This window comes from Triticum urartu, chromosome 6, assembly GCF_003073215.2.
Source record: "Triticum urartu cultivar G1812 chromosome 6, Tu2.1, whole genome shotgun sequence".
Lineage (NCBI taxonomy): Eukaryota > Viridiplantae > Streptophyta > Magnoliopsida > Poales > Poaceae > Triticum > Triticum urartu.
Genome location: NC_053027.1, coordinates 12211981 through 12275375, shown reverse-complemented (window position 1 = coordinate 12275375; position 63395 = coordinate 12211981). Strand labels below are relative to the sequence as shown.

At 45.6% G+C, this 63395-nt stretch overlaps 2 protein-coding genes and 1 non-coding gene across 18 annotated transcripts; 1 reads left to right on the top strand and 2 right to left on the bottom strand.

Annotated features, from left to right (window-relative positions):
* Positions 1-4543: 4543 nt before the first annotated feature.
* On the top strand, positions 4544-4616 carry TRNAF-GAA. The gene has a single exon. It is a non-coding gene; the product is annotated as a tRNA-Phe (tRNA).
* Positions 4617-28704: 24088 nt separating this feature from the next.
* On the bottom strand, positions 28705-29298 carry LOC125515735 (flowering-promoting factor 1-like protein 4). Its single transcript, XM_048681242.1, has one exon. The coding sequence runs from the start codon at positions 29225-29227 to the stop codon at positions 28904-28906; it is 324 nt and encodes a 107-aa protein (XP_048537199.1). The 5' UTR covers positions 29228-29298; the 3' UTR covers positions 28705-28903.
* A 24567-nt stretch (positions 29299-53865) lies between these two features.
* Positions 53866-61820, bottom strand: LOC125516367. Of its 16 annotated transcripts, none has more exons than XR_007287344.1 (6): positions 60957-61820; positions 60669-60785; positions 60014-60100; positions 59788-59845; positions 59010-59164; positions 53866-55243 (listed from the first exon to the last, which is right to left on the bottom strand). XR_007287344.1 is itself a non-coding variant. In XM_048681837.1 (6 exons), exons 1-5 carry the CDS (start codon positions 61047-61049, stop codon positions 59023-59025), a joined length of 519 nt encoding a protein of 172 aa, XP_048537794.1. In that variant the 5' UTR covers positions 61050-61820; the 3' UTR covers positions 53866-55243; positions 59010-59022. The 16 variants fall into 16 exon arrangements, 5 of the variants coding, with proteins under 5 accessions (XP_048537794.1, XP_048537793.1, XP_048537795.1 ...); XM_048681837.1 differs by having other exon boundaries at positions 59788-59867; XR_007287353.1 differs by lacking the exon at positions 53866-55243 and adding an exon at positions 55265-56420 and having other exon boundaries at positions 58197-59164; positions 60014-60086.
* Between the last annotated feature and the right edge of the window lie 1575 nt (positions 61821-63395).

Sequence of the window (63395 nt, the reverse complement as noted above, 5' to 3'; positions counted from 1 at the left end):
ACTGCCGAGGAGCTTGCTTCAAGCCATACAAGCTCTTCTTCAATTTGCAAACTAAGTGCTCCTTACCTGCAACCATAAATCCCTCTGGCTGCTCCATGTATATCTCCTCCTCTAGGTCACCATGTAAGAATGCAGTCTTCACATCAAGTTGTTCAATTTCCAAGTCCATGATGGCAGCCATGCCTAGCACAACTCGGATCGAAGACATCTTGACCACTGGAGAGAATATCTCACTATAATCAATGCCCTTTTTCTGACTGAATCCTTTCACAACCAATCTGGCCTTGTACCTTGGATGCGAGGTGTTTTCTTCAGTCTTCACTCTGTACACCCACTTGTTCTTGAATGCTTTCTTGCCTTTTGACAGTTTCGCCAACTCAAAAGTATCATTTTCATACATGGAATTCATCTCATCCTGCATGGCTTCTGACCATTCTTCCTTGTTCTCATCAGACATTGCATCCTCATAGTATGAGGGCTCACCTGCATCTGTCATCAACACATATTGATGTGGTGGATATTTAGAAGAAGGAATGTGACCTCTTTCACTTCTTCTTTGCTGCTGCACTGGTGGTGAATCAGGTGGATTTTCGTCGGCATCATCATTACCAACTTCATCATCATCACTTGATGGCTTCTCGCCATTTTGACTTGTACTGCCTTGATCAGTTGCATCTCCACTTTCTTCAGTGTCATCATCTCCCCCATGATTGTCATGCACGAGATGAGGACGGATTGGATCCATGTCAACCTGAGGTGTGTTGGTCATTGGCTTCTCTGGTTTCCCAATATCTTTTATTGTTTCATCTTCAATGAACACCACATCTCGGCTTCTCACAATCTTCCTATTTACTGGATCCCACAACCTGTAGCCAAACTCTTCACTTGGTTGGCTGAGGTAGATGCACTGCTTTGTCTTGCTATCAAGCTTGGATCTCTCGTCCCTTGGAACATTTACAAATGCCCTGCAACCAAAGACCTTCAAGTGCTTGTATGATACCTCCTTCCCTGACCAAACTCTCTGAGGAATATCACCTACAAGAGGAACTAAGGGAGATAGGTTAACCACATACATAGCATTCATCAATGCTTCATCCCAAAAAGAATTAGGTAAATGAGCATGAGAGAGCATACTGTGACCCTCTCTGTGAGTGTCCTGTTCATTCTCTCTGCAAGACCATTGAGCTGAGGTGTCTTTGGTGGACTCTTCTCAAGCCTGATGCCAACATTTCTGCAATACCTCTCAAAAGAACCTCTGTATTCACCACCATTGTCTGATCTCACACACTTCAATTTCCTGCCAGTTTCTCTTTCAACCTTGGCATGGAACTCCTTGAAGGCTTCAAGCGTCTGGTATTTGTGTTTCAGCACATGCACAAAAACCTTTCTGGAATGGTCATCAATAAAAGTCATAAAGTATAATGCTCCACCATGAGATTTTTCAGTCATGGAGCAAACATGAGTGTGCATAATATTAAGAACATTTTTTGCATGATGTGGAGGGAGTGTACGAAATGCAGCCCTATTTTGTTTGCCAGCAAAACAATGTGCACAGGGTTTCAAGGATATACCTTTCAACTCAGGGAGATACTCCATGTGAGGAAGAGCGTGCATGCCCTTCTCACTCATATGCCCAAGCCTCTTGTGCCACAATTCAACCGAAGTGTCTTTTTCAACAATGTTCAACACCTCATTGCACAACTTGGTTTTAGTCACATAGAGATTACCTTGCTTAGTTCCTCGAGCCACAATCAAAGAGCCTTTGGTGAGCTTGCACTTTCCTTCACCAAAATAACTAGGATGTTTGATATCATCAAGCTTGCCCACTGACAATAAATTCAGCATTATGTCGGGAACATGCCTCACATCATCGAGCACCAATCTGCAACCTGTGTTTGTTTCAATGCATATAGAGCCCTTGCCAACAATTGCTGACGAACCACTATTTCCCATCCTCACTTGGCCAGTGACACCACTAGTGTAAGATGTGAAATACTCCTTGTGTGATGTGATGTGGAAGGACGCACCTGAATCCACAACCCAACTCATGGCATCATCACGAACAGCACTATAGCAATCTTCATCTTCAATGACTAGATAGTCCTCATCTGTTGCGGTCATGGCTGAACTACTCTCAGCCTTTTGCTCAGTTTTCTTTGTGAGTTTCCCCTCTGCAAGCTCTCTTTTGTACTTCCTGCACTCGCTCTTTATGTGTCCCGGATTGCCACAATGAAAGCAAGTAATATCTTTTCTCTGTTTTGACTTTGATCTCCCCCTGGGTTTGCTTTTGCCTTGCTGAAATCTTGTATTGTTGCGTCCACGGTTCTCATTCTTCCCATGAGTTTCAGCCACATATGCATCAAAAGAAGATCGAGGCATCACTCTTTTCCTTCTTTCTGGCTTCTTCATTCAGCATACTGTTCTTCACCATCTTCAAAGTCAGCTTCCCATCCGGAGCTGAATTGCTAAGTGACACAACAAGCGTGTTCCAACTATCAGGCATGGAACTCAGCAACAACAATACTTGCACCTCATCCTCAAAGTTGATCTTCATGGCTGAAAGTTGATTTATATGGCATTGAAAGACATTTAAGTGCTCAATCACACTTGTGCCATCTCGGTACTCAAGCTTTGCAAGTCTTTTGATCACCGAGGCCTTGTTCATTGATGTCTTCCTCTCATACATAGACTCCAACTTCTGCCACATCTCATATGCATTTGTGTCATTTGCAACATGATGGAAAATATTGTGGTTGATGTACAACCGAATCATACCTACTGCCTTTCTGTGCAACACTCTCCATTCTTCTTCCGTGACACCTGTGGGTATCTTGTCTTCCACAATTGGCTCATACAAATCCTTGCAATAAAGGATGTCTTCCATCATGGGCTTCCATAATGAGTAATTGGAAGAATCAAGTTTTATCATGCCACTTGTAGTAGCACTTTCTTCCAAAGCCATTGTGAGCAACACTTCCAGCAACAATCAAGCAACTGGGATTTGCAACCTTCTAAGCAACCAAGACTCTGATACCACTCTGTTGGGAATTAGCACACAAATGCACTTGTGTTTAACTGATAACTGCAGCGGAAACAAGTAATCTCAGCACCACATCATGTACTAATTCAAGAATCGTTGCTTAGCACGGAAGGAAACATATGCAGCAGCATATATGAAGGCAGAAAAATGCTACTCAGCAGGCAAGACACTCCTCAGCCTAGTGTCTTGTGGTAGGAGTAAGTTTCTGGACAGCACCAAGCATAAACAAAGAAACACCATATTTTTACGTGGAAAACCCCTCAACTTGAGGGGGAAAACCACGGGCCGAAGCCACCCAAATTCTCTTCCACTATTATCAAATGTGGGATACAACAAGTTCTTCTCTAGAAAGCACTAGAGGATCTCATACATCAAGATTTCTGAATCTTGGATGAACACAACAAGATTTGGAGCTCAAGAATTAGGGATTGGAACAATCTCACCAAAGATGGTGGAACCGAAGCTTGAAGGAGACAAGGTAGTGGATCTGGACCATCACAACCTTGGGGAGGTGCTCCCTTGCTCTCCCTTCAATCTTCCTTTTCTTCCCTTGCTCTCTTGGTTTTCTCTCTTCTTCTTTCTTGGAGGATGAACTGATTTTCGTCACACTTGGTGGTGGCTGCTGGATGGAGGGTAAAGCATCCCCATCCATTCATGTGCAAAGTCCAAAATGACCCTAGGTCATAACCCTAATGGGTAGTGGGCTTCTGCACCTCTTTGGGCTACCTAAAAGGCCCTTAAATGGTCATCTCTTCACATCCCACATGAGGAGGATATCCCAACACTTTTCAACCACTCATCCCATCTCTCCAACTCAACTTATCCTTTTTTTCACGGACAACTTATCCCCTTCTTCAACCTCGTAATCAATCTAATTGGATCACTCCCATCTGCGGCGTTCGACTGGTTCGGCAGCGGACTGACGGAGACTCGCCGGGCGGCGAGCGATTGCAGGCGGCGGATGTTGGGGAACAGAGACCGGCCAGCCCGTGCCTCGGCGGACGGCGGCGGCGTTTGGGCGGGCGGGTCGGAGGAATCATCCGCTGCAATGAACTTCGTCTTCAGCCTACAGGCGGAATTAGCAGAGCAAACGCCGAAGCACAGCCGTGTCATCGGGTAGCCGCCACAGGTTCGTCGCGCTCCTTCCCATTGTGATCTGCTCGCCCGGGCTCTGATACGGGAAATCCTCAGATTCATCCATCTCAAACTCATGTGGCAAGTCGATTTCTTTGCTTAATCGCTGCAAGATATTGTTGTTCGACTCTGTAAACTGCAGGGGCTCTCCTCCATGGTAGGTGTAGAGTAGATATTCACATTGACAGGAAAATCTTCTGAACGTATAATTACCTCCTGAACATTGGGCATACATGCAGTTTGAATGTTAAGCTTACGTTGTTCCATGGTTCTATTCATCAAGAATGTACTATTCGCTCATCGTAATTGATTTTGTAGTCCCTTTAATTGACAGATACAAATACTGTGCTAGGATGAGCACACGAAAAGGTCAGGATAGCTCAGTTGGTAGAGCAAAGGACTGAAAATCCTTGTGTCACCAGTTCAAATCTGGTTCCTGGAAGAGAAAAACAAAAGATCCACCAAATAGGTATTCATCCAAATACCTCGAGATGGATTTAATAGTAGCCACTGCATTGACAGAAGTGGACGGCTCATATCAATTTGGAGCGTCTTAGAAGAAAGACCTCGTTGTCGAAATACCCAAATACGTACTATTTACAACTGCATGTAACCATGCTTTCACGGCGCCGTTTTTTGTCCAGACATCCACTAGTTTACCCACTCGTCGCCGATGAGCCGCGTGTTGGGCCTGCAGCTCCTCCTGGGTCTTGGTTCAACTCGAGGTGGATGCTTGCTGCTCCTGCTATTGGTACCTAACGTAGTCACGGCTGTACTCGAGGTGCACATCCCAATAGATGTAGTTTCGGTGGTCGAAGAGACCATGGTAGTAGTTGTAGTTTCCGTGGTCGGGAAGTCCACGGTAATTGCCGTGGTATAAAGTGCAATCCGCATACCCACTAGGGCTGATATACTGGGGATCTTGACCTTCAGCTTGAGGTTGGACTTCAGGGAAGGGAACCAGATTACGCACACTAGTATAACCACACATCCTTTGGAACAGACCGCGTGGATTACCTTACAGAGTAAATTGCACATGACTAAAAATGACATACCATCCACCGCGTGCCAAGGAGGTGGCGCCGAAGACAGTTGACGCGGAACCTCGACACGGGTTGCGCCGATGTTGGAGAGCCCTTGGCCAGCACCTGCACTAATCGGGCGAGCCACCATGGCCAATGGTTGGCCCCAAAAAAGGCGAAGAAGATTGCCATGAACATCCTCAACGGACTGGTGAGCATGCGCATCACCGGTATGGCCAAGACGAGGGTGAGTGCCCCCCCCCCCCCCCCCCCCCCCAAAAAAAAAAAGAACCGGAGCAGAAATCTCCACTGCCACGGGGTCCCCGTTCAGTATGCTGGAACCACTAGGGGATGGATTGGACTTTCTGTCCGGGACCTCTTGATAATATAAGAGTGTGGTTTTCTGTAGCTCAGGCTACACGGTACCCCTTATCTTTGCCATCCATTTATGCATCAAGATCCATGCAAACACATTTGTCTTTTTTGTTTCTCTCAAACGACACAACATATGAACTTCAAATTTTGCAGAACAATAATACATTCTAACTACAATCTGATTTTGTTCAAAGAAAATCTCATTTTGTATATTTATATCAGACCAAAAAATCTGAATGTTTTTTCACACATTGATGTTCTAATGTTTGTTCGATCTGCAAAGTTTGAAGTTCATATGTTGTTTCATTTTCGAGAAACAAAAAAGAGAAATCTTGTTGTTGTTAGTTAGTTGGAGAGTACGGATCTCAAAGCAAGGCTGGAGGGTTGAGGATAAAAGATTCTGGGTAGCCTGAGCTACAAAGGAACTTTACCTATAATCATGGTGACTAAAAGTATGCTGGAACCATTCAAGGATGGATTGGACTCTCTGCCTAGGACCTCTTAATAATACAGTCATGGCGACTAGAAGGATCGAGAAGTCTATAAACATAACCACCATCGATTTCTTAGGCGGTTCCCGTCGGCCAAGACGCCCACAAAGCAGAGCAGCTCAAGAACAATGCCCAGCCGCATGGCGTAGTACTGTAATCCGCTTGACCAGATCTTCCTGTTAGCCAGCAGCACGATGATAACCAGGGACCCAGTAAAACCTGTCGCATAGCAGTAGAAAGCCAGGTTCAGGTTGCCTATAACATAGCCTGATATGTTCTCTTGCCATAAGCTGGATAGGAAACTCATGCCGGCTTGGTCCGTGAGGTTTCCTACATAAAACTCATTCAGGTGGAATGCCGAACTGTCCACCACAAGGACGGGCCTGCTCTCTAACTGCGAGAGGCTCATGCTGGCTTGGTTTGTGATGATATTAGCTATCGCAATTAGAGCGAGCAAGACAAATCGGCGCGAGTCCTCCAAATTCCGTCCAGTTGTCTGTCGCGTGTCCTGGGTGCGCACATTGCTTGGCAGCTGAAATGACTTGTTGAGCCAATTGGGTACCATCTTCTCCCTCAACACTTTTTGCCATGCGGCGCAAGTCAGGAACATTTCTGACATGGAAACCATGGCCATGATGCCGGCATAGAGGGACACCGGACGAAGTACTGAGATGTACACAAATGTAGGCAATTGTAGGCAGTTCTTGCTGGCGGAGGCGACAACAAAGGTAAACAGGTCCAGGGTCATGGCGACCTGCAGCGCAGGGTACATGATTCTCTGCTTGCTGAAAAACCTACACAGGACGTGGAGGAGAATGAACACCAGCGACGCGACGGAGGCGGTGTCATTCCAATGGAAGTACACCATCTCCGTCGCCATGGGATTCATGATGTGGGTGCCCGTGTCACCTGACCCGAGTCTGCAGATGGCAGCGGCCCAACCCTAAGTTCATATGCCGCACTTGTCAAAATGGCCAGCGATAGAATTATAGACTTGAGAGCGGCAGCGGTTTTGACTTTGTCTTCTGTTGATACAACCATACTATGCTGCCGGCGAGCTCGCTTCTGGAATTTCAGGCACTTCAGCGGCGGTGTTTCTTGCACGTCCGGGAGCAGCCTTCCCACGGGCTTGGACAAGAACAGCAGGACCTGAATAGCGACGTAGAGTAGTACCGCTGCCGCTGAAGTGACAGCCGAGATAGAGGTCTTCACGCTCGCGGCGCTATATGCGCCAATTAGACCAAGCACGTGTACGATGATGATGAAGTGCAATTGAGAGTATCTGATTCCCCGGGTGCCTAATACCTTGCTCTGGAGCTTCAGGAGAATGTACCCGGACGCGGCAACAGCAGTGGCGTTGCAGCAGACCAACACCATGTCGCGCGCCTTGTAGATGCCCGGCACGCTGAACCATACGCCGGTGGCCGTGAGGCTGGCCAGGAGTAGCACACACTTGCGCGGCGCACAGAGGAAGTCCACCTCTGTGGCAGCGTCGTCAACGTTGGTCGACGCCGGAGCTCGCCGACCCCGATCGACTCCAATGGCCATCACTTCTGGGCCTAGATGTCCTGGGCTTGTGGATTTCTTTGTTTGGTGCGTCACATTAGCTAGTAGGAGGAAGCTCCGAAACCGAGCACTTCAGTATAACAAGATAATGGAGAATAAGATCGAGCATTAATTCCACTGCAGGGAGAAAGTACTGAAATGCCTAGGTACGATGTCGCTGTCGCCATCATCGCTGTCGCCATCGCAGTAGCGGGCTGGTTTCATGACAATTTCCTGGAATGGCGCACGCATACAGTCTGCTTGTTGCGTCTCTGAAGGACGGCGACAACCAAAGTATTTTACCACTCACTCTCACTACCTAGGTGGCCAATGGCAGGTGGGCGGCAGCAAGGATAATGCACGGAATTCCGCAGGTCGCTGATCGAAGAAGAAGAGATGGAACAGCTGATCCAGGCCCGCGCCAAAGGTAGCAGGGCTGTTCTTCCTGGTGTTGTTGGTGATCTGCTGGTGGATAGCTTGGGCCTCAGATCCAACCGAACCTTGAATCCGGTCGGCGGCGTGCGATGGCTGCTCTCTTGTTGCTGGCCATAGCCTCGAGGAGTACGGATCTGGTTCGCCATGGTGTGGGCACACCGCGTCCAGATCCAATCACGACTCGCAGGTCGCAACTACCGCCAGCGGGATGTCATGGCTCCTGTGACCGGAGATGAGGTCTCGCACCTGTTGCTGCCGGACTTAGCAGGGGCTGGCAACGCCTCCTATCGCAGCGGTGGTCATGACACCGGCGTTGCCTGCCGGAAGTGTCAGGTTCCACTTGCCCCAGGCAGCCTTGGCCAGATGCACGGCTCCCAGATCTACTGGCCGCGGCGGTGGCCTCATTGCAGTGCGGGGACCTTGACCATCGAAAGATCTTCGTGAGGATTCCTCCAGATCCAATGGTTCTCTGCGGCGGCGAGCAATCGACAGACCACGACTTGACGCAAAGGTATGGTTGTGCAGCGATAGTCACATCACATTAATTGCTGGGATCGTGGAAAAGCGGTGGCGACATCACATGAGTAACGTCATGGTGGTGCTCGACTACTCGAGCACCTGGTCTCGAGCTCCAGGGCGAAAGCCTAGGTCTGATCGGAGGTGGTTATACCTGGCAATGGAGATTACCTTGTTGAAGGCATTGTTTGGATATGCTCGGACTGCTTCTTTAGGGTGAAAACCTAGATTCCGGCCTTGGTGATTGGATCCGGTGATGACGGCGCTTGAGTATCGCTCCCTTTCTGAATATGGTCATTTCTGAAATCTCATTGCTTCTGTCTTTAGATGGGCCCTTGTTGAAAAAAATCTCGTCGTTTGTGTGGTGTCATTAGATGATTGTTGTGGATATGGTCATTTCTGTAGTTTGCGATCACGGATCTGATTGCTTCTGTCTTTCTTCCTCGCCTACGCATAGCTTTGGTCGTATATGACTTTGCTATTTGTTGGTGTGTGTTTTTTTTGCGTGTGTTGGTGTTGGTTGTGTGCATCCTTACTGTGCAGAGGCCATGTCTATACTCACTGTGTTTGCATCCATTTGATGCTTCATTTTGAGTCAATAAAAATCCATCCTTTATCAAAAAAGTAATATTTGTGCCACTCAAAACCTTGAGCAGCCGAAGCAGGACGGGAGGACATTGGACGTTGTTGCAGGATGCGACGAACACGATTGGGCCCTAGCCGAGACGCTGAAATTTAATTACAAGGGAGCTCATGTGTTCAAAGTTTTATGACATGCTGAGAAGCATCGGATGCTATTTTTTTTTCTTGAAGTAGCAAAGTGGCCCGCACGCACATCTCTCATGATTTCAATTTCAAAGGAAACCTTTTTGTACACACTACTAAAATAATTTGGTGGGATTTTTGGGAGTAAAGGAAGGTAGGGTTGCAATGTCTTTCTTTTGTGAATGACGTACGATTAATTGCACCATAAAAAATAGATATCAGTTTTTCCTACCTAGAGTTATGAGTAGATAATTCCCTATGAAATAAGTAACTATGCAGTGGCAAGGGTCACGGTGGTGCACCCCGCGCCCAGAGTTCAAATCGTGTCGGGAACGAATTTCTGGCGCCTCATCTGGGTGGACTTCTTCTATAAAAATATATCATGTGTGCTAGTGCCCATGGATCTCATTTTTTTAATAAGTAACTATGGAAAAAAATTATGTGCATTACAATCCTGAATTCAATCAGCTTGAATAGAAAAAATATAATCAAATCATTTACTCAAAACAAAGCTTAAGTTATTTTAACGTGACACTCACTTTTGTGTAAAACTCTATATAACAGGAATAAGCAGTAATGTTAGGTAGCAACAAATTAGTCATCTATCTATCTATCTATCTATCTATATCTATCTATCTATCTATACCTCTATATCTATCTATCTATCTATCTATACCTATACTAATTCTTGACTTCCTAGAAATTCTCACGTTAATTAGATTTTACGAGCCGTTAATTTGGTAGGACCAAATTATTACGGTGCAAATTGATTCATAGAATATAAAAAACTCACGTATATCAATCGTGTATCACAGAGCCCAGCTCTTTTAATCTCTATCCTAACAAATAAAATAACTCTTTTTATCTCTCACACATGTTCAAAGAAAAACTGTCCACGTACTATGTACAAAAAAGGATTCAGCTATGCAAAAAAAAACCTCCTTGAGTCATCCAGCGATGTTCTCCCTCAGCCGCCTCTCTCTCACGTTCGCGTGCTAGCAGCTGGAATAAACTGATCTCCATTACCAGTATGTAGGTAGGTTTGTACGTTCTTATACAAGCACATCTGGCCGGAATTGATAGACCTGCTTCAGAACTCAACTTATCTGTATGTATAACTGTACATGCGTTGGTGCAATATGAGTTAGAATGTGTGCCCAAATCCTCTCTTTCTCTCTATAGATTTTTTTTTCATCTCGGTCCTTCTCTCTTGATTAATGTCATTAAATCTGGTGGTTTTCTCCAGCTTTTCTAATCAGAGAGACAGCGCTACACAGATACGTACTGCAGGAGCTAAGGGCATCTCCAGCCGTTCAGCCCTCCAGGAGGCATTTTTTCGCCGCTTGGAGGGCTGCCGGCGATAATTTTTGCCTGGGTGTCAAAAAGTTTCCACTCGTTACCCCTCCCCAACCGCCCAAGCACGCGTGCTGGCGCTCTCATGCTCGCCACCGCCGACAGCCTGCGGCGCCGCGAGCTCGAGGCCGCTCCTCCTCCTGCTGGCGCTCATCCCCTCCCCCCTCCCCGTTCGCCCCAGCGACGCGCCGCGAGCTCGAGGCCCGCTCCTCCTCCTGCTGGCGCTCATCCTCTTCCCCCTCCCCATCCGCCCCAGCGTCCTGCCCCGCCACCATGTCTCCGTGCCCCTGCAGTCCGCGTCGCTGGGCTCTCGCCCGGCTGCTGCGGCGCTGTTTGTCACCGGAGAAGAGCGCAGCGAGGGCGGGAGGTGCTGTACTTGGAGCCGCCGCCGGGGAGGTCCTCGGCGCCCTCGAAGCACACCTTGAGGGTCACCTCCGCTCGATCCAGGCGTCCGCCGTGCGCTACGCCCCTGCTTCAGACGACCATGCGGCGCGCCGAACCCGCCGGCCGCCGCGCGAGCTCCGCCGCCCTGGCCTGGCCACCACGCCCCTGGCCCCGCCACGCGAGCTCCGCCGCCCTGGCCTGGCCGCCGCGCCCCTGGCCCCATCGCGTGAGCTCCGCCCCGCCGCGCTCGCCCCGCCTCACCGCTGGCCGAGCCTGCCGCTACTGCTTCTTGACCTCCGGCCGCCGCGCGAGCTCCGCCCCGGCCACGCACAGGCGGGCGCGGGCGAGCTCCGCCCCGGCCACGAGTGCCAGCTCCGGCCACGGCCACGGCCGGCTTGCTCTCCCATGTGGCTCGGCGTGTCTGCGTGGGGTAGGTAGAAGAAAGAGAAACGAGAGGGAAGAGAGAGGAGAGGAGAGAGAGAGGGGTGGGTGGCTGACGTGGGCCAATTGGGTGGCTTAAATAAAGCGCCGGTGCTCCCAGATGCCCCCCGATAGCCTGGGTGTGGCCTGCCAGCGCCGGCCGTATTTTTCGTCTAAACCGGCGAAAAGTAAGGTCCTGGGGGCCTGAGTGGGACGTTTTTTGTCCGCCGGCGCCTAAAAAGTGGCTTGGGGAGGCTTCTTGGGGGTGCGGCTGGAGATGCCCTAAGTCCTATCTATTTAGTGGGATGTACAAGCTAGAAGGCGGCGAGCACATGTAGCCGCAAGATAGAAGCAACACTTCATGGAAAAAATAGCAGCAGCAGCATTGCTTTGTCCAGGCCTGTTAATTTTATTGGCACCCACTTCAGGTACTCGCTCCCCAATACATGTATAGGCTGCAGCTGATTATGAATGAAACAGGCAATGCATTACATGCATCCGATTTTAGTTTTCATGCAGGTCACAGGTGGGACGTGGCTACACGAAGCTTCTGTTTCATGTCCAATAAATTCTGCATCAACTCCACAAATGCCTCCTGTGTTCGCCCCCATGTGGAATACTTTACTGTTCACACAACCCTGAATATATTTGGTTGATACGTAATGTTGCAGCAAGAAAGATCTGTTTGCTACATGTATTTCAGCACCACTCTTGATATGACTATCCGTTCTACAGACAGAATTAGATGGGGTGCTCTTCATCACGTTTCCGCATCAGGCTCACATTCTCTACATCTACCAATCAATCACCGATCAGCGAGTTCACTTTAATATTTACAGGAAGCTTTGCATTTACTGTCTATGCTACACGGATTCGATTTTCTACGTTGTTTCTTCCAACAAACAATAAATCTTAGATTGTCTGCATGGTATAAAATATATTCTATCTTCCAGGATTAAGAAAAGGTATGATGCATTTATTTCAAATATTTTCCTATACATTTGACATTTAAGATTTAGCATTTTTCATAATATCTCATAGTGTACGATTTTCAGTTGTAGATCTGTAGTAGATTTTAGAATTGATGTGCATCAAAGTTTAGCTATCTGAATGGCATACTTGAGTTATACATGTCTCTATATATAGTCCATTGCTGCCCCTCCACGTCGGAATTGACAAATTTGAAAAGGTCGTGATGCTATCCAATCCAGTGTGTTCCTCTATTCCCTTCTCTTCAACCTTTAAATCTCCAAAGCCTCTCTGATCCAATCTGGCTTCCCTTTTTAGGCCTATCAACTAATCAATCTGAATCTTGGTGGTCCAGCAGACGTGTTGTACGGACGACAGTTTCAAGTACAATATCTGTTCGCTATCATCATTGAGGATGCAGAGTACACCTATCCACCCGTATGTACACAAAGAACTCAGTTTACATCTCCATGATCTGCCTACGTCAATCAGCTATATCTCCATCCGCAAAGTTTGCCCTCATAGAAAGGGCTCTTCGGCAAGGTCGACTTTAGATGTCACCCTGGAGGCAGCAGTTTCATGTCCAGCCAATCCGCCATGCATGGCCTCCATAGTACCATTCTCATCCTCTAATTTGATTCCAACACCAGCACATCCTGCAGCTCTTATTTCTTGCTGTTCAATTCCATCATGTGCAGTTCCAGTTCGTTATGGTAGGAGCATCCATCTATTGCATTCCTTGAGCATTACACTATTAAAAAAATTACTTTGGTCTGCGGACTCTGTGGACTTTGTATAGCACATGATCGACTATGGAGGATGAACATGTGATGGGCAATGACGTAACTAAAATTGTAGACTAGGAAATTTACGCCAATCTATAATAACTGCAAAGTGAGGCTGGACCGCTGGAGTGAATGGATTTGTTAATTACTATGTGCTAATTTTCTCCTTTTTTACTTACTGATTAGCTATGCTTTTTCTTCTTCAATTTTTATGAAATATTTTGAGACTAGGAGCCAGTGGATCAAACGTATTAGTTGTCTCCCTATATCTACTCTGGACCTTCGGTTTCCCTGATTTTGGAGTACATATGCATGCTTGACTCAGTGTCCCAATGGTATATCTCATACATCCACGTATGGTATTTCTATCCTTCAAAGTATATATAGAGATAAAGCCATGGTTCGGTTTAAATGTTATTCATGCAGTTTTTTTATGTAAATCGCGATAACTCGATTAATAAAGCACATACAACAGATTTCTAATATAGGCAAGCCATGTGAATACACACCTCTCTACTTCCCAGCTACTTCCCAACCAGGTAATGTTCAGTTCTCCTATGTCATATTTTTTGCCAATGGAGAGTGTAATTGACCTCCTGTGAAACCATTAATAATTGATAGGTGAAAAAAAAACAATAACTAAATTTGTTGGAGAAATGAACTACTTAGTTGTGGCATGATGCATGAGGTTTAGCATCAAAATATGTTGACTTAGTTATTACCTATATGTAATGCATTTAGTATTTTTTTTTCTTAGAGATTATTCGGGGAGAATCATTTGGTCTATTTCTTTTCATATCAAGATTATCATCCCTACCATGACAAAAAAAAGGGTTCAGGAAGCAAAGGTTAAAGCGCTGGATTCCAATGTTAATTGCATATGAGAAACATATGGACTTTTCGACTTCGCTAGCTGAATGTTTGGTCCTTAACATCCAATATGTGTCTCCCATTTAATATGCGGAACTTAAAGGAAAACTGAGTTATAGAAAAAAAATGTTGTCTCATTAGTTGTCATAGTAAGATATTTATGCTCCTGCACCTCTCATTCAATTTCCCTTTGGTATGTAAGAATCAATTGTTCTAAAAATTCTTAAAAGTTTCTTTTACACTTTCTGTTGCCAAAAACCAACTAAATAAATGACTTCACACAAATATAGCTTCAAATCCACTGCGGTTTAGAATATACGGAAATTATATATGATATTTCTTTAATGGCGCCTTCTTTAACAATATCGAATATCATTAAATTATTTTGAATTAATCCATATTTTTAACTGATTGGTTACCTTGAAAACTAGCAACCAATAATAGGAGTACTATCAGATTACCCATTATTAGTAGAGGCGGGCTTCGTGGTTTGCGAGTTGCTTACGTTATGTCAGAATATGTTTAACCAAGGTTACAACAAAGTAGGTCTCTTCATGAAAACAATCATGCTCAAACTGTATTTGGTTAGTTTCTAACAATATCCTGCAAAACAACATCCAAATATGTAGCTGATTTAAACTGTGTTCTTCTCATTTGTGTTGCCCATAATATATTCTCAGTTATTTGCATTTCTTTTGTTGCTAAAGATTGCATCCTTCTTACAGTGAATTTATAATTTAGCAAATTACTAAAGGGATATTTTTATTTTACCCTATACATCACCAAGACTACTTTCACATGTTCGAATATGCATGCATTTTAAGTTATTTCATACTAGCCCGTGCATTGCACGGGTTGACGACTAGTGATACAAAGCATAAACAAATCTAAACCATATCGGGGTCCTAGGGTTACATAACCTAGTCAGCTTCGTCGATGGAGGATGAGTCCTCCATGGTTCCAGCTTCCTTGTTTTGGCCGAGAGGACTTCTAGAGTCTTCTTTGTAGAGCGCCATGAGCCTCCAAAATGGCCCAGGGAAGAACCGACCTAGGGGTCCTCGGGATGGCCCACCAGGACGACAACCGACATGGTGAGGCAACCCTAGTCATTACACCGCAAGTAGCTGCTGAATCCTCTTCAAGCTTGGCAGCACCTCGACCAGCACAAAACTACACATTGTCTTGAATTTGCCATGGTTGAAACTTGTTCTTTGAAGTTCCCTAAACAACAAATGATTCATTCTCGGCCTCCCATGGCCTGATTTCTCCCGAAGTCGGTCGAACCACTCCGGTCTTGAATTGTTGATTTAAATCGCCAATCTGTGCAGGAGAAGTTTTCCGCGCAACCATAGACGGCATGACCATGTGGCTGGCCAAGCCCAACACATCTGTGAATCTAGTCTTGACTGAGTGGCTCCACCCCCCCCTCCTCGTTGTTCGTCAGCCCATGCGAGGCCATATCCATGTTGTGTCGCTAGGAAATCAAGAAATCATGGCTGAATCATTATCTAATGGTGTGCAGCAGGGCGAGACAGACGTTTCTGAAGGAAAAGGCCGATGGGATGCAACTTGGCATGGTGTGGATGACCGATGCCTTCTCTACCGGAATGGAGGTAAATTTCGGTATGCATTTCAACTTCTACATAGTTGTATAGCCAGTAGCCCTCAAGATGAAGATCAGAACTAAATCTGGTCTGCACCATAGAACCTTAGCATAATGTAGCACTTTCGCGTATCCTAGATCCCGAGCTGCATCCGACTTGGCACAAGCGAGGCTACAATTTGTATTAATTTGGACTTCGATAAAGCATTGGTGTAGTAGCCCCTGACGGAGCGGAAAGTCATCAGTACAATCGGTACGGTGCTGAACGCGGCTAGAAGTAGGAAAGCGTAGCCCGCACACAAAATTTACCCAGGTTCGGGCCACAGTGATGAGTAATACTCTACATCCTGCTTGTTATTGTTATTCATGGTGGGTATACCTCGTGCATGGTATTACAATGGAGTAGAGGTGGTTGCCGAGAGTTTAATCTGTAAGAGAATAGATGGCCTGAGAGCACTCCGGCCTCCACCTTATATACACGGTGGTGGCTAGGGTTTTACAAAGGGGGAGAGGCGATCTAGCCTCGCCACCATCCTAACTTAGAGGCCATGGTTGTTCCTAACTTGGAGGCCAAGATTGTTCCGGAGATGCCCGTGGGCCGCTAGGGGCATCTCCTATCTTCATCTTCCTGGTGGGCCTCATGGCCCCCATCGGCAGGTTGGTTGTCGGTCTCCCTTGATGGAGGCCACCCGCAGTGTGTGGCACCATCATCCCCCGAAACTCAGGGTGGACAGATTGGCCGCCCTCATGATCAAAAATACTCCTCGGGGTTAGCTTTGTTTAGTAAAAACCAATTATCCAGTAGCCCCCAATACTCAATCCGGGTTTAAAAGTTGCATGAGGATCAGCATCCTCCTCTTAGAACTTAAACTTAGATCAAACCGATGTGCATTAGCTCCCAAGACTTAGGTTGGTTTGGCAAACCGACATTAGGGTCAAATCTCCTCAGAGTTATGACACATCTCCATCGTATCTACTTTTCCAAACTCTTTTGCCCTTATTTTGCACTCTAACTTGCATGATTTGAACGGAACTAACCCGGACTAACGTTGTTTTCAGCAGAATTGCCATGGTGTTATTTTTGTGCAGAAATAAAAGTTCTCAAATTGACCTGAAAATTTACGGAGAATATTTTGGGAATATAAAAAATATTGGCGAAAGAATCAACTAGAGGGGTCCACCTAGAGGCCACAAGCCTGGGGGGCACCCCCCTCGGGGGGGGCTAGAGTGCTTGTGGGCCCCCTGGACCTCCTCCGACCCTAATTCCAACTCTATAAGTACCTATTCGCGGAGAAAAAAATCGGAGAGAAGGATTCTCATGTTTTGTGATACGGAGCCGCCACCACCTCCTATTCTTCATCGGGAGGGCTTATCTGGAGTCCGTTCGGGGCTTCGGAGAGGGGGATTCATCGCCATCATCATCACCAACCCCCCATCACCAATTTCATGATGCTTATGGTCGTGCGTTAGTAATTCCATTGTAGGCTTGCTGGACGGTGATAGTTTGGATGAGATTTATCATGTAATCAAGTTAGTTTTGTTAGGGTTTGATCCCTAGTATCCACTATGTTCTGAGATTGATGTTGATACGACTTTGCTATACTTAATGCTTGTCACTAGGGCCCGAGTTCCATGACTTCAGATCTGAACCTATTATGTTTTCATGAATATATTTGTGTTCTTGATCCTATCTTGGAAGTTATAGACACCTATTACGAGTTATGATCCGCATACCCGCAAGGTGAAAATAATTGGGATTCTTTCCGGTGATTACCGTAGTTTGAGGAGTTCATATATTCACTAAGTGCTAATGCTTTGTTCCGGTTCTCTATTAAAAGGAGGCCTTAATATCCCTTAGTTTCCATTAGGACCCCGCTGCCACAGGAGGGTAGAACAAAAGATGTCATGCAAGTTCTTCTCCATAAGCAATTATCACTATATACGGAATACATGCCTACATTATATTGATGAATTGGAGTTGGCTATGTGTCACCCTAGGTTATGACTGCTACATGATGAATATCATCCGACACAATTATCATTGTCGATCCACTGCCTACGAGCTTTTCACATATTGATGTTTGCTAAGTTACTTTCGTTGCTACTGCTGTTACAATCACTACACAACTGCTATTGTTACTTTCGCCACCGTTACCATTACTTCCATATTACTTTGCTACTAAATACTTTGCCGCAGATATTAAGTCTTTCAGGTGTGGTTGAATTTACAACTCAGCTGCTAATACTTCAGAATATTATTTGGCTCCCCCTTTGTCGAATTAATAAATTTGGGTTGAATACTCTACCCTCGAAAACTATTGCGATCCCCTATACTTGTGGGTTATCGAGTTACACTTACTATCTTTAAATTAACGAGGATCTAGTATCTCCCGAGACTCAGACCAGGTTGAGAAGCATGGTCTGAGGATCAAAATCTTTAGCAAGAGGCCTTATCCGTGATAACCTTCCTTTAACTTCGAAATTTGTTTTTGCACAAGCTGCAGCTCAGGACAACATGCATCTTTAGAAAGAGATAGCATGACTGAAGACCGTACTTGGTGAGACCAAGAAGATTGATGAAAATATCTCTGAAAGCCCCCATCAGTAAGCTCAACTGTTCCCATTGCAACATTGTTGATATGTTACATAAATAATATTTGTGTTGACCACTTCAAACATGGTTGTAGAAGCTGAACAGAGGATTTCCATCCTACCGACCAAACTCAATTCCAGTTACCAGCAGATCCATGTCATCCAGGTGGAAGCCCGAAAAACAGCAGCCCAACTTGTGCAAGAACAAGAAGTGTGCAATGCTGCCCGAGACATCTGGCCTGCTTCAACAAGAAATGGGAAGAGCCCAGGCCGAATCTGGCCAGCTGAAGGTTGATAATATCGGGTTGGCTGAAGAAGTGAAGAATCAAACGAACAGTCTCAAGGAATTCAAGGTCATCCCGGGAAGCGCCAAAGAAGAGCTTAGGTAGGCTAGAGAAATTTTAGCCAGTAAGGCCTATAGTCTCCCATGCCTATACGAATCTGGAGGATATGTGCTAAAATCATGCTTTGGAATATAGCATGTTGATCACCATGCAGAGACCATTGCACTTAGCTAAAACCATATACTATTCGATGTGCGCCGACGAGGTGAACCCGAAGGCTTGGCTTTGGGTGCACTAGCGATGGGGAGCCTTGGGCAGCACCTGCAGGAAACCAACGAGCAACCTTGGCCAAGGTCAGCCCCAAATGGGGCGATGATGAAAGCCATGAGCATCTTCACCGGACTGGCGAGCATGCCCATGACCGGACTGATGAGCATGCCCATCACCGGTATGGCCAAGACGAGGGTGAGTGCCGCAAAAGGACCGGCTCAAAAATCTCCATAGCGACGGGGTCCTTGTTCGTGCCCCAACCTGCTAGACTATACTCTAGCTCATTCTCTGAGCCCTCCTCCTCCTCCTCGGGATCCACTCGAATATGTTGAGGTCATCTGAGGATCGATTGGACTGTCTGCCTTGGACCTCTGGGACATCTGTATAATATAACAATGGTGACTAGAAATATCGAGCCTTCTCTAAACACATCGGCCATCCATTTCTTGGGGAGGTTCCCGTCCTCCAAGGGCCCATCCACCAGAACAGCTCAAGAACAATGCCAAGCCACATGGTATAGTACTGATACGATGATAGCCAGGAACCAGTAAAGGTTGTTGCATAATACCCAATACACAATTTTAATGTGGCTCTTCCTTCACAAACAAAACGGTCTGGCACGAAGGTTAAGGACTTAGAGTGCTACACTAGCACTTCTTGCCATTGGGAGGGAATCTTGTGAAGGCATGTGCTAAGTCTTGACTTAACATGTCAATATGACCTATCCTAACACAAACCATGACCTGCAGCCAATAACGCGGCCCAAGACTATATGGGAAGCACACCTAGTAGGGCAGAGGAGGAAGCGACCAGATCCAGCGATGTTGGCCGCCACAGCTACCACGCCAGGCCCAGGTCCACCGAGGCGGAGCAACATAGGCCCTGCCACCACCTTCCTTGACCGCAGCTCGAGCTTGCCTGGTGCTAGCCTCAGGCGACGGCGACGGTGAGGGAGGGGAGGGGGAAGCTACGCAGTGGCACTGGGAGTCGAACCCGAGTCGCTAGAGCGGGCGACGCGGGGGTACCAACTAAGAGCAAATCTAGCATATCACCTAAAAGCTATAGAGGAGGAAAATTTTCATTTTACTCCTCTAACCGGCACCAAGCCGATACCCTAAAGCAAAAGTGGAGTAAAAATTATACTCCACCTCCTATTCAACGCCTAAATATGCTCGGCCGCGACCACACGAAGTAAAAAATTTGACCTCTCTCGCGCCTCCCCACCCCTACTACCACTTTACCGGCGCACCTCCTGGCGACCGTCTGCCACCCCTGTCGCTACCTCGTCACCTCCCTTGGCCCTCGCCGCCCTTCTGCTCGAGTCCGAGACCTTCCCCGGCCATCGTTATCGCTGGAATCAAGGTGAAACGTCATCGTCGGCTTAACCGATTTGTCGGATTGCTCTCAAATATTCTTCCTTGTTGGTGGCGGTCACATCTGACCGTGCTTACACACCGTTCCAGGTCATTCCCATGCATCGTCGCCCGGTGGTTTGGCCTAAATGTCGCCGGCCGATCGGTGCATTACCACCGCCTTGCAAGTGTTCGATGGTTTACCTAGGTGAGTTTTTTTTCTCTTGTGTCATTTTGTTTACAGTAGATTTGAAACGAGCCGTTTGAATTAAAGATGAAGAGGTTGAGAAAGATGATCTTTGAGGACTCATCATCATCCCAAGAGGAAGAAGACGACGAAGAATTTGAAACTGTTCTTGCCATGATTTTCAATTATGATATTCAGCGGCCGAGGAGACCATCGCAGTTTGGCTACATACAACTCACCATGATAGAGCGAAGGGCTAGGTAAAGATCATGAGAGATTACTTTGATCTAAATCCAACCTATTGGAGAAGTACTTCGCTGGTGCTTTCGGATGCACACAAGTCTTTTTCTCACCATTGCAAAAGTCGTTGAGAAGTATGATGATTGGTTCAAGCTTAGAAGGAATGCATGCGGAGAGATAACTGCAAGCCCTCTGATGAAGTGGATTGCGGCTGTTCAAGTTTTGGCATACGGATGTTCGGCCGATGACCTGAATGTGCTGTGGATATCACCACTGTTTGCTAGGCTTATTTCAGAAGATGCTCCTCCTTGCAATTATATAGTCAATGGGCACAAATACACGATGGGTTACTACCTTGCAGATATAACATCTATCCCCCATGGGCCACACTAGTCAAAAAAATTGGGTCCAAAAGATAACATAAATATTCACTTTGCCCAACGTCAAGAAGCAGCTTGGAAAGATGCGGACAGAGCCTCTGGTGTGCTTCAAAAGCGCTTTGCAATTGTTCATCATTTTGCATAACATGGTCATGACTTGTTGCCTGAGAACTTTGGCATAAGGAGACTCCTGATGAGTCAGAGTATGATCAAAATAAGATCCAATTATTCCTTGAAGCGCATCATAGGATCGATAACCGACAAGTTCATAACCAGCTCCAACAAAATCTTGTTGAGCATCACTGGCAGCTTCATAGCACTTCCTAGTTGTACTTTGACATGTTATTTGCAACATTTGAACCATTTGGTCTGTTTAAATTTGAATAATTCATTATAAACTTTAAATTCGGTATGTAAGCTATATTCATGATTTGCTTGAACCTTCGTATTTATGTTTTGTTTCTACTCCCTCTGTTTCGAATTACTTGTCGCAGGTATGGATGTATCTAGATGTATTTTAGTTCTAGATACATCCATTTCTGTGACGAGTAATTTGGAACGGAGGAAGTATATGTTTGTTGATATGTAGTTGCAATGTAAACTATAATTGCATAAGTTGAAATAAAATAAAATTATACTCCGTTATATTTAGAGGGTCGGTTAGGACCAGCCAAAAGTTAGTGGAGTAAAATACTCCAGTAAGCTTTACTCGGCCGAGTACTCATCTATTTTTTAGGGATAGACTAGAGTTGCTCTAAACGGATCTGATCCCTAGGGGTGCCTGATGATCGACACACAAGATTGATTAAATACTAATATCATTTATTAGAACAGACCTTTGTGCGTGCAAAGACTTTTCAACGCCAGAATACACACCATTACAGCATGATCTCCACCTAAGGATCTGTCCGCCTGCGTTTTGCTAACGCACTGCTGACCTCGTCTTCCTCATCCGTATCTACGCCCCCGGTGGGCTCCATGACAAAGGAATGTTCTTGGTCGGAGATTGCAGGTGTATTCAAAGTCAAGGCACAGGAATCAGGATGTTGGGTCCTGCTCACCGAGCGCTTCGTCTCCTGTCTCATAAAAAATATTGTTTCTATTTCTGTGGAAAACTACAACACACTCCACACACATGGGGGGTATATTTTTTAGGAACCGATAAAAAGGAGAATGTTCTTGTGGAGCCATCACATGAGATATCTGCAAGTTTTAAATATCTCGATGTTCAAGCATCAAAAACTTCTCAATCGGCCTATCCTACCCACGCGTCAGGTGAGTCTTATCATCGCTGACAACGATGCCTTCTTTCTTAAGAAACACCTTAGATGAATTCTGCTGGCATGGGATTAGAAACAAATAAGTTGCATAAATTCAGAGAAGTCATACGATAGTTTGATCTTGTTGTTGGGGAGTATAAAAATCAGTTCAAACAGAAGTTCATGTTCCTGTAGAAAGGATTTCACTCATGTAAGTATCCAAATTTCAATAACATATGATATCTTCACACAAAATATTCAGCACAATATCTAATAAAGCTTCATAGAAAATTGTCAGTACGTTTTGGATTGAAGTACCACCACCTCCGGATCTGTACTTTTTTTTACAGAAAATTAAGAATACCTGATAGACGAATGCGTATCGGTTGAGCACCCAACGCTCGCGTTGTCATCAGCTTAGCCAGCCAGCCAGCATCGCCGCACCATTCGCCGACCTCGTCCATTGAGCAGCACCACTCTCTCTGCTATGGCCAACCATCTGACTTGCCCAACAATGGTGGTCGAGCTGCTTCTCTTGTTGCGCATGCTCCAGTGGGCCTAGCGCTTGTGGCGCATACATGGCCTGGCGCCGCCGACCCGTCGCCTGCTCTTCCTTGGCGTGGCAGAATCAGCAGCGGCTGCGGCTGCCCCCGGAGCCTCCCGCTGGGCAACCTCCTCCCGTGCACCATTGGCCTCGCCCCTCCGCTTTTGCTTCTTCGCCATCCGATCAAGTTTTACTGGGTCAGGCAGAAGATGGGAACCTCCTCCCGCGCACTAGAGCGTCGTTTTTGTTTTTGTTTTTTTATCATCCACCAATGTCATTTCGTGACAAAACTTTGCATGCACAACAAAAATTTCAGAACTTTTTTTATTTTATTTTCTATTTTATGAATTTAACTATTCACACCAGGAGCATTTGAGCCCGGTGTTAGCATACATGGAATAGTATCAGTCATATCTCATGTAATTATGATAGAGATATTATGTAGCAATTGTAATCTGCTGTGTATGGTAGTCTACGATCTGATTAGTATCAGATTGATTGTATCCTTGTTGTACAAGGTCTATCAGATTAAATAGAGGTGCAGCCCATGGGGCAATTCACGGCAAACATATTGTTGTCTAACGTGGTAACAGAGCCTTGATCCCATCTCTCCACGACATGGTTGGCACCACCTCCGGTGCACTCGTCACCACCACCGCCGGCCCGCTCGTCTCCGGCCACACCGCTACCATGCCGTCGCTCGCCGGCCTCATCACCGTCCGGCTCACCCGCGCCAACTTCCTGCTATGGAAGGCGCAGGTTGTCCCAAACCTCACCGGCGCCGGTCTGTTCGGCTACCTCGACGGCTCCGTTCCAGCGCCGCCGAAGACGATCACCGAGGGCACCGGCGATGCGGCGCGCTCCGTGCCCAACCCTGAGTACGAGCCATGGAGGAGGACCGACCAGGCCGTGCTCGGCGCGCTCCTGTCCTCCATGACGGAGGAAGTGCTCGCCCAGATGACGCGAGCGACCTCTGCGGCGGCCGTTTGGACTGCCCTCGGCGCTATGTTCGCTGCCCAGAATCGGGCCAGTGTGCGCCAACTCCGTACGCAGCTGTCGCAGACGAAGAAGAAGGACATGTCAGCGGCAGAATTCTTCCACAAGATGACAGGCTATGCCGACGCACTGGCCACCGTCGGCGAGGTACTGTCCGATGACGAGATCATCGGGCACATAATCGGTGGGCTGGGTCAGGAATATGACCCCCTCATGATTGCGCTCTCCATCTTCACAGGAGAAGTAAGCCTCTCCGATTTTTATGCCTACCTTCTCAGCTTCGAGGCGCGTCAGGAGCAGCATGCCGCGAACAGCAGCGACTTCTCTTCATCAGCCAACAACGTCGTGCGCCACGGCAATGGCTCCGGTTCCCGCGACGGCAACCGGAACAGCAATGGTGGCCACGGTGGCCATGGAAACAGGAGTGGTGGCAATGGTGGCCGCTATGGTTCCAATGGCAACCATGGCAACAACGGTGGCCGTCACAACGGCGGCGGCGGCAGGAACCGTCGTCCTCCAAGGTGCCAAATATGCCGCGAGGAGGGGCACTACGCCACCGATTGTCGCGATCGCTACAACGACCGCAGCGGCAACATGGCTACATACGACCACCGCGACAACAATTGGTACCTCGACACCGGTGCCACTGACCACCTCACCAGCGACCTCGACCGCTTGACCGTGCACGAGCGCTATGGTGGAAAGGATCAAGTTCAAGTTGCAAATGGTGCAGGTTTGGAAATTTCTCATATTGGTCATACTAAACTTGCTGGCTCTAGTGATCCCATCCACCTTAAAAATGTTCTGCACGTCCCTGAAATTCACAAACATCTTCTTTCTGTTTATCGTCTTGTTTCGGATAACCAAGTGTTTGTGGAATTTCACCGTTTTTTCTTTTGTGTGAAGGACAAAATCACGAGGAGGGTCCTTCTTCTCGGTAGAAGTCGCAATGGCCTCTACCCCATCCCATATGGTTGGCCGTCATCGTCATCATCACGTCAAGCTCTCTCCGGAGTCCGTTCTTCATCGAGTCAGTGGCATCATCGTTTGGGTCACCCATCAAATAATGTAGTTGAGTCTGTCGTTCGGTCAAATAAACTCCCTTGTTCGTCGAGTCATGATACTTTCGTTTGTGACGCATGTCAACGCGCCAAAAGTCATCAATTACCTTACAATAATTCATCCCGTGTTTCTTCGAAACCACTTGAGCTTATTCATACCGATGTGTGGGGTCCTGCCCTCGCCTCCTCTGGAGGTTTTAAGTTTTATGTTAGCTTTGTTGATGACTTTAGCCGTTTTACGTGGATTTATCTTCTTAAACATAAATCTGATGTCGAACAAGTTTTCTATAATTTTCAGGCCCATGTCGAACGACTTCTCAATGCAAAAATCCGTGCGGTTCAATCTGATTGGGGGGTGAATACCACCGCTTGCATAAATTTTTTCAGCGTGTCGGTATTTCTCATCGCATATCCTGTCCACATACATCCCAACAAAATGGTATAGCTGAACGGAAGCACCGGCACTTGGTTGAAACCGGGCTTGCCCTCCTCGCTCACTCCAATCTTCCTTTGCGTTATTGGGATGAAGCTTTTCTTACCGCATGTTATTTGATTAACCGCATGCCCAGCCGGACCCTTCAAAATATGCCACCACTCACACGTCTTCTTCACATCACGCCCGATTACTCTTTTCTTCGTGTATTTGGATGTGCATGTTGGCCTAGTCTTCGTAAATACAACTCCCGAAAACTTGAGTTCCGCTCCAAGATGTGCGTTTTTCTCGGATATAGTCCGTTCCATAAAGGTTATAAGTGTCTTGACAAGTCCACTGGTCGCATCTATATCTCCCGCGATGTCGTCTTTGATGAAAATGTTTTTCCCTTTGCAACTAGTGCATGTCCCGACTTGTCTCGCTTAAATCCTCCTGTATCCTTTCCTTCCAATGAGCCAGTAGTTCAGGATGCTAATGTGAGAAACTACAACTTGTCGTTTTTGTTTCCTGACTTGTGTCCTGCAGATACAGAGGAACGACATGTATCTACGAGCGCTGTACAGGGCCATAGCGACGTGCATGCTACAACGCCATGCACCCAGCCGTCATGTGCCACACGTCCAGCAGCAGGCCCCGGCTGTGGTGCTTCTCCATCAGGTGGGCCGACTCCGGCCTCTACCACGTCTACGCCATGTACTGACCAGATAGACGAGCCGGCCTCACCATCAGCGCGTAGATCGCCTGCACTTGACGCCTCTGCGCGCGTCGATGCCGGACCAGACGCGCCGGCGTCTTCAGCGGGCGCTCCTCCATCACCACCAGCCTCGCCAACGGCTTCTCCGACGAGTGCCTCTGCATCACCACCGGCCTCGCCGTCGGTCTCTCCGGCGGCCGCTCCTCCATCACCTCCTGCCTTGCAGCCGGCTCGGTCTGCGGCTCCCCCCGTTGAGCGGACACGCATGCGTCTTCAGAACAACATACAACGCCCGAAAATCCCCACTGATGGCACTGATCCGGTACAACCCGTATCGTCGTGGTTTCAGTGCTGTTGTGGCCGCTCCAGCTACGTACCGACAGGCGCTCGTTGATCCTGCATGGAAAGCCGCTATGCAAGAGGAGTTTTCAGCCCTTCAGCACACCGCGACGTGGTCGCTTGTTCCACGTCCTTCCGGCACCAACATTGTCAGCTGTAAGTGGATTTTCAAAGTCAAGCAACATTCTGATGGCTCTCTTGACAAGTACAAAGCCCGCCTGGTCGCTTGCGGGTTCACTCAGCAGTATGGTGTTGACTATCTCGACACGTTTAGTCCAGTTGTCAAACCAGCTACTGTTCGCCTTGTGCTCTCACTCGCTGTTTCGCAGGGTTGGTGTTTGCGACAACTTGATGTGAGCAATGCATTCCTCCATGGTCTTCTTGATGAGGAGGTGTATATGCAACAGCCACCGGCCTTTGAGGATCCTCGCTACCCTTATCATGTGTGCAAGCTTCGGAAGTCAATCTATGGGTTGAAACAGTCTCCCCGAGCTTGGTATTCCCGCCTCAGTGATCGACTACATCAACTTGGTTTTCAGTCCTCTAAGGCTGACACTTCCCTCTTCATTTTTCGGAAAGGGCGTGTGGTCATTTACATGCTTGTTTATGTTGATGATATTGTCATTGCTAGCTCCTGTTCTAAAGCGGTGGATCGACTGCTTCGCACTCTTGCCGGGTCTTTTCCTATCAAGGATCTAGGTCGTCTCGCTTACTTCCTTGGGATTGAAGCCACCTACAATTCAGGGGGAATGGTGCTCTCTCAGCGTAAGTATGCCGATGACCTACTTCACCGTGCACATATGGAGAATTGCAAGGCGGTTTCTACTCCCATGTCCGTCACTGATAAGTTGGCAGCAGCTCTTGGCACTCCTCTCAATGGTGATGACGCCTTCAGCTATCGCAGTATTGTCGGAGGGTTGCAGTATCTCACACTTACCCGCCCAGATATTTCTTTTGCTGTAAACAAAGTGTGCCAATATCTGTCCAAACCCACTGATGTGCATTGGGAGGCTGTCAAGCGCATACTAAGATATGTTAAAGGTACTGTGGCTACTGGTCTCCAGATTCGTCAATCACACTCCACACTTCTGAGTGTTTTCACTGATGCTGACTGGGCGGGATGTGCCGATGACAGACGCTCCACAGGTGGTTTTGTGGTCTTCCTAGGACCCAATCTGATTTCTTGGAGTGCTAGAAAACAGCCAACAGTGTCACGATCTAGTACCGAGGCGGAGTACAAGGCCCTTGCAAATGGTGCAGCTGAAGTCACATGGGTTCAGTCTGTGCTTAGAGACCTGGGAGTACCTCTGCCGCGACCACCAGTTTTATGGTGTGATAATTTAGGTGCCACATACTTAACTGCAAATCCAGTGTTCCATGCAAGGACGAAGCATATTGAGGTGGATTTCCACTTCGTCAGAGAAAAGGTGGCACAAGGAGCATTGAATGTACGTTTTGTGTCTTCTGGTGATCAAGTAGCAGATGCCTTCACTAAACCTGCTACAAAGATCATGCTGGATAAATTACGACACAATCTCAACCTTGTGGCCGGTTGAGATTGAGGGGGAATGTTAACGTACATGGAACAGTATCAGTCATATCTCATGTAATTATGATAGAGATATTATGTAGCAATTGTAATCTGCTGTGTATGGTAGTCTACGATCTGATTAGTATCAGATTGATTGTATCCTTGTTGTACAAGGTCTATCAGATTAAATAGAGGTGCAGCCCATGGGGCAATTCACGGCAAACATATTGTTGTCTAATGCCCGGGTGTAGAAACTTCACGTCCCCATTCTTCACTTACCATTGGTGGTGAGGGGTAATATTTGACAAATTGAAGGGTAATTTGATGACGGTCGGAAAGAAACAAGGGAGCGTCTAAACATTAGGTGCCTCAAAAAACCGTTTGCATCAGTCACCTTGTTTCATGACCGTCCGACCTGCATCTAATGGCTCACAGGTCATCTTCTTCCTCTTAATCGCCTTCTTCCTTGAGCCATGATCTGATCCATCAACCGTCGCCAGCATCCACCCCCCCGGCCGGTGGGCGCTAACGCGCACCGCCACGCCGCCCCCCCCCCCCCCCCACCAACCTCCCCCCACTGCGATTGCTGGTCACCGCCCCGGCATCCCTGTAATCCCGGCACCACAGATGAAAACCTTCAACGATCCCATGCAATTCCTCCACCCCCACTACTAAGATAGATAATGGAGTTGCGGGACCATGGCTTCACTCTAGATGGATGGTGGGGCTAGTTCTTCTCCTACGAGGTCCGGCCAAGAGGGCAGGAAGAAGGAGAAAATTAACTGACACAAAACAAAATTTCAGGCACCTCAGAAATAGCAAAACCGAAGAAACAGTTCAAACAACCCAAAGTCCCAAACGAGTAGGCCGGAGTTCCCTGTTGACGGAGCCTTATTGAGGTATACACACATGCAGACCGGCAAGCCACACGCACGCGCTATTACATATACTCCCTCGCAATTCGATCTCACACATGCAACACAAACGTACGGTACGGTGGTAGATTACACAAAGCAGGTATGCATGCAAGCTACTCAGGCGTCGCGGACCTGGAAGACGTTGCGGGTCTTGACGACGACGTCGTGCATGTGGACGAGCTTGAGGCGGGCGAAGTCGCGCGGGACGGAGATGAGGTGCACCGTGGAGCGCTGGTGGAACTGGAGGAGGCAGGGGTCGTTGAGGTAGCGCTCCCACCCCAGCTCCCGCAGCCGCCGCTCCAGAACCTCGTACGAGCTCACCACCTCGCCGCTCGGCACATGAACCAGCACCTTGCCCGGCCGCGCCGCCCCGCCCGCGCCCGGCGCCTCGCTGTCCGCCCGCCTCACCATCCCGCCCTCAAACACCCACACGCCACTCATGCTTGCTAGCTACCTAGCTATTTCAGCTTGCCTTGATTGGCTAGCTTTCGATCGTCAACGGTGATCGATATTCGACGGTGCAAAGGGGAGGGAAGAGGGGGCAGAGCTTATATAGAGGCGAAGGCTATGGGATGAGATGACGTCGGTTGGAGGATGGACACACTGCTTTGCTTAGGGCATCTCTATCCCCAAAACGGAAACAGACACATTATTCGTCTGCGGATGCATGATACCGGACTCGGTCATCCTATCCTATATGCACCATCCGTCTGGACACATCACAATCGTAGTTTGAACAAATAACTAGATGATTTGTTTGCAAACCGGATGAATTTCCATTTAAACCGGAATACATTCATTACATTTTCGACATCGCTAATCAAAAGTGTCCGGCAGTTAACCGAGTCTAAATCTTCGCCGGCGTCCATCTTCCAAGTCCTTACTATTTCACCTGTCCGGCATCTTCTGGCTGTGAGCCTCGGGAAGTGAAGATGCAGGTCGATGACGAGAAAGAGTAAGACATGGGAGACGAGGCGCATATGTCTCCCATGTCCAACTCTTTCTCGTCGGAGTCCATGGCATGAACATCGCCGGTTGGGGTGAGGTTCACGATAGACGTGGATGCGTCGGTCCGGTGGTCCTTGTGGCCAGGTGCAAACCGTGCAGGCGACGCAAACGACATGGAGTTGCCGACGTGCCGATCCGCGATCTTCTGTGCTGCCAGCATCACCTACGCATCTGGCACCGCCGTGATCACGTTGCGGCCAATGCGAGCGCTGCGCGGGCTCTTAGAGCACCCGCTGCTCCTTGACGGAGTTCGGTTCATTCGCGGCCATGAAGGCCAGGGCCTCCGCGCTCGCAAACTCAGATTTCGCACTCCGTCAACCAGTGAGGTACAAGGAGGCGAGGTTGTAGCGCTGCTCGTCCTATGCCAGCCGAACAGACACCGGTTGCACCTCCGCCACGACGACGTTGATGTGCAATTGGGCCGACTCCATGGTGGAGCCAGCATGGACTGGGTGGGGCACTAACTCATCGTCGGATACTTCCTCCATTGCCAGGTCATCATCGCTCACCTCCAGCAAGCCAGCCTCTATCCGTTGTGCATGACGGGCCTGTGCCAACCGGCCACAAGACTAACCAACTCATGCTTCTGTTCCGGCAGGACGCTCTCCCACGTCGCTCTAGAGATCATAGTCATGGTGGTGCGCGGAGGAGGATCGGAAGCCGTCATGGTGCACTGCGGATCGTGCCGGCCGTGGCCACACTTAAATAGCGGGTGCCGGCCAGGTCAAACGGCGAGTTATGTAAATGCAGACACCAGAGGGGCGGTCGGCACGCCTGTTTAATGTCGGACAGGCAACCTGTTTGAATGTGTTGGACTGTCGTCTCTTCCAGTCACGCCTCTCCGCCATTGAATAGGTGCAGACGATGGCTGCTTTTTAGTTGGCCCTCTCTGTGTGGTTTTCTGTCTTCTCTTTTTTCTACAGGGTTCTTTGTATAATTGTTGCTTGTACTGCTCTTAACCCATTTCAGAAATAAATTACCCTTGGGGTGTTTCTGCAAAGAAAAAATCTCCCTGCATCGGCTAAGGTGGGTCTGGCCAGCTCAGCGGTGGTGTCCTTGTAATGGGGTGGTGCAGGGACCCGGGAATCACGGCGCCTCCAGCCATAGAAGAGAGGAACCATAGAATTAGAACATAGTTGGAAGTTTCGGTATCAGTAAGCCGTTCGATGGCCACATCCGTTGGGTTCCTATGGGCCACAGAAAAGCAAGATGCTGCTAATACTTTGGATTCGAACCGCCCATAGATCTCTCAGCGGCTCATAATTTATGTTGGATTCTCAGAGACTGCATGTTATATTGATGGTGTAATTAATCCCTGATAAACGAGTTCGGCGTTTTGGATCTCGGCCTCCATGGAGGCAGATTTTTCGAAAAATTCAAAATTCGAATTTTTGGTTTCACAAATATCTGCAAGAAATTGTACAATTAAATAAAGGATGTGAGGTGTCTGTGTATAAAATTTCAGGATGAAACACGTTGAAATGCAACCGGTACAAAAAAAAGACAAATTTATGGTGTAAAAGATTAATAGTATCATGTTTTAGAAAGCCATATTTTTTTTGCACAACCCTCATTTTAACGTATTTCGTGCTAAAAAATCACACATTTGTGCATTATGCCTTCATCTATATCTGTACTTTTGTCAGAATTTTTTGAAATGTGAAAGTATGAATTTTCACGAATTTATAATTTTGCATTTGGAGGCCTTCAAAACCAATTTCCGCTGATGAACCTACTATAAATAACATATGTACCTTTCACATTGTAACAATGACATAATAAGTACAATAAAGAAAAGGGGCGACCAATGGGCTCGTTCACGTGGTATCACGTGATTGTACATGGATGGAGAGCGAAAAAGGAGAAAGAAACAGCTCATGGATTGGTAAGTACAAAAAGAAAGGCAACACGCACATCCCATACGATTCCTCCCAGTTGATGCAACCTCTTCCTCCGGTTCCTGAGATTTTGAGGGTCCAAGGTGAGGTTAGAATATAGGGGCTCTTAACAAATTCAACTATATTTATATATGAAGTCACTGGGGATGGTATCAATAGAATGAGAATCAAGGACATGCCTTTTCTGAAATCCTGTCGTTGGGTCGGTCGATGGATGCTGTGTCGTCCCTATCGGCACGTCCACGTTGGTCTGGTGATGGAATGCCTGTGGCAACAGTCATCAATACGAACATATTAAAGCAATATTTAGGTATCTAAAAATAAGCACTAAATTAAGTTGATACAACAATCGAATGTCCATTCATAATATGGAATCCAGAGTACCGCATGTGTCGTCCCTATCGCATATGTCCATTCATAATAGGCATGGTGGGTGCATATGTTGCTAGCTTGCCATTGGTCATGTGTGTGCCCCTTTTGACTCTCTGCCACCATGCTTAGTTTGCTCGTTAGTTAAGCCCGTTTCGGCAATGTTTTCCACCTCCGTAAGCAACAAGTATGTAAGTATACATCAACTAATCCTTCTCTTGTTTTGAGGTATTAATTAATTTCATCCTCCATTTTTTTTAAACATATCCATCTTCCATTTAATTCTTTTGAGCCAATTGATGACTCGATGCGCTTCTTGCCTAGCGTGCTGTGGCCCACCATCACTAAACCATCCACCTTTCATGATAAAGAATGAAAAGGTACAAAGTCTAGTTTTTTTTAATAAAAAAATGGGCCCAATGCCCGGTATGCTAAAGGAGATAACATTGGACATTGGCGCAAATCCTGTGTCTCGCCCATACTGATCTGTACTCCCTTCTTTTTATTTACTCCGCATATTAGAGTTGACTGAAGTCAAACTTTCTAAAGTTTGACCAAGTTTATAGAAAAAAATATAAATATTTACCATAACAAATTTATATGATGTGGAAGTACATTTGATAATGAATCTAATGGTGTTGATTTGTTATTCTATATGTTAATATTTTTGTCTATAAACTTTGTCAAAGTTTACAAAGTTTGACTTTGACCAAAGTTAATACGCGGAGTCAATAAAAACGGAGTGAGTACTAGGAATCACCTTCCAGACGCCATCAGGCCGACCAAAAGACTGTAGTGCTAGGTTTTCTTCTATTGTGTTTTTTGGGGTTTTCCAATCTTGTCCCATTTCTTTTCTTGGGTTTTCTTTGTTTTTTGCACTTTCTAGTTTATCATTTTCTTTTTAAATATTTATTTCTATTTCTTTGGTTTTCTCTGATCTTTTTTCTTTCTTTTTTTGGCTTTATTGTTTCCTTGTCGGTTTACATTGTTTTCTTTTCTTTTTCCCCCTTTTTTCCAACATGTGTCTATTTGCTTTTCATGCACAATGTACATTCTTCATATACATCACGGACATTTTTCTATCAAACTCTAACATATTTGATATACATGATTAATACTACTTTTACATATATGTTTTAATTTCTACTTTTTTCTTCAAGTTATAGATTTTTTGTGTACGTCATGAATATATTTTACATATGTTTAACATTTTTATAAACACTTTTTTTCAATATAATTTTTCATGTATGATTTTTTTTGTCTACATCAGTAACACTTTTATACATGTCTAATATTTTTTAAATACATAATTATTTTTTAGTTGTTTGTTTTTTCCATCTTTTGTTTTTCCTTTTCGTTTTTCTTGTTTGGTTTTTTGTGTTCTTTTTTCAGTTTTATATTCTTTTTTTCTTCCTGTTGTACAACATTTTTATGCATTTTTCCTGTTATTTCAACACGTGTCTTCTTTTTTCAAGCACAATGTACATCTTTTGTATGCATCAAGGAAATTTTTATACATGTTTATTTTTTTAAAATACATGATTAATATTGTTTTGCAATACTCCCTCCGTTCCTAAATATAGGGTGTACAGTTTTTGGCACGGAATTAAAGAACGCACGTGGACGGAAAATTTCACAAGTCTTGGGCGAGATTTCACCTGACTAATTGACACGAGAAAATAGAGGAGCTTGCTTGATGTAAGGAAATGTAATAAAATCCCTAAAAAAATATCCAAACGAGTGGTGCAACCCAATACACCTTATATTTTGGTTTTTTTTCTCAAAAAACTATACACCTTATATCAAGGAATGGAGGGAGTATAAGTTTAGTTGTCTATTTTTTAATAATGTTTTTCGTACATCAGGAATATTTTTTATACCCATTTAACATTTTCCAAATAAATAATGAACTTTTTTCAAATATGTTTTTCCATGTCAAAATTATCATGTATGTTTTAAATTTTTCGCATATCTCATATCATTTTCTATTCATGTTTAATATTTTTTGAATACATTGTTCATATTTGTTTTCTTTTTTTAATTTTAATTTTTATTTATTCGGTTTTGTTTTGGTTTTCAGTGTTGTTTTGTAGGCTTTCCTTCTTTCTCACCGGTTTACAACATATTTTTTTACTATTTAAGCCAAAAAAATTAACACACGCCTATATTTTTTCACTACCAATGTACGTTTTTCATATACTCGATGGACTTTTTTGTATACACATCTAACATTTTTTATATACATACTTAATATATTTTTTCGAACATCCTTTTTAATGTCCACTTTTTATTTATACATTTTTCGTATACATCATGAATATTTTATATACACCTTTAACATTTTGTAAATACATAATTAACATATTTTGATGTCTATTTTTTCATAGATGTTTTAAATTTTTCCTACAAACCAGTATTATTTTAATACATGTTTAACATTTTAAAAATACTTAATTACCATATCAAAATCTTACCCATCGGAGTAATACATAATTGGGTTAAATATCATCTACAAATCTTACCCATCGTACTAATACATATCTAATTAAGACTAAGATAGGTCTGAAACTAATACATATCTAAAATTGCAGGCCCAAGTACTCCCTTTTAGCCCAGTGGCTCATTTAGTGCAAGGACTTCCGAACAATTGTTATTTATTTTCTTGAGTCCCAACAATATATTTTGTTAACAACGGTCCAAATTCCTCTCTTGACAACATGGCTGAATTAATCCATGAATTCTCTGTATTATATAATAAACCACTACTAAATTGATGCAAAGGTGATTGCAAAGGCACAAAAGAAGTGTTTATCCTCTTAAATAGTGACAAAATTGCATGTACCAGCTCCCCAAATCTTAGACCATGCTTGTCCTCAAGCAAAACTCAAACTGGGCAAACATGACCACATATTTTAAAGTGAGAGGTCGATAATAAATGAATATATGGACATGCAACAATCACAAATTGCAAAAGTATTCTACGCATGACCCTAGGAGCCCCCCTAGGCGCCACTGTAAGTTGGGCAGCTAGGCCCCTCAGGCCTCTCCTAGGTACCCCCTTCAGGCCCAGTGTCTCTTCTAGTGCAAAAACTTTCAAACAATTTTTGTTTTATTTTTCTAGGGTTATAAAAATATACTTTCTTCACAAAGGTCCAACTTCCTCCCCTTGTAACATCGCTGGCAATTAATCAATAAGTTATCTATATTATATGATAAACCACAATTAAATTGATGCAAAGGCGACTGCAAAGGCACAAAAGTAGAGTAATTATACGATAAAACACAAAAGTTTCATGCACACCTCAAATCTGTGTCAAACTTATTCCGTCGCGGACTCAAAAAAAATTAGAATCCTGTCACACGAATTGCCAACGAAGCATACCAAGAAAGCTAGCAATCTAGTAAACTAATGTCCCCAAATCTTCAGATGAAGCGTCATTATCAGCATGAATTTTGCACTAAACAGTAATAGTAGCTCAATAATCTAGAGATGTAACAAACAAATATATGGCAAAACATTGCAATACTTTAACCTCATCTCATCTTCGTTATCACAACAAAGCACACTAAATAAACTAACCTCTTCTCATATCAGTAATCCTAAATCTTGATGATTTGTGAGTATAGCACTTACAAATTAACTACTTTTCTATGATAGGAACATGAGCTTGTAGCTTTGTCTCTCACATGAACAACACCTAATGGCCATACTTTTTTGGCCATGAACATCACCTCAAAAAAATCTACATTTGTTAACCAAACCTAACCCTAACCCATCTGACCTTAAATATTCATTAGGGTTAATTTGAGAAACAACAAGGAAAACACTTGATACATCCCGAACCGAGCACTCACACTCCTATAGAAGCAACATCCATAACATCACATCGAAAAAGTAGAAACCGCCCAACCACAAAGCAAAAAATCAAACATGAGCCGGCCCAATCCAATGCCAAATCGGCAACACCCTGGTAACAAGAAGCACACATCAACAGTGGCGGAGGCACAGGGGGGGCCAGCCAGGGCCCGGGCCCTCCCCAACATCCTAATTTCCTTGGTAATGTGCATATGAACAGTGACATCCTTTTAATTATATGCATTCCTGCCTCCGCCACTGCACATCAAACAACCAACCCAAACCCCAACATGAAAACCACCAAAACTCCTCCCAGCCAGGCACAGAGCAGAACCAAACCAACAATCATGTCAGCAACAAATGGGAAATACGTAAAGAGAGGAAAAGGAGCCAATCATACAGTAGGTCGAACGTAAACAATGCAAAGTGCAGATCGGAGGTGCACCCCACATACCCCTCCTCGAAGTGACCGCTGCGCTGGTAGACAACAAGGCGGACGAAGGCGACACAGACACTCAAGGAGGAGGCAGAAACGCGGAGAAGCGGCAGCGCACTGTCGGCCCCCAATCCAAGGGCCCCACATGATCGCCGCAACTGCCACCCCGCTCGGAACCACGCCAAATCAGCACACCCCCTTGCTCCGGAAATCACGCAGGCCCATCACCTAACGAGGAAGTAATAGTATGTAAAGCACACGGCAAAAACAAAAAGGCCCAAGCCCCTGCGAGCATACACTGACAGCATGGGCCCACCCGCCCCCAAACAATCGACGCAACAAGGAGTTCAGAGTTTTAGGGGATTGCCCGCCAGCCCTCGGGCGTGGGTCAGGCCCTGGAGTATGGGGTGGGAGGGCACGCTTAGGGGGGTTTCAGTGATTTTTCTCCTTCCTTTTTTTGTTTTATTTTACCTTTTTTGTCTTATTTTTTTTACCATTTTCCATTTGTATAAAAGAATATTTTAAAAGAAAACATTTTCATAAGCTACATGAAACTTTCTTTGAATAGTAGAGCACTTCTTTTAAATACATGAACATCTCCTAAAATGATGCTTAAACACTTCAAATATCCCGTGTATTTGTTATGGTACTGCATGGCATATGTACAGCTTAGCACGTACTCCCTTCGTTCGAAAAAATTTGTCCTAAGCATATCTCTCACATAGATGTATCTAGCACTAACTTCGTGCTAGGTACATCCGGACAAGATTTTTCGGACGGAGGGAGTAGTAACAATGATGGCATCGGCGCTCGGTAGAAAACAAACGCCGATGGATTAGGAAGACGCAAGCAACTGCAGCTATCTTTTTCTTCTTGCTAGCCGCTGGCTGCTGGTGTAGAAGGTTCCAAGCAAACATGTCACATAATATCCGTGCGATCGACAATGTGATATTTAATTTCTTGTAGGAAAAGTACTGTACGTGCTATTGATTGATTTGTTCTTGGATGGAGCAATGATCGACAGGGTGTGTTAGACAGTGCGTGGCAGTGGGCGATGGGCCTTATGGTGGTTGCTGTATCCCAATCTCAAAATACCTAACGGAGTCGCGGAAAATGCCGATACAATGAACTTTTAGTCAATAGATGTACTGCTGCTGCAAATAACAGAAAACACCATTATTACGCTAGTGGTGCCTATAATCTTCTATATCTAAATAGCTAGTCTCAACTAACATATTTCTCTCAACAAGCAAGCATGCCACCTCATCATTCAACATGCATGAAAAAGGCCCACCTCAACATAAAACTATGCATAACCAGTGGCGGAGCCAACGCCCGGCAAGCCTGGGCACTTGCCCGGGCTCGCTAGCTATGCGCCAGGTACGATGGCCTCGTTCCATAGGGAAAAGTCTGTCAACGCCTCATCCTTTGCCCGGGCAAATGGGCTGGTTGTGGCAGGCTAATAAGATAATGGGCTTTATTTTCGTTAGGTGGACAAGCCTGATGTGGGATATAATAGGCGTATTGGGCTACTAGCCTAGTCGAGATGAGAAGGACCGCGATCTTTTTCCAAAAGAACGACTAGATCAAACGATCGCTCCACCTCCCCGTGCCCTGCCTGTTCGGCAGTTTCAGTCTTGCAGACGGCGGCACACTGACGTAACGGCGGCTGGTGGAGGCTGGCCTGGGTTGGGCGCGTGGCCGGCGATGGGCTGAGCCGAAGCAAATCCATCCCAGGAACAGTTTGCATCATCGGTTGGTGCCTTCTTGTCCCCTTCTTTGTGCTTAGGTGAGATTGCTAACTTTTGAAGATCGCGTTATTAGGGTTTACTTTTGAGGTTAGAGCGTCTGGAGTTGGTCATTCAGGTTATATATTGCTTCCTCATTATTAATGTTGATTTGTGGTTTGCTATTTTAAATGTTGTGTATTAGGATCAAGGTTTTTTTATTGGTCAACAAAATTTGGGAAATGGATCGGTTACCGGATATTTCGTCGGACCCTGAAATTTCTTGCTACATGTTCAGATACTGTCAAATAGAACGCGTATGCATATTTACACAACATAGCCTCTAGAATGGTGGGAGTGCTTTCAAGGTTACATGATTGACTTGCCAACCTGATTTTCAATGTTTCTCTCTATAAAGAAATATAAAAATGTTTAGATCACTATATATTTCTTTACGGAGGGAGTACTAGCAGTGAAAAATTTCTATGACCGTGGTGAGTTACGGAGGACTCAAACCCATTAGGGAAAGTATTGACTGCTAGAATGCAAAGAGAGTTGCGTAAATAGAGGGTTGAATACTCTATATTCCGCTGATAAAGGAATTTTAATTCAAAAAAGGCAAAAAAAATCGAGATTTTTTTGAAAGCTGTTCTTATGGCCCCTACCGGAAAAAGACCGGTATCAAGACAAAAATTCTTGATCGAAACACCCGATTTTAATTTTCTAATTATATACTTAGGCTTAAATTTGCCCAGGCTTCACAAAATTTCTGGCTCCGCCCCTGTGCATAATAAAAATCCACCTCAACATGCAAACATGCATGAAAAATTTCATTCTATTATGCTATTTACATTTAATTTTTATATTCAATCAAAAACTATTATTTCAAATATTAATGTTTTATATAACCAAAACCTCATCAAAATATTGCAAAACATTCTCGCAACAATGTGCGGGGCGTCATCTAATAGTCTTGATGGCTATGTACAATCGAGGTGGTGCGTGCTTAATTGAGGGGAGCAAGCAAGCAATCACTCACGTACGGGAAAGCACGCAGCTAGCGGCAGACAAAGGAGCACTGACAAGATATCCCTCACTATACGCTGCGTGCGTTTCAGATCAGAAACAACAGCCCGATACAGGAGAGAAAGACAAGACGTGCGTACTAAGGTCCTGTTTGTTTGAGCTTTTATTTCTGCATTTACAGCTTTTTCACTTTAACTAAAAAGCCATAAAAACTCTTAAATAGGTGTTTTTAGAGTTTTTATTATGGCTTTTGATGAAAAAATATACATAACAATATTTAGCTCCAAAAGCAATAAAAACTTTAGGAGCTTTTATAGCTTTTTGGTCAAACAGCCCCGCGTCGCCCCCGTCTCGGGCGACTCGGGCGGCTCTTCAAACCCGAGCCGCCAGGGTCACCACCACCTCCCTCCCTTCCCTCCGCCGCTGCCGGAGGACGCCGCTGGGCCAAGCCCGGGGGCCGACGGCGGTGACGGAGGCTCTCCTCCCTGGATCGCTTCGAAGGGGGTGGGGCGGGACCTCCACGAGCGTGACGGCACGACGACGATCTGATCCATGGTGGCGTGCTCCGGGCGGAGGCCTTGGGCGGCGGCGCGGTTGCCTGGTGGTGAGCCGGCGGCGGCGGCGTGAAGAGGGCGTCGTGGAGTCCGGGCTGTCCAGATCAGGATCGGCGGCGGCCCTGGGCGGCGACGGTAGGTGAAGCTCTGGCTTCCCTCGGCAGCATGGCGTGGTGCAGTCCATATCCAAGGCAGGTCTGCGTCGACGATTACGATCAGAGACGGTGATGAGCGTGCGGGATCCATCTCGGCGCCTCTCACGGTTTGGTGAGGTGGGTTGGGAGTCCTCCTCCCAGGCTCCAGTGGTGGCACATTCAGGCAGTGGCCGGTGTGCCAGGGCTCCTACTGTGGCACTGCTATTGTGGGTGGTCGCCGGATCTAGGCGGCTAGATCTGGGGCTTTGAAGGCGGTCGAGACAGTGCACAGGTTGTCGGGTTGGATTTCTTGGGACGGGTCCGAGTGAAAACTTGGTCTTCAGCCGTTGGCCGGAGCCGGTGATGACGATTCCTTTATCATCATTTCCTTCATGAAGGCATCATCGAGGTACAAATCCCAAACCCACCCAATACCTCCGGGGAAAACCCTAAATCAGTTGATCGGATGACAGCGGCATTCATGTGTCGTTACCCTCTTGGGGGCGGCATTCTTGGAGATGCACTCGGGCTCGAGGGACCAGCGGATGGCTTCTTCGGTGGAGCGGTGTTTCTTTCTACATATTCATGGCGGCGGCTCTTGGCGGCATGGAGCAGCGGAGGCTTGGCGTCAGATGTGTGGTGATGGACACGCGCAAGAGGTCGACGATGTCTGACGTCGTGGTGGCGTCGGCGGCAGCTGGACCGGGCAAGGTAGATGCAACAACACAGCTCTGAAGATGGATTTGTGGCAAGTGGCTGCGGCGGCCTCATACCCGGCATGCGTCCTGGTTGAGGAGCACGTCGGACTGGTGGGTGCCCATACTCGGCAGGCGTCCTGATTGGGACCTCGGGTCTTAGGTGTTAGGTTTGGCTACAAGGTCTGTTTGGTATTAGGCCTAGACTATCAGCACCCCTTCATCAACTGGATAAGAGTAGCGATAGATGTCGCTTAGATGGTGGCTTTGGTCTTACTGTTATATGACTTTGTAAAGTCTTGTGTTAATAATTAATAAAATGGTTGTATGCATCGTCCAAATGCAGAAGCTGAGGGCATTCCTCCATTTCTAAAAAATAGCTTTTTGGTCAAAGTGAAAAAGTTACAAAAGCATAAGCAAAAGCTCAAAAAATAGGGCCTAAACTTTTTTTATAAACATGTTACTACTAAGCTTCTTTAAATGTACTATTGGCTGCATAAAAGACGGGAGTGACTAATAAACAGTCGTCTGTTTTTGATTTGGGTCCAAGTCGAATTTTGGCCCAATAATACTATGACACGTGTGCGGCCCTTGTTTTCTATCTTCCCCAGAACAAATCGACTGATTTATTCTTCTGTTTAGGTCGAATTCCATTTGCTGGCCCGCTGCCACGTCCCGCACCTCCTGTGTTTGCTCCCTTCTGACGGGCAGGCTTTTTTTTTTTTGAGGCTGAATCCCACAACCCGATTACGCTTCTCTTGGCCAGTTTGCATGGTAACCACCGCTCCTCTGTTTTGGCGCACACACAGTACTACGACCACGGAAAAAATGCAATCTTTTCAAAACAACACTACTAACGCTAAAGAATCAAAAAATTATTTTGAAAATAACACATCACGTCAAAAGATATAAACGCTCCAAATTACTATATTTTCGCCTAGTTCAAAACAACATTTCTTGCTCTCACAGTTAGTTGGTTCGCAGCAAACTCCTCCCAAAAAACACTGACATGCTTGGGCATAGTATTTTCCATCTGCAAACAAATTTGTTGAGATTGAGTACACCCAACAATAATCGACATCTTCCATGCACAACTAATCCCAACGCTTCGATCTATTCCCTCGTCCCATAATATAAGAACGTTTTTGACACTACATTATAGGACGGAGGGAGTAGCACACAGCCGTTTGCAAGTGCTCCTTGTCCTTACTATGTCCAAAGATATCAACAAAGCACATCTAGATTGTTTGGCTTTACATCTAGAGAAACATCTGTAAAAACGGAAAAAGAGGACAGTGTGAAATTTAGACTGAGGAATTTACAAAAAGCAAGCACTAAGGCAAAGTGAGAAGTAGAGTACGAAGATGTGGGTACATATGGAAGATAATTGTAGAGGTGAATATCCTTCTTATCACATAGAGAATGCAAGAGAAAATGAATGATCTACCAATGCCATATATCCGTTGTTGCATGTTGTGCTCCATGATTTGTTGTGTATAGCATGAAAAGGAGGCTGAGAGCACTCTTGTATGTGTTTGTTTGCTAAAATGGTGACAAACAAACAGACAAAAGAAATGAAGGTAACACATGAGGTAACTTGTTTGACAAATTTGTTCGGCATTTGACCCAGCCGGGGAACACCTTAAAATAGATAACTATCTGAACCAACATATACATGCAGTGCCACGCACACCGTTCATTGACACTGGACCAATTGTGGAAAACAGAGAGGTCATGATCTCTCAATGATAGAAAGAAAAATCACATGAGGCTTAAAACCCTGACTGATGGAAAACTGAACATAGCTACAGATAACTTGCATCTGGACTCTGAACAATCACTAGTAGAAAACAGGGCTTTGGTCCAGGCCGGGTCAACCCATTAGTCCCGGTTCAGTCCAGAACCGGGACCAATGGGGGCATTGGTCCCGGTTCGTGAGCCCAGGGGGCCGGCCGGGCCACGTGGGCCATTGGTCCCGGTTGGTGGGATGAACCGGGACCAATGGGCCTCGCTCCTGGCCCACCACCATTGGTCCCGGTTGGTGGCTTGAACCGGGACCAAAGGCTCCCCTTTAGTCCCGGTTCATGTCACCAACCGGGACCAATGAGGTGCCTATATATACCCCTCGCTCGCGAGCAGAGCACCCCAGTGCTCTGTTTTTCTCTGGCCGAGGGGGAGAGGGCTTGGTGGTGCTCTAGCTCACCTCCTATGCACACAAGGTGTTCGATGGAATGCCCGAGCCACACTACTTAAGCTTTCTTCTCTCCAAGCTCGACCTCCAAACTCCATTTTTCATAATATTTGTCTAGGTTTAGCGGTCCGTCACGCCCCGTCCCCGTCTTCACCGCCGTCGATCACCCGCGCCGAGCTCATCGCCGGCACCACCGTGGTGAGCCTCTTGTTCTTATCTTCTTTCTGAAAGGAAAAATATTCTTACTTGTATGTTTACATAGATACTTGTATTATTTTCTTACTTTTATTATTGCATCTTATATAGTGCGATGGTTTTGGTATCCGCCCCCGTCGGGCCTCGTCCTGTCTATGATTCGGATGTGGTATATATATATTATCTTTATAACTATTGGTTCATTTATTGTTTATGAAAATTATGCCGACCAACGTGACATAGATTTTATTTATGTAGGATGTATGTGAATCGAAAATGCCAACCGACCCTATTGTCGAGAGGTTAAATTTAGTTGAAGAAGAAAACAATTTGTTGAAGGAAAAAAATTGAGGAGGAGAAGATGATATTGGAGTTGCATGTTGCGGATGTCGTCGATGATCACAAGATCAAGATGGATGCAAAGCGCTTGAAGATTAGAAAGATTAGAAAATATGCCATTCATACCGAGGCTTGGTATCATTATGCCGTTGGATCAATTGTTACCTTGGTTGCGATTATGATCGCATTTGTTTTCGCATTGAAATGTTTTACATAGTTTCAATGTATGGTTTAATTAATTAGATGCTCTGGAGAGCTATATGTTGTTAAATGAGAACTATGTATGCACTTTGGTTTTAATGTGATGATGAACTTCTATTAATTTGGACACTTAATTATATATAATACACGCAGATGAATCGGCAATGGATGTACGGTGACAGACACACCTGCGAGTACATTAAGGGCGTGCATGATTTTCTCAATGCGGCTGAGGCAAACAAGCAGAATGGTTTTATGTATTGTCCATGCACTGAATGTGGGAATACGAGGTCTTACTCTAACCGGAAAATCCTTCACTCCCACCTGCTTTACAAGGGTTTCATGCCACACTATAATGTTTGGACGAGGCACGGAGAAATAGGGGTTATGATGGAAGACGGCGAAGAAGAAGAGTACGATGACAACTATGTGCCCCCTGAATACGGTGATGCTGCAACGGGGGGAGCTGGTGAAGATCAAGAGGAACCAGACGATGTGCCCAATGATGCTGCAACGGGTGAAGCTGCTGAAGATCAAGAGGAACCAGACGGTGTGCCCGATGATGATGATCTCCGCCGGGTCATTGTCGATGCAAGGACGGAATGCGAAAGTCAAAAGGAGAAGCTGAAGTTCGATCGCATGTTAGAGGATCACAAAAAAGGGTTATACCCCAATTGCGAAGATGGCAACACAAAGCTCGGTACCGTACTAGAATTGCTGCAGTGGAAGGCAGAGAATGATGTGGCTGACAAAGGATTTGAGAAGCTACTGAAAATATTGAAGAAGAAGCTTCCAAAGGATAACGAATTGCCCGATAGTACATACGCAGCAAAGAAGGTCGTATGCCCTCTAGGATTGGAGGTGGAGAAGATACATGCATGCCCTAATGACTGCATCCTCTACCGCGGTGCATACAAGGATCTGAACGCATGCCCGGTATGCGGTGCATTGCGGTATAAGATCAGACGAGATGACCCTGGTGATGTTGACGGCGAGCCCCAGGAAGGGGGCTCCTGCGAAGGTGATGTGGTATGCTCCTATAATACCATGGTTGAAACGTCTATTCAGAAACGAAGAGCATGCCAAGTTGATGCGATGGCACAGTGAGAACCGAAAGAAAGATGGGAAGATGAGAGCACCCGCTGACGGGTCGCAGTGGAGAAAAATTGAGAGAAAGTACTGGGATGAGTTTGCAAAGGACCCAAGGAATGTATGGTTTGCTTTAAGCGCGGATGGCATTAATCCTTTCGGGGAGCAGAGCAGCAATCACAGCACCTGGCCCATGACTCTATGTATGTATAACCTTCCTCCTTGGATGTGCATGAAGCGGAAGATCATTATGATGTCAGTTCTCATCCAAGGCCCTAAGCAACCCGGCAACGACATTGATGTGTACCTAAGGCCATTAGTTGAAGAACTTTTACAGCTGTGGAATGGAAACGGTGTACGTACGTGGGATGAGCACAGACAGGAGGAATTTAACCGTAAGGCGTTGCTGTTCGTGACCATCAACGATTGGCCCGCTCTCAGTAACCTTTCAGGATAAACAAACAAAGGATACAACGCATGCACGCACTGTTTAGATGACACTGAAAGTATATACCTGGACAAATGCAGGAAGAATGTGTACCTGGGCCATCGTCGATTTCTTCCGACCAACCATCAATGTCGAAAGAAAGGCAAGCATTACAAAGGCGAGACAGATCACCGGAAGAAGCCCGCCATGCACACCGGTGATCACGTGCTTGCTATGGTCAATGATTTACACTACGTAATCTTTGGAAAGGGTCCCGGTGGACTAGCTGTTCCGAATGACGCTGAGAGACACGCACCCACGTGGAAGAAGAAATCTATATTTTGGGACCTACCCTACTGGAAAGACCTAGAGGCCCGCTCCTCAATCGACGTGATGCACGTGACGAAGAACCTTTGCGTGAACCTGCTAGGCTTCTTGGGCGTGTATGGGAAGACAAAAGATACACCTGAGGCACGGGAGGACCTGCAACGTTTGCACGAAAAAGACGGCATGCCTCCGAAGCAGTATAAAGGTCCTGCCAGCTACGCTCTTATGAAAGAAGAGAAAGAAATCTTCTTTGAATGCCTGCTCAGTATGAAGGTCACGACTGGCTTCTCGTCGAATATAAAGGGAATAATAAATATGCCAGAGAAAAAGTTTCAGAACCTAAAGTCTCATGACTGCCACGTGATTATGACGCAACTGCTTCCGGTTGCATTGAGGGGGCTTCTACCGGAAAATGTCCGATTAGCCATTGTGAAGCTATGTGCATTCCTCAATGCAATCTCTCAGAAGGTGATCGATCCAGAAATCGTACCAAGGCTAAAGAGTGATGTGGCGCAATGTCTTGTCAGTTTCAAGCCGGTGTTCCCACCATCCTTCTTCAATATCATGACGCATGTCCTAGTTCATCTAGTCGACGAGATTGTCATCCTGGGGCCCATATTTCTACACAATATGTTCCCCTTTGAGAGGTTCATGGGAGTCCTAAAGAAATATGTCCGTAACCGCGCTAGGCCAGAAGGAAGCATCTCCATGGGCCATCAAACAGAGGATGTTATCGGGTTTTGTGTTGACTTCATTCCTGGCCTTAAGAAGATAGGTCTCCCTAAATCGCGGTATGAGGGGAGACTGACTGGAAAAGGCACTCTTGGAAGAGACTCAATAATATGCATGGACGGATATTCTTGGTCTCAAGCACACTACACAGTTCTACAGAACTCTACCTTGGTGACCACGTATGTCGATGAACACAAGAACAGTCTGCGCTCCAAACACCCGGAGTAGTGCGACGACTGGATTACATGTGAACACATCAGGACTTTCAGCAGTTGGTTGGAAACACGTCTCAGAGGTGACAACACTGTTTGTGATGAGTTGTACTTGTTGTCCAGGGGACCATCTTTGACTGTATTGACTTACAAAGGATACGAGATAAATGGGAATACATTTTACACGATCGCCCAAGATCAAAAGAGCACCAACCAAAACAGCGGTGTCCGCTTTGATGCAGCAACCGAGAGCGGAAAGGACACATATTATGGTTACATAGTGGACATATGGGAACTTGACTACAGACCTGATTTTAAGGTCCCTTTGTTTAAGTGCAAATGGGTCAATCTGTCAGGCGGCGGGGTACAGGTAGACCCACAGTACGGAATGACAACAGTGGATCTGAAAAATCTTGGGTACACTGACGAACCGTTCGTCCTAGCCAATGATGTGGCATATGTTATCTATGTGAAGGACATGTCTACCAAACCGAGAAAAAGAAAAGATAAGGAAGCGAATACATCATACGATGAGCCAAAGCGCCATATACTTCTTTCAGGAAAAAGGGACATCCTGGGAGTGGACGGCAAGACAGACATGTCTGAAGATTATGAAAAGTTTCATGAAATTCCTCCCTTCAATGTCAAGGCTGACCCAAGCATCCTGATAAACAATGAAGATTATCCATGGTTACGGCGCAATAAGCAAATGACACAAGCGAAAAAAAGTGAAGACTTCCTCCCGCAACTATTATGATGATACCATGCCAACTTTGTAACACACGAACATGCTACCATTGTCCGTTTTGTACATGCACATGCTATGTGGGTGAAATTATGATACCATGCCAACTTTCAACTTTTTCAGAGTTCATTTGAAATGCTTTAATGTCTTATGGTTCGGCCCTCGTAATACCATGACCATTAGTCCCTGGCCCATGCCAACTTTCAACTTTCAACTTTCTAAAACTAATGGCACTAACAGACAGTTTATAATTTTGCTCCTCGCCCCTGGCCCATGGCCATTAGTCCCAGTTTGTGCCACAAACCGGGACTAAAGGGTTGGTCCTCGTTGCGGGCAGAGTTTAGTCCCACCTCGCCAACCAAAGGGGGCTCACACCGGTTTATAAGTCCTTCCCTCTCTGCCTTGTTGAGCTCCTCTCAAAGTGAAAATAGATGCCCTAATAAAGAAAAGTTTAACCTAAATTCATAGTGAATTTCTCTGAAATTCATAGAAATTTACTATGAATTTAGGTTGAATTTTCTCTATAAGCGCATCTATTCTCATTTTTTAGTAAGTTAATCACAAACTTGTGATTCACATAAATTTTAAAAAATTCAAATTTTAACTATTCAAATTTGAAAACTAATGGCACTAACAGAAAGTTTATAATTTTTCTAAAACTAATGGCACTAACAGAAAGTTTATAATTTTGCTAACCTAAAAGCAAACAGAATTAAAAATTAAAGCAAAAAACAAAAGAAAATAAATAATGCAAAAAACAAATAAAAAACAGGAAAAAAACTATTTTTATAATAAAGTTAATCACAAAATAAAATAAATAAAGCAACAAAGAAAACAAAAAAACTAAAAAAGTGTTTTCAAATTTGAAAACTAATGGCACTAACAGAAAGTTTATAATCTTTCTAAAACTAAAAGCAAAAAGAATAAAAAATAAAGCAAAAAACAAAAGAAAATAAGTAATGCAGAAAACAAAACAAAAAAACTAGAAAAAAATAGCAACAATAAGTATTTTGTTGTAAGTAGAAACAAAATAAAATAAATAAAGCAACAAAGAAAACAAAAAAACTAAAAAAGTGTTTTCAAATTTGAAAACTAATGGCACTAACAGAAAGTTTATAATCTTTCTAAAACTAAAAGCAAAAAGAATAAAAAATAAAGCAAAAAACAAAAGAAAATAAGTAATGCAGAAAACAAAACAAAAAAACTAGAAAAAAATAGCAACAATAAGTATTTTGTTGTAAGTAGAAACAAAATAAAATAAATAAAGCAACAAAGAAAACAAAAAAACAAAATAAGTGTTTTCAAATTTGAAAACTAATGGCATTAACAAAAAGTTTATAATTTTTCTAAAACTAAAAGCATAAAGAATTAAAAAAATAAAGCAAAAAACAAAAGAAAATAAATAAAGCAACAAAGAAACAAAAAATGCCACCTATTGGGCCCCACGGCCTGAATACGACTAGAAACCCATCCAAGGGCCAGGATTCAGGCCCGCAGGAGGCCCAGTAGGCCCACAGGCATAGCAGTGACAATTAGGCCCGTAAGCCTGCAATGGAGAGGAGCTCGAGAGGGGTGCGGCAGTGGGGCTTATAAACCACTGCGCACCCCTCTCAACTAGCGAGGTGGGACTAAACTTTCGACGCAGCAGCCGCACAAGGCCTTTGGTCTCGGTTGGTGGCACCAACCGGGACTAAAGGGGGGCATTGGTCACGGTTTGTGTCACGAACCGTGACCAATGCTCCGTCTATATAAGCCACACTTGTAAAAATTTTGGTTCAGTTTCTTCGATCCCGCCCCGACGACGCCGCCAGGCTGCCAGTGCTCGCCGTCGCCGCCCCGAGGTCGCCGTCGCCGTCACCGCCCGCTCCTCATCGCCGCCGCCGCCCGCTCCTCGAGCCCGCGCCGCCCCCGAGCCCTTGCCGCCCTCGAGCCCGCGCCGCCCCGGAGGAAGAAGAGGAAGTCTTCTCCTCTATTTTTTCTTCTCTTCTTTTTTCTTCTTCTTCCTATATGTATTAGTTTTTTTATTTAGGTTGTTAATTAGTAGATATTAATTTTTTTCATATATGTATGGATGCATGTGATATGTATGTATGTATGTATCGGGTATGTCGTTGTCGATATACCCCCTACCCGATAACTTCGACATGAGGGGGTCGAGGGGGTCTAGGGTCGCCGAGGGGTCGAGGGTCGTCGAAAATGAGAGGAAGAAGAGGATAAAAAAAGAAGAGGAAGAAGAAAAAAAGAGGAGAAGAAAGAATAGAGGAGTTCTTCTCCTCTATTCTTTCTTCTCCTTTTTTTCTTCTTCTTCTTCCTCTTTTTTTATCGGGAACGAGGGTCGTCGAGGATCGCCGAACGGTAGAGGAAACCCTAAATAGCAAGTATCGTCGGTGTGAGATACATGTGGCCGTCGGTGTCGGACACTACATTCTATTCTTTCTTCTCCTCTTTTTTTCTTCTTCTTCCTCTTCTTTTTTTATCCTATTCTTTCTTCTCCTCTTTTTTTCTTCTTCTTCCTCTTCTTTTTTTATCCTTGAAGCGTTGTCGAGGCCACCCCAAACCCTAGAGAAGCAGCGTTGAGGTCACCCCAAACCCTAGAGAAGCAACGTTGAGGCCACTAATTAATATTAGTTCTACGTTTGCCACTAATATATCCATCTGTCATGTTTGAATAATAATTGCCATGTTGTCAATATTTGTAGAAACTATGGACACTACCCGAGTCGAAGTACAAGAAGAGTTGTCGGGGACATAATCGCACGAGGAAGTGATGCCGTCGTCTCGTTGTTTCTCAATGACACCGATGGTCTGGAAGCAGCTGGCTATGATTATGATGGCTCCAATGACCTAATGCCGGTGCAAGAAGGAGACCGTGAGGACGGCTCCGGTGACCCAATGCCGGTGCAAGAAGGAGACCGTGATGACGTCTCCGGTGACAGAACCGAGTCCGGCCAGGTATATATATTAGTTAAGCTTCTGCTGACTAGCTAATTGATGCATTCATTGTTTTGGTATGTACACATATTAATTAAGTCTTTGTTCTTTTTTCTAGCCCTCCGGATCGAGCACAACTTCGGTAAAGAGACGAGGCCTGAAGAAAAAGTTGAGCTCGGATGAAAAGTTTGAGATCATAGCAATCGCGCCCGACGGCCAACCGATTGAACCCATCCGGACAAAGAGCGTATTTGTTGCTCAGTGCAGGGTTTTGGTTAGGGACAAGATCCTGATCAGCATCCATCAATGGTTAAAGCCGGCTACAGAAGACCCTGAGGTGTCTTATGTCAATGATATGCAGAAAAATGATCTTTGGACTAAGCTGAAGTCAAAGTTCACCCTACCACCAGAGGATGATCCAGAGAAGACAGTTAAAGAGCAATTAATCAAGTCTTTTGCTCTTAAGAGGATGGCAGAACTATTCAGGAGGTGAAAGAAAGAGCTGAATAAGTTTGTCGAAAATAAAAAGACACCAGAATTCAAGGGAAGATATGAGAAGATCAGAGATCACTGGCCCGCATTTGTGGCCCACAAGACATCGGAAAAGAGTAAGAAGATGTCGGCGACAAACAAGCAAAATGCTGCGAAGAAGAAGCATCACCATCGCACGGGGTCAGGTGGCTACCTCGTAGCCCGGCCTAAGTGGGCCAAGACTGAGAATGATCTGGTTGATAAAGGGATCGAACCAGAGACAATTAACTGGCCAGACCGTTGCCGGACTCGGGGCTGGCGGAACCTTGGACCCTGTAAGAGGGAAGTGCATTTGGATGAACGATCAAATGGACATACCAGTCAGGAAGCTTCAGCAGTATATCGAAGCAGCGCAGCAAGGTACGTTCTTTCCAGATAGAGAGAACGACGAGCTCACAATGGCCCTCGGGAATCCAGAGCATCCTGGACGGACACGAGGCATGCCAGGTTCCATTCCGTGGAAGGTTGGGTTTCCGGACGCAGGCGGTTACAAATCCCAGGAGAGGAGGAAAAAATTGCAGCAGACCCAAATGCAAGCGCTGCAAGCAAGGGTACAAGCGATAGAGGAACGAGAAGCAAATCGCAGCAAATGTACTACCAAAGCTTCCCCCGAAGATACCCCGCCATCTCAGCGGAGAAGCATCGTGGCTTCCACCGAGCTGCTTCAGCCGGAGCATGCGTTGAAGGCTCCTGCCAGCTATCCCGTGGATGCTATCACGGAGTCTCAAAATTGCCACCTTATGATGCAATGGATGAATTTGAAGGTCAAGGCGACTGTTGGCTCTGTTTATCATACTGAACCCGGCGCAACTTTTCAATGCCGGCCGATTCCAGAAGGATATGCTAGGGTGATGGTGGATGAAATAACGGAGGGATTTGAGGACCTACAGCTTGACCACCCTACCGGTGAAGGGGAGACTAGGCTGGGGTCTGCTCTGAAGACTCCATGCCTATGGCGGAAGGAGCTCATCAACCTTCCGAACTGGACACCTCCGCCTCCTCCTCCTCCTCCTCCGGCAAGTCAGGGCACTCTGCCTCCTCCACCGCCTCCTCCTCCGGCGAGTCAGGGAACCCCGCCTCCTCCACCGCCTCCTCCTCCAGCGAGTGACGATCAGGGCACTCGATCGGCTCCTTCTCCGGCGCGTGGCGGCACTCCGCCTCCTTCTCCGCCTCGTCAGCAAGGGCGGAAGAGACCTGCCGCCGCTCTGGCTGCTCCGGCGCGTCGTAGTCCTTCTCCTCCGCCTCGTAAGCAAGTAAAGAAGACAACCGCTCCGTCTGCTCTGCTGGCGTCTAGCAGTACAGCCAGAGGCGGGAGGAAATACAGATTCGGTCCTTCTCTGAAGACTCCAGAGAAGTTACCATACGAGAGGACCCCGGAGGAGAACGCCGAGATCGCACGAGAAGAAGTGAGGAACTACTTTGAAGGGGTGAAAGCAAAGAAACATCCACCTCCGGAGGAGAAGGTAGATCCGGTGAAAGCGAAGCGCACTCTGGCTGCCTTGACAAAACCACCCAAGTCTCCGCCGAAAGGAAACTATGAGCGCATTATTGGAAAGGAATTTGCCGAAGCGGAGCGGTCGAGAAGTACTGTTAGTGATCAAAGGCTGAAAGAACAACGAGATGGGAAACAAATTGCCTAGCTCGACGAACAAGCGAAGCAATCGTGCCCCCCGCTTAAGGTGCCTAGCGACAACGTCGCTAATGATCCGAGGATGGTGCCCGGTTATAGCAATCTTGGCGATTACCTGCCCGATGATGTACATTATGATTTCATGGAGGTGCAGATACAAAGATACGAGTACGGGAAGCCTCTCGTCAAAGATGAAAGATCTCTATCAACAATGATGCGAAGATTGCATGATTGGTACTTGAAAATCTGTAGAGACTCTGGGGGAACGAGTACTTTGTATGTGAAAGTTAAAAAGAAGCATGACCTCGTTGGAATTGAACTGTTGCCTGTTAAATTTGAGGAGTTCTTTCAGTTTTTCAATCAATTGGCCCTCGATAAAACAACGGTCACCTGCTACTGTCTGTAAGTAGTACTACTTCTGTCATTAAGTCTCTCTATATAGCTCAGCTCTTTCATTGCATGTATTTATAATCATCATCACTATATTATGCAGATTGAAGATCGCCGAATTGAAGAAAAGACAAGTCGGTGATATTAGGTTCATTAACACATATCTCATAGATGCAACTCAGGTTAAATTTCATGCCGCAGCTACCGAGGCCAACTTGCTGCGATCGTTGGTAATAAATGAAAACAAAGATATAATACTCTTTCCTTACAACTTTAAGTGAGTGTTACTGTCTTGTGCGTATTCGGTTTCCCTTATATATTAGTCAAGGTTATAGTAATGTAATTGATGAGTTATGCATGCGTGTGCAGTTACCACTATATTCTCCTAAAGATTAAGCTTGAGCAGGGACTAGTAACCGTCTTAGACTCAAGACGAAAAGATCCTCAGGACTATACGGACATGACTCAAATGCTCGAGAAGTAAGTTAAATCGATCATTATCCACCATATCAGCAACTTTGTTCATTTCCTGATATATCAAGTAATTGTTTTCTTTGTCTGGCAGGGTTTGGAAAAAATTCTCCAAAAAAGCTTCAGGACTCCCGAAGAAGCTGCAATTTAGACACCCGAAAGTAAGTAGTATAGTAGCATGTTCCGCGCATCTCATATTGATTTGGCATTCTTGCTTATCAGTTTGATTGACCTCTATTTCTTGTAAAGTGGTTGTGGCAGGAACAAGGAAATGATTTCTGTGGATACTACGTTTGCGAGTCCATCCGCCACACGACCTGTGAGCGAGGCTACACTGACAAACAATATGAAGTACGTAAATAACAACATTCACAATTTTATTTTATTACCATCATTTGTGTTGAGTTTCATTCATATATATATATATATATATATATGTATTGACCCCCTTCTTCAAATTAGATGTTTCGAAAGCGGGATGAACTCCTAGCACCAGCTCGCATGCGAGCAATTCAAGAGGAATTGGCGGCATTCTTTCTTGACCGCGTGATCGCTGAAGACGGAGAATACTATGTGGACCATGAGTCCGTATGATTATATTTGTAAGAGATAATTATTGTATATATGTAGCCGGTAGTGTCGGATAGATATACGAGAACTTGTTGTTCGACCAATATCTCGGAGAAGGAGAGGTGGTCGATATCACTTCTCTCTGTATGCATATATGTTCATGACGATCTTCTGTTTCCTTCGTTTGCTTAGTAGCTAGCTAGCGTGTCTAGTCCTCTCTATACGTATGTATAGTACGTAGCGTCGACGAAGCACGGACATAAGAGAGGACACTTCTCTCTATTAATTATAGCTAGCTAACACAATATATGAAACACCTAAATTAATCCCCCAAAACCCCCAACCCCCCCCCCCTTTCAAAAAAAACAAAAACCCCAGCCACAGAAATGCTGACGCGTGGATGCCTATTGGTCCCGGTTGGTGCCACCAAACGGGACCAAAGGGTCTCCTGCCTGGGCTCCACACACAGGCCACGTGAAGGCCCATCAGCCCCGGTTCTGGATTGAACCGGGACTAAAGGGACAGGGCATTAGTACCGACCCTTTAGTCCCGGTTCAGGAACCGGGACAAAAGGCCCTTACGAACCGGGACAACAGGCCCTTTTTCTACCAGTGAAAGACCATGAATGAGTACAACGAGAGAAAATAGACAGTAACCAAAAAAGAGAAAACTAATCTTCTCTCGACGATATAAATAATAGACTATATAATGAATCTAAACAAGTACTTAACACAACTGATTAAACTGAAATACAATAAGTGAAATGATAAATAAAGATGACTTGAAATCTGAGAAAATTGAAAAGAGACTGACCAAGAAACTAAGTGAAAATGATGAAACTGAAAACTGACAAAATGAATACTAAATAAAACTGAAAAATGAACACTAAATAAAACTGACAAAACTGAAAAGAGACTGACTAAGAAACCAAGTGAAAATGATGAAACTGAAGAAAAAAAGACAAAATGACTTGAAATCTGAGAAACAAATGATGAAAAAGAGAACACTGAACAAGTCTAGAAAAACCAAACTGAACTTTAAACAGTGAATAAATGAAGACTTTGGATGACTAAACGAAGACCACTGAATTTAACTGAAGAAATCTGAATTAGTAAAACTAACAAGTGATGAAGAATAAACAATGAGTTATAACTGAAGAAATAAATCTCAGAGATTATACAAATAAAACCTAAACAACATCAAACTGAAAAATGATCTAATATAATAATGATGAATAAAAGATACTGGAAAAATGATCTAATAAAAGATAGACTGAAAAATATAATGACGAATCATATTAAACATTGTAAAACAGTGACTGATGACTAAGGAACTGAATTAATGCTCAAAAAATGATCTACTAAAACAAAAGAGACCGAATCTAAACAAAAAATAAATACTGAATTGAATCTAAACATTTCATTTGAATGCTGAGGTACTGAAGTATTGCTGAGATGACTAAACATTTCAACTAAAAATCAATCATAACTAAAGAACTGAAAAAATCAATCATACCTTCCGCCCGGCCGGCGGCGCCAACTGCTACCTCCCCCATCCCCGTCCCCGCCCCCGCCGACGGGTGGTTACTGATGGTGATCCTGGCGGGGGAGCTCTGTTGACCTCCTCTGCAAACCACACCTTCTCTCCTAGCAGGCGGGTCGAGGAGCAAAGCGGATGTGGCAACCCGGAAACCCGAATGAAAAGAAAGCCCAACAAAAAAAAGGCCCCTCGAGCCACTGAGATTCGTGCGCATCGGACGGCCACAAAATCGACCTGAAGCGAAATTGAAAACAGACATTTGAAATTTAGTAAAAGTATGGACCATGTAGATCGAAACACACATCTCCATATTCTTTCCCCAAAAGGACACACATCTCCATATGCATTTGGAAAACCGGTGTTTTTCCAAATGGTCCAAATTTTTACTTCTCTTTATCAAAAGTTTATTGACACATTCAAACAAATCTAATCTTGAAAAAGTAATTGTTATTTTCGCATCTTTTTTAAGTTTACATCTTGCGGTTTACTTCACGCTATATATGAAGCTTATACTGCTTGATAAGTGTGGTGTATTGATTAACGAAATCATTTGACCACTAAATAGTTTTTCTAACATATTTGTACCATCCCCATACTTCAACGTACAAGAGGTTCGGTTTCTACCGTTCGGTTATTTCACAAATTCGGTTAGCAAAACCAAAAACCGAAAATGATAGCCCAAAATAACTAACTGAAAATTCAGTTAACCAAATATTCGGTTCGGTTTCTTGGTTTACACCAAATAAACTTGCTTCAAGCATTTGTGCCAGCGGCACACTCTTATAGCCAAGAAAATTTGCCTCGTGTCTTCGTCCAGGCGAGGTGGGACTAAAGGAATAAGGTGTCTCTGGTTGTCTATTCACATGCGGGCTAGCATGCATGCACATGGTCCGCCCATGGTCAAAGAAAGTTTGCATATTTTTAACAACGTCCAAGGTTTGCTAGTGGGCACGCACATGGGCTAGTGGCTGGCTGGCTTGGTCCAGTAGCAACGTCGAGGCCTTGCCCTATAAAAAAAAGCAACATCGAGGCGAGAAGCACAGCGCCGTCTGCTCCACGCCTGCCTTGCGTTTGCGTTCTGACTCTCTGTGTCTCACTAGTGTTCGGTTTTGTTTCGGCTACCCGCATTAGAAACCGAACCAACCGAACTTAGTTCGGTTAGTACAAGCAGAAACCGAAATTTCATGTATTATTGACAAAAACCGAGATTTTGGTTTTTTTGGTTTCGGCTTCGGTCCGGTTTGGTTTTACGTGGACATACTGAACGAAGCAATGGGAAAACATAGAGATCAGAATAGCAGTCCATGTAGCAGACAAAGTCAAAATAGCAACAATTTCGATCGCTTCTAGGACTATTAGCAGTGGGCCATGCACTTGCAGGTCCCGTTGCCATTAAAATGGAATCAGGTTACTGTTGGAAATATGCCCTAGAGGCAATAATAAATTGGTTATTATTATATTTCCTTATTCATGATAATCGTTTATTATCCATGCTAGAATTGTATTGATAAGAAACTCAGATACATGTGTGGATACATAGACAACACCATGTCCCTAGTAAGCCTCTAGTTGACTAGCTCGTTGATCAATAGATGATTACGGTTTCCTGACCATGGACATTGGATGTCGTTGATAACGGGATCACATCATTAGAAGAATGATGTGATGGTCAAGACCCAATCCTAAGCCTAGCACAAAAATCGTGTAGTTCATATGCTAAAGCTTTTCTAATATCAAGTATCATTTCCTTAGACCATGAGATTGTGCAACTCCCGGATACCGTAGGAGTGTTTTGGGTGTGCCAAACGTCACAATGTAACTGAGTGGCTATAAAGGTACACTACAGGTATCTCCGAAAGTATCTGTTGGGTTGGCATGAATCGAGACTAGGATTTGTCACTCCGTGTAACGGAGAGGTATCTCTGGGCCCACTCGGTAAGACATCATCATAATGTGCACAATGTGATCAAGGAGTTGATCACAGGATGATGTGTTACGGAACGAGTAAAGAGACTTGCCGGTAACGAGATTGAACAAGGTATTAGGATACCGACGATCGAATCTCGGGCAAGTATCATACCGCTAGACAAAGGGAATTGTATACGGGATTGATTAAATCTTTGACATCATGGTTCATCCGATGAGATCATCGTGGAACATGTGGGAGCCAACATGGGTATCCAGATCCCGTTGTTGGTTATTGGCCGAAGAGTTGTCTCGGTCATGTCTGCATGGTTCCCGAACCCGTAGGGTCTACACACTTAAGGTTTGATGACGCTAGGGTTATAGGGAATAGATATGCGTGGTTACCGAATGTTGTTCGGAGTCCCGGATGAGATCCCAGACATCACGAGGAGTTCTGAAATAGTACGGAGGTAAAGATTTATATATGGGAAGTCCTGTTTTGGTCACCGAAAAGATTTCGGGTGCTATCGGTAACGTACCGGGACCACCGGGAGGGTCCCGGGGGTTCACCAGGTGGGGCTACCTGCCCCAGAGGGCTGCGTGGGCCAAGTGTGAGAGGGGACCTGCCCCAGGTGGACTGGTGCGCCCCCCCCCCCCCACCAGGGCCCAAGGCGAAGAGAGAAGGGAAAAGGGGGAAACCCTAGGCTCAGATGGGCCTAAGGCCCACCTAGTGGTGCGCCCCCCTCTCTCCCCCCTTGGGGGGCCCCCCTAGATGGGATCTCGGGCTGGCCGCCACCCCTAGAGGTGGGGGCGCAGCCCCTCCCCTCCCCTATATATAGTGGGGGTCTTGGGCTGCCATACACACGAGAACATCTCTTTCTTGGCGCAGCCCTACCCCTCTCCCTCCTCGTCTCTTGCGGTGCTTGGCGAAGCCCTGCTGGAGTACCACGCTCCTCCACCACCACCACGTCGTCGTGCTGCTGCTGGATGGAGTCTTCCCCAACCTCTCCTTCTCCCCTTGCTGGATCAAGGCGTAGGAGACATCACCGGGCTGTACGTGTGTTGAACACGGATGTGCCGTTCGTTCGGCATTAGGATCATCGGTGATTTGGATCACGACGAGTACGACTCCATCAACCCCGTTCACTTGAACGCTTCCGCTTAGCGATCTACAAGGGTATGTAGATGCACTCTCCTTCCCCTCGTTGCTAGATTACTCCATAGATTGATCTTGGTGATGCGTAGAAAATTGTGAATTTCTGCTACGTTCCCCAACAGTTACCCCCATGGTAGCACATTTAAAAGGTGCTGAAATCTAAACAGAAACCTTAACATATCTTAACTGAATCAAAATGACTATCCTATACATGTAAATGCACATAGAATAGCCAGGAAAACAGATCAAGTTACTCAATGGCCGCACGCACACGCATCAAAAGGTGCGGAAACCTAAACAGAAACATAAACATATATTAACCGAATTGATCAAACCTAGCTATCCGATCCAGGCCAACCAATGGCATCACATATATATCGACCGAAATGCATTGGGCCATTGTAAAGCAAACACAAAAAATTCACACAGGCCAGAATGAGCTAATAAGAAATCTGAATGGAGGATCAATACACAAGTTTATGATTATGGATAGGTTCGCGTTGTTTAGAGATGCGGGTTGCAGGCTATATCCATGCCAAGGCAGTACCTTGTATGTATAGGACTGAAGGATAATATTTTTAAGAATCTGAATCTAACTTCCATTTAACAGAAATTATAGCATCTATACTGTGTAGAGGGTTCAGATATATATTTGTTCACCAAGCTTCTTTATTATGTCCATCTCTTTTTTTAGTTGCAATATAACACAAGGAGGCATTGTTAGTCCGAAACCAGACAGTACGCGAATTTGGGCGCATTAATTTCACAAGCCAGGGAAATAATGTACTTCCCAAGACATACCATAGCTTATTCCTCTAATTTCTTTCTCAGACATGCACACATCAAATTAGAGGAATTTTAGGGAAATAAATGAAAGCTTGATGCGAGACAGGAATGGGCAAGCATATGGGAAACGAGCACTTGCAAGCATATTCTTACTTTATGAGCACCGCTAACAAGCCCTGGAGGCTCGGGGTGACATGAGGCGCCGCATCTGGTCGATCACAATGACCATCTGAATGTCGAACACCATGTCAGCTTCCTCTGCTCTAACCCCGTGGTCTGGCAGCATCGGATGCCACCAAAGCTGATCCCTGCATACCAGGACACCAAAATTATAATATGAGAAGATAGCATAGGAAGAGCAAAAAAATTTGTTTAGTCATCCCACAAAGCTACTAAATTCCTTGGCTCAGTTAAGGTGCTTTTCAACACCATCATGGAACCGGGAGTAAACTGCGCACATCTCAGCAGCTGCCACACACTGGTGCCAGACACGCGACAACAGCGGCGAGGAGGCCGGCGGCATACTCGGACGTTCAAAGTTGTTCAAAGCTCCTCAGGTTGTCTATCTATCTCAAATTCCTCTCTCTTTTACCAAAAGTTAGACACGGTCGAAAACTCAAAAAAACAAAATTCTTCTGGTTGTGTATCTCTCAGATTCCTCTCTATTTTCTTTAAAATTAGATGCGGTGGAGACGGAAAAGAAATTAACTTTGTGCACTATTTATACACACTGGGAGGAGAAAATATATGGAAGAAGTAAAACCAATTAGAGTAGTATCTAGGTTTATAAATATACAAAATTGTCGAGCATGAATTTCCCTTTTACACTTCGTCTAGCAGATTAAGTATATAACAAATCAAACAGTAAATATGTGAGCTCAATGTCGCTTGTTGGCAAGTAAACAGAAGGCAACCAAAACTGAAGATATACATGTTCTGGACAGGACAGTGGTTGCTTCTGTTTGTTGCTGGCCCTCTTCTGTCCAAGGCTACCAATCGTATGGTCAGCAACTAAAACAACCATGAATTAAGAAATTAATTAACTGTAATTAACAAAAATAGACTTCACATATGAATCCAAAATGGCAATGAACACGAACCCTAACGGTGCATCACCAGAAAATAATGTTCGGAAGGATGGACGTTTCGGGAGTTACCGGTCCTGGCGCCTTAGGAGGAGGCTGCCTTCCGGAGTCCGTCCTCTTGGTGATGAAGCTGACGCCGATGAAGCTGAGAATAAAATTCTGTCCAACATAGTACAACCTCCTTTAATATTTTTATAGGATTCGATATAGAAGAGGAATTTGGACAAATTATATGTGTATAAGCATCTACAGAAACATATCTACAACTTTCATGTTGAAAGTTTATTTTAATTCAACCTCTAACAGGCCCTAAACTGGCAAATGAAAAAACTGCGCTCAGGATAATAACTTCCTGGACAGCACATTAAATTGATGGCTGCTCTGAAACTGGCTGGCCAAAAAGCACAAACAAATACTCTTTGGAAAGCTTGAGACCTACACTACAACTTATATTTGGAGGCTTGAAATTATGGACTGATCAGCCCAGAATTGGCCCAAACATCACTATCCAAAAACACCAATTCCTCTAACTGAACCAAACTATTCCTCTAATTATGTACAGCAGGGGCAGCAGTGCTAAATGCTTTCTTCTCTACAGATTCTTATAGCAACAAAAGCATTTGTGCATAGAAATAAGTGCCTTTCATTGAGCTTTTCAATTCAGCACACATGAGCAATTAACTTCCAAAATCCTAGAATAATAGAGGCATAGGTAAGAAACACCAACCTGCAATAGATGTTGCATAGAGAACTTTTCAGTTCGCACACATGAGTATTTAACTTGCAAAATCCTAGAATAATACATGTATAGGTAGCTGCAGTGAGAAGGAGAGGAAGCACCAACCTGCAATGAAGTTGGATAGAGAAAATAAACTCTCAGCAGGAGCATATCCACAAGCCAATGGGGATAACTAAAAGTAGCAATGTGTGAAACATAACAGAGAAAGTCCAATCACTAAGTTTCATAAGAACACCGACGACAAAGGAATATTGTGAGAGATTGATCTTGGCTTACCTTCTGCCAAGGACGACGTCGACGGCACCGTCGACGACCGCTTCGCCAGCAGTGCACCAGCACCGCGCCTGCTTCAGCAGCTGCTCCTCTCATCCCCGGCGGCGCCACAAAGAGAAAAAATGAAAAGGAGAAATCAGGAGAAGAAGCAGAGCAACGAAGAGGAGAAGAGGCAGCAATGGTGAAATAATGAAACGGGAGATGTGGAGATGCAGCCCGCACAGGAGCATGGTGGCTAGTTTTACCTCATACTCTTATCCCTTGGTCAGGCAGCGCTCGATCCAGAAGCACGGCACGCAGCGGCAACGGAGTTCTTCACCAATCCTCGCCCAGGCCGACGCCGGTGGAGTCCCTCTCCAATTCGAAGCCACGCCTCCCTCTCTCTCCTGCAGATCGAATCCAGCACCGCCGACGTCGCCGGCCAGCTCATGGAGTCCAGCCACCGCCGCCCCAGATGTTGGTTGCTGCTCCCCTCCTTTCCCCTCCTCCTCTGCCGTCGCCCCAGATGCCGAGTCCCGATCGAGGCCGCACTCCTCGGCTCGAGGTCCTCAAGCTGAGGCCGGATCGAGGCCATGCTCGTCGAGGCCGGCCAGGCGGGGAAGCCCGTCCCGCGAAGCGCTTGGCCACGGCAGCCTGCGCCCGAGCGATGGGAAGGCCAGGAGGAGGAAGAGGCGAGGCGGTGGAGGAGTAGCAGTCGGTGGCGGGGCTCCTAGGGCGCAGAAGGAGGAGGTGGGAGGGAGTGGCGGCGGACGAAGGAGGGAGGAGCGAGGGGCGCGGGTTCGATGCCGTTTTCTACCTCGCGCGGAGCGGTGTTCTTTTCCTTCGTGTGGTGTGCTGCATCCCCACGCGCGGCGCGGTGCGATGGTCTTTTTTCCCTCGCGTTGTACCGTGCGCTCGAGGTCTTCGTTGTGACTACCACTCTAGAAGGCTTTATATGTTAGATAGGACGGCCACAACAACATGAGGCAGAAGAATATGCAGGTGGCAGGAGTCCACGATTGTGCATATCAATTATTCGGAAAAAAAAATGCCCATTGCATTGAAAAACAGAACGAAGATGAGGACATGGGAGAAAGAAAGAAATGATGAGGTGGCAGTCAACTCGGATATCAGGGTCAAAACCATGCCACGTCATCAATGAAACCATCCGAAGTGGTATGAGGGACTAAAGTTATCCGGTTTGAGAAGTTAATGGACCAAAGTTTGCTGGTTTTGAAGTTGACGAATCATTTCTATACTTTTGAGAGAGTTAAGGGACAAAAAATATACTTATCCTTAATTAATAATATGGCTGCATGCATCGTCAAGATGCAGAAGCCGGGGGTACATCCTCTTTTTTTTTAAAGAAAAATCCATTAATCTTGATGGTGGTTGCAGCATCTCAATCTCGAAATATCCTGCCATTGTGATCCCAGCCAGCCTAGCGTTTCGCTTCGGATCGGCCAAGCACTCCCTAGCGTCGCGGTCAACAACATGCCCTGCCGACACAGTACTGAACTTTTAGCCAAGACGGAATGTATCAATCACTTTTGTAGTTTTGTTTAAAGGGCCAGATTACGCAGGCAGGGGTTTAATTTGTTGCCATACTACCACACCAAGAACAATCGCGCTTCATATGGCTGCATCTCTTCCTTTTATTTTATGTGCTTGATATATATGGACGGAGTCCTTCCCAAGTAGTCAAATCGTGGGCGCATGATAATCCGGCATTATTAGGCTAGTGGTAGCAGCAGCTAATGACCTATCTTCATGGCTATATTATGTACGTGCTCGAGGGCGTGCATGCGTGGTTGATGAGCGCAAGCAAACCAACCGATGGCTAGTCCATTATAGCAGTCAGACAAGGAGCACTAGCAACAGCTCGATATGACCACGCATCAAAGGCAGAGGACACGAAAGAGCCACAGCTCGATGACCGATCTCAAGAGCTGCCCAACACAACAGAGTGGCTCACGGTCACGGGTTAGACAAAGAACGAACGTGCATTTTATTTGAAACCACTGTCACTGTCGTCGGTAGCTAGTCTAGGCTCTACGCAACTAAGTACTTGCCACCTAAATCTTGGACTACATTCGCTGGCTGTCATCTCACTTAATTCGAGCTCTGCGACTCTGCGCCCACTATTACATTTTCAGATCACGCTTAAAGGGACGCCGTCGGTAAACCGTGGTGCGCAATTTTTTGCTTCGAATCAGGTATAAAGCGACGCCGTCGCTAAACCGCGGTGGCGAGTTTACAGTTGGATTTGGCAAATCCGACCTCTCAAACACCGTGTTTGTAGACACTGATCAGTCAAATATTAAATTTTCCTTCTCACAACCGGACACCTCAGAGCATCTCCAGCCGCGTCCCCAACAAGGCCTCCCAGGTGATTTTTCGGCCGCCAGCGCCGAAAAATCGGCCCAGTCGCGTCCCCAAAGGCCCTTTTTCGCCAGCTCAGGC

Coding starts and splice junctions, on each gene's coding strand:
- LOC125515735 (XM_048681242.1), bottom strand. CDS start 29,227: ATGAGTGGCGTGTGGGTGTTTGAGGGCGGGATGGTGAGGCGGGCGGAC.
- LOC125516367 (XM_048681837.1), bottom strand. CDS start 61,049: ATGAGAGGAGCAGCTGCTGAAGCAGGCGCGGTGCTGGTGCACTGCTGG. Junction 59,868..60,013: donor CTCCTAAGGCGCCAGGACCG/GTAACTCCCGAA, acceptor TGGTTGTTTTAG/TTGCTGACCATACGATTGGT. Junction 59,165..59,787: donor CACTGTCCTGTCCAGAACAT/GTATATCTTCAG, acceptor CCTGGTATGCAG/GGATCAGCTTTGGTGGCATC.